This window comes from Macrosteles quadrilineatus, unplaced genomic scaffold (assembly GCF_028750875.1).
Source record: "Macrosteles quadrilineatus isolate MER2022 unplaced genomic scaffold, UCM_ALF_1.0 Scaffold_2__2_contigs__length_208266976, whole genome shotgun sequence".
Classification (NCBI taxonomy): domain Eukaryota; kingdom Metazoa; phylum Arthropoda; class Insecta; order Hemiptera; family Cicadellidae; genus Macrosteles; species Macrosteles quadrilineatus.
The window spans coordinates 105,556,491-105,607,405 of record NW_026542595.1 but is presented as its reverse complement, the minus strand read 5'-3'; the positions used below and the strand labels follow the sequence as shown (position 1 = coordinate 105,607,405).

Sequence of the window (50,915 nt, the reverse complement as noted above, 5' to 3'; positions counted from 1 at the left end):
TGACACCCCACGGAAGTGAAGAGGGTTGTCTCGCCGTTGTCGGCTAAAGTCTCTTTGTCTTTTATTTAATTTAGTTGTTGGATGTAATTTTATTTTTGTTAAGATAAAAATTCTAAACTCCAATTTCCAATCCTATGTTGCATGTAGCCTACATCACATCCTTCATCCTAACTTAGTATGCAATTTAAAATTAAGATTTAAGAAAGGAGGTTGGTTTGGATAGATTGTTTAGGTTGGTTATGGCTAAGTTTACATTTGGATTTGAGCCATCAATATCATAGTAACTTATATATCAATAATATCATAGTAACTGTTATTAAGTTATTATTATTTATTTTCTATTCAAGTCTGGGTAAACTTAATGGGTAAGCCTAGAACAAAATTAAGAATACCGGAGCCGGAGTAGTGGCCAAAGAGTATAACCTTTTGACTGTGTTGATACAACTTCTGTATCCAATAGTCAATGGTATAGGCTAACTAATTTAGGCTACTACCTTTTTTGTTGCAAGTACTACGATAAAAAGCGGCTGCAATTTAGTTTAGGCACGTCCTACACTCATTGGAATGGATATATCGATTATTTCATTCTATATAGGCCCTATCAAGTTTGGTTGGTTAGATTAGGTAACCTGAACTAAGTTAACTAGGCTACTTGGCTAACTGAATGAAATAATTGATACATCAAATAATCTAGGCTATATATCCATATTTTTCATTCAAATGAGTGTAGTACGCAAACTAAAGTGCAGCCAATTGGTCTGAAACTGCAGGTGATATTTTATGTCTTTAATTAATGTTAGACAGGCCTAACTTGCATCAAAAAATTAGGTTGAATTGAATCACTAACTTATTAAGTTACTAGCAACAGTGCCCGTTGTGGTTAAATACAACGGTCTCTAGTAAAGTAATGGTTATGAAATCCATACACCACTTTACTCACTAATATTAATGGTACAGTTTAAGCACATAACATTAGAATCACACATTTAACATAAGAAACACACTTTAAACATAAATGCAAATTGTTAACAACAACATTTTATCAAAGAAAAATTAATTAGATAACAATAAGCTGTTGAATTATTAACACATGTTTCGTATGATTAGATTATGCATACTGGTAAACCAATTATTGCCATCTATAAAAATAATTTGTTTTTCTTTTCCGAGGCGGGTTAGCTCTTCTACCCGACCGATTTTCATAATTTAGGCCTTAAACTAAAGGTGTGGGACGTTGCGCAGATTTACTATCAAGCATCGGCATTCATTTTGACGTATATTTCGAGTTATGCACAAACTGCCTCCCTGTACATTTCTTATGGGAGTTAAATTTTGGTTTTTCGCAATGTTTCGCAAGCGGGCGATGGTTTACAGGAGGGCTCTTCTACCTGCCCGATTTTCATAATTTTGGTCTTAAAATAAAGCTATGCAAGCACATATTTGTCATCAAGCATCATCATTAATTTATCTAATGTATTAATCGACGAAAGAATTTGTTTTCCCTCCAATTAAAGATGTATTCCAGCAGTTATAATTGCATTATACATTTTGGTCTAAACACCTTAAGTGAAATACCAGCTTTCATTTGAGCTATTGATTATTAAGATCGGACTACCTAAAGCACACTGCTGAATCACGAATCAACAATAAATACAATAGTTATAGTACCTATCTGCAATCAATGATACGTACCTCTATTATTTAGGTTATTTTATATGTCTTGGTCTTAAAATACTTCAAAGGCTTTCACTTGAGATATTGATAGTTTTAATCAGTTAAGTTCAAGATACTGTATCGCTCAATCAGAAAATATAAATTTGATTATATCTTGGATTTGGAATTAAGTTTTAGATACATTTACTTAATTCTAATTACGTTACTCTATTTGTTTTGACCTAAGAACCCTCATTGAAATACCAGCTTCCATTTCATTAAAGTACGCAGCTAAATCACGACCATCACAAATTGTTAAAAAAATGGAGTTATTTATCATCGATTTATAGCCAAACGATCTTGCTTGCAACCTCAACAGTACTTTCATAATTATTTGCAAATATTCACAAATCAGGCAATCCAATGACCTATTAATTAATCAAATCGGTTCAGTAGAACTGTAGATTTAATTGTACAAAGTTTAACAACAACATCTTTAATTCAGTATTTTCTCACTACTATAAACCTGGAGGTTGCTTAACGTTTTTGCAAATAACTTTGAAACGGCGAGGAAATCGACCAAAGTGGAAGGTGATATTCTGAAAGAGAATAAAATTTCCTACAAATTACTATTATGAATTTCTCGAATATACTCAATAAAGGCAGCCTAAAGTTGGCTACAAATATAAAATTGAAAATATAAACCTGTAATAAAAGGAGTTTTAAATGTATTATTTTTATTTTTTATTTTTTTACCTTAAATAACTAATAAAATCAAACTTTCATAATTATTTGCAAATCTACACAAATTAGGCTTTCCAACGACCCAGTAAGTAACCAAATCGGTCCGGTAGAAGTCTAGATTTAGTTGTACAAAGTTTAACAAAAATATATCAAATTCAGTATTTTCTCACCACGATAAATTTGGAGATCACTTAGATTATTGCCAATATCTTTTAAATGGAGGGGAAATCGACCAAAGTGAATGTAACATTCTGAAAGAGAATAAAATTTACTACAAATAACTACTATGCAATTCTTGAAATACTTAATAAAGGCAGCCAAAACCTGGCTACAAATAGAATCTTGAAAACAGAAACTTGAAAAACCCAGTTTTTAATGTATTTTTGTTATTTTTAATTTTTCACAACAAATATTTAATTAAATCACGATTTTATAATTATTTGCAAATCTACATGGGTTAGGCTTTCTAATGACCCATTAGTTAACAAAATCGGTCCAGTAGAAGTCTAGATTTAGTTGTACAAAGTTCAACAAAAATATCCCAAACTCAATATTTTCTCATTACTATAAATTCGGAGGTTGCTTAGCTTTTTTGCAAATAACTTTTAAATGGTGAGGAAATCAACCAAAGTGGAAGGTGATATTCTGAAAGAGAATAAAATTTCCTACAAATTGATACCATGCACTTCTTGGAAATATAAAAAAATGGCAGCTAAAAGTCGCGCCCAAATAAAAATTGTGAAAAACACCGTTTTCAATGTATTTCTTATGGAAAACACGTTTTCTTTAATTTATCACCATAAATCATAACAAAAACAAACTTTCATAATTATTTGCAAATCTACACGACTTAAGCTTTCCAACGACCCATTAATGAATAAAATCGGTCCAGTGGAACTCTAGATTTAGTTGTACAAAGATTTTTAAAACTGAATTATATATAGAATAGATTGTCTTTTTAGCGAATTTCCCATATAAACTAGGGAATAAGCTATTACTGTAGTACTCATGGTAAGACCTGGACCCGGGGTCGATTTACTTTTTCGTTTTTTTAATGTCCCTATTTAGAGCCCAAAAACACCATCTGCCTATCATGAAACACATTGGCGTGTAATTAATTGAATCTGTTGCAAAATAATTTTTGTATCGGGTAGGCCTAACTTACGTTACATTGTCCATTCTGGTCTAAAAAGTTATGTCTACCAATGACATTATCTTTGTAAACTGGAAGAACTTCAGTGATTTGATTTTTAGGCCTAAGCCTAGCAGAATGTTATCAGATGTTGAAGAAACCTTCGTTGAATTGAACAGGGATTGATTGTTAGAGGTCTCATTTACATTTTGGTTGAAATTTAAATTTTGGCTCTAGGCTATGATCTTTTGAATAGGGGAAATGCAATGAAGTGAGTTGCACGGTGATTGTTTCGGCTGCAGCGAAAGCGAAGATCGCCAATATCTAGGCAATTGTAGCCTGCCTATTCTACTTTTGACTTAAGATCCACAGTAGGCCTATAGGTAGCCTACAATTTTGTTTGTTATGGCAGTTTGAACGGGTTTCTCTAAAGTTTTAAGTGCCTACTGTTGAAAGTTTCTTGATGTCTACTTTTTTTGAAATTGAAGGCAGAGGTTTGTTTAAAGCCTGGTCCCAAATCAGGAAGCTTCCAAAGCTGTAGCTTTGGTTAGAATGTCTTTGAATGGTATAGTGGTACTGGTATAGTTTAACTGCTCTAGAATCGAATCCACTCTTCTTTACTCTAATGAACTTTGCTTATAACAATATATATAGACTAAGACTAGAACTTGTTTTATTCACTCCTCACACTCTACTGTTGTCCACATTCAGATAGGCCTTTTTGTAGTCACAGCTCTGTAGTTTCTGTATATTACAGCTGTTTCAGCATCAAAATGCCATCCTCAGATACACATAAGCATCTAGACTGCCAGTGCAACTCCTACTCCTTGGATCGTGGATCAGATCGAAAAACCCTCCACCATCGCTCCGTGCCGATGGCATGACGTCAACCATTAACTGCAACGATACGGAGCTGAGTCATGAGCCTTGGTGGTGTAGTGGATAGCGTGTCGGGCTGATAATCTGAAGGTGCCGGGTTCGAATCCCGCTGGTAGCACTAACTTTTTATCAACAAATGTTTTCATATCAGCAAGTTTGGTTGGCTTGGTTAGGTTATGACAGTTTAGTTTTATAATTAAAAAATTATAAAATTGAATTTGAGACATTTATAATTTTATTTTTAGAACAGAGCTATTTTTTTGATTAGTAAACCTTCATTCAAGTTTATCATTATCAGTAAGTTTGGTTAGGTTATGACAGTTTAATTATATTTAATTTAAATTTAACCTACAAATTATACGTTTTGACAGCGACAGTGATACAGATAACAATTTTCCGCAAACAGTTAGATAGGCTATGCTGATGAGCCGGTATGATTCGGAAGCGTACGACATGGTGCTGTGGTGCCACAGCGCCTCTGATCCACGATCACGATCCTCGGAGTTGCACTGGCAGTCTAGACGCTAGTCAGATACACATACATCCACCTGAATTGGCGTCGTTAAACTGGTTCAGCTCAGGGGCTAAACCATATCTATTGACTTTTTGTAGTGAAACTACGTACGGTAGTCAGGAATTGATAGGGCTGGGTTATCTGAACAATAAAGGCGTGACTATTTGGGAGATGAAAACCATTTCTTTGGCACAAAAGGCGACCATTTCTTTGATATTAGGCTATAGGTTATTTTTGTCTCCCCCCCCCCCCAAATGTTGAGACCAGTCGAAAATGGTATTTACACAAGCTAAACTGTGCCATGTGTGTGCGTAAAATTACAATGTTGGTAAAACTATAAAATCATATCAGCCTATTTTGATTTCAGGTGAAACGTGACCATTCTAGAAATTCATCTGAAAATTGGACGAGGATGAAATCAGAATGTTTAATTTTAATGTCCAAGGCTGGTTTACCAATCAGGCCCGTTCTTGACCCTGTCAGCGCCCTAGGCACAAATAAAAGTAGCTCCTTTGCTAATGCAATATATATGTAGGGTATCCACTGACCGGGAAATCCGGGAATCATGCGTGAGTTTTTTAACCAGGAATTATATGTGAATTTTGTATATCACCCTGGAGTTTTCAATCTACGGTGATCGCGCATGACAACAGTGACGTTTCCGTGATCACGGGAAACGATAATATGTCTACACACGGCTGCGAGAGATGATCAGAATATTGCCACGATCACGGAAGAAGATGATAATGTCCACACGACCACGGGAAACACAAAGAATTCTGCCGCAATCGTAAAAGACGATGATGATCTCCAAACGACTGTGGGACATGATTAGCATTTTGCCGCCATCGCGGGAGACGATTACGATGTCTACAGGACTGCTGGAGATACAATAATGATTTCTTAACGCCGCTAGGGATGATCAGAATTATGCCACGATCGCGCAAGACGATGATAATGTCCACATGACCGCAGGAAAAGATCATAATTTTGCCTCATTCGCGGAAGACAATAATCTTCATATGTCAGCGGGAGATGATGACCATTTTCCGCAATTGCAGGAGATACAATAATGATTTCTAAACGCCGCTAGGGATGATCAGAATTATGCCACGATCGCGCAAGACGATGATAATATCCACATGACCGCGGGAAAAGATCATAATTTTGCCTCATTCGCAGAAGACGATGATATTCATATGTCAGCGGGAGATGATGACCATTTTCCGCAATCGCGGGAGATACAATAATGATTTCTAGACGCCGCGAAGGATGATCAGAATTATGCCACGATCACGCAAGACAATGATAATGTCCACATGACCGTGGGAAACAGCAAGAATTTTGCCGTGAAGAATTTGGTCGTGGAAGACAGTGATGATATCCACATGACTGCGGGGCATGGTTAATATTTTGCCGCAATGGCGGGAGACGATTACCATGTATTCACGACCGCGGGAGACGATTACGATATCTACATGGCCACGAGGGATGATCAGAATTATGCCACGATCGTGCAAGACGATGATAATCTCATTTTGCCTCATTCGCGGAAGATGATAATCTCCATATGTCCGCGGGAGAGGATTACCGTTTTGCCGCAATCACGGGAGACGATTACGATGTCTACACGGCCGCGAGGGATTATCAGAAGTTTAACGCCATCACGTACAAATATAACCACCAATCTTTTTTATTTTCCAAAATGTTGGCGCCCCCAAAAAAACGCCAATTGCCTCGCGCCCTGGGCAAGTGCCTACCGTGCCTATTCGGTAAATCGGCCCTGACCAATACCAAATATACTTGAGAAGTTTTTTACGATCCTGTTATTCACCAAATAATAGAAGGTTGTCCGTAAACTAATGTCACCTTTGAGCTTTGCTGCAACAAAGCGAGCTTGCTCAAAAAGATCAATGCCGTGTTCCTTACTTCATCCATTAACTATTGTAGCCCATTTCCATCCCATAGGATAACTTTGAAGAAAATTGTTTCCAGCTAAAAATGAACCAAATTAGATTCCTGTAGTCGTCAACCGATATTAAAGGCCAGTGATGGACGTGAATTGAATTTAAAGGGTTTGGGCGTAGGGAATGTATGCAAGACCATGCGAGTTTGGAAGTTGTCTTAAAAATGTGTTTAATGTTTTTTCATGATGTAGGCCAACTGCTGTCATTCATTTGTCTCGTTTAAAGCCGTAACCAGTGCTAGAAGAAAGTTGCATTTGGATTACAGTGTGTCTGGACGAGAGAGAATAAACGAATGGGAGATTTCATAAGACCAACAATATCCAAGTTCAAACGAAGTCTCCAACTTGCCGATCAGCAAAGTTAACTCAATTTCAATCACTGTCTTGGGAAACTGACACCCTCTGCTGACCCTGATGAGCAAATGTGTATGCCCTTCTGCAAACTCCACTTTTGTCTATTTTCTACATCAAAAACTACTTTTCCACATACACTCACAGCACAGCTCAATGTGAAGGTTCTGTAGTGCGTAGATTCGAGGATGCTCTATAAATGGTGTTACAACCATTAGATTATTGGTTACCATATATTACTTAAATAGAATTTCCCTGCACAAGTCCAAATCTCAAGTCCAACCTTGACTATGCAAAGGAGAAATTAAATCTATGATTCTAAATTTCAAAGACATCTACTTTCTTTCCTAACAAAGGTACTGGGGCAATCTCTTCATCGATTACAAGAGAATACATCTGGGCACCGATCACCTTTTCTATGACTTCTATACCCTTAAATTTGCTTTCTGTAGCTTCTTCACTGATATTCTTCTTCAGTTAATCCTAAACAAATCACGGTTGGTTTTATTAGGTGTACTAACTAGATGGTGGGGCAATGAAAGCACCCCAATTTGTAAGCTGTACTTAAACTCAATAATATTCACCCTATAGATATAAATAGCACATCAAAACACAGCTTATCTTTTGCCATTTTAACTTAACAAAGTCATTTTTCCATTTCTTGAGAACAAAATCCTGCAAGTGACGTCTTTGTCATACTTGACATGCCATTTAAGGCACTTGAAAACTCCATCAAATACTCTTCCAGCATTTCTTCAGGTTCACAGTTCACTTAAGTTTTTGGACGATTTCGCTTCAGTTCAAGCAAATCTGTGGGGCGACTTTGAAAAACCTCAAACTTCAAGTAGCTTATTAGAACGCCCCCCCCCCCCCCTCCCAAAAAAGGAGCCAACGTAAAGCTTTCAACAACAAAAGTTTCCTGGCAAATCCCTTTGGACTTAAAGTTACTGCGACTAGCACTCTTTCAACATTTGCTGGTGTACAAAGAGTTTTCCGGCACCCACCAATTATTTTTTAGGTTTAAGCGTTTATCCTAAACAATTTTACCCAGTTCACCATTGATTTCCAATCTGGAACAGCGCCATGTTGACCAAGGATGGAATGTGGTCCAAACAATCTCTGGGTTTTTGCACAAGAATCACTATTTTTAAAATAGGTTTCCAAATCAAAATCTCAGTGTTAATAGCCTCATGCATAATATTTACTAAAATGGCATAAAAGCACAGCTGATCATTCGTTGTTGCAACAATTAACTAGTGCCTCATCCTATGTTACTTACGAAGCATCATTAGTATGTCTATTACAAACTCATCATGTTTAACTGACCATGTGAAAACCATGGTACTCCCAAATTCTTTCAGACTGCGTCTTAGTGCTTCTAGAGTGTACTCGTGCGACATTGTCCACTCATCCCAAACAACTTATTTAGTACTCCCGTAGAAGAGAGCCACGTCCACTACTCTCGCTGATTTTGCATGTTGGACTTTCCTCACTTGCAATATTCAGTGGTAATTTGAAAACAGAATGGGCAGTTTGTCCACCATGAAGCAATGTTGCAGCAATTGCTGACAAAGCTACTGTCAAAGCTATTTTTCATTCCTCTTGAAGCTGCGCCAAGATAATATTCATACAAATCTTTTACCAGTACCGCCTGGTGCAACAAGAAAAAAATAAGTCTTCTTGCCCTCTTACTTCTTGCTGAAGGATTGTGCTAAAACAGTCTCTGTTCTGGAAGTAAACATGGGGCATTTTTCATTCTTGTGTGCCTGTAGTGTTTCATCATTATAATTTAAGTTCTTGAATTCAGTCGGAGGTTAACCTTTCAGTGCGCTGTGGAATAGGTAGACCAAATTTAGCTAGTTTTTTCCAACTACTGACATAAATTTGTCTTCGATTTTTTTCAATTCCTGATTCATTATCACTTCATCATGAGCTTCCTGAAACCTATAGGTGATATCTTCTGCTTTTGAATTTTTGTACTTTTCCCAAAGCTTGAGTGGATAGGATAGTCCATGTGTACTTAGTAAAATTGCTGAAATAGCCCAATTATTTAGCTGGTGAGTAACACACCACAGCTTCATCCATGGAAGCGTAGAGTCCCAGTGATTGTCACTTTCAAGAAGGTCCTATGCTTCATGTGCTTCTCTGAATGTATTCCAAGGTCTTGTTCATCTGCAGTTTTGAGGTCCATGATGCTGGTTGGGCCCTGGACCTGTTTAGAAGCAATCGTAGGCAGTAGCATTCAAAGTTGCTGATATGTTCAGTATAAATAGGACCTAACGTATCTGTTTATTTTATGCCTGGCCAATTATCCTCGTTTCCTTCTTGCAAGCTAAGCTTCCACTCTTTTGTTTTGACATTCCACATGTAATATCAGGGCAATTCAACATAAAGCCCCGTCCTTGCAAGTGGTCTCTTTGGCATAGCCAAAAGAATCCCTTCAATGTTGTCTGAGGTGGTGTTGCAACACTTTGAAATTCTTTTCGGATAAGTTATCAAGCTCTCCATTGGGCAAATGGGGAGCGTTTCATAAAGTCCAAATTTCACAAAGTCCAACGGTTAAAATATTAAATAAACAGAGCGTTTCACAAGGTCCAAATTTCATAAAGTCCAAAACTATAACATTCAAATAATCACCGTTTCAGAATGTCCAAATTTCACAAAGTCCAATGTTAAAAAATCAAATAAACAGAGCGTTTCACAAGGTCCAAATTTCACAAGGTCCAACGGTACAGTCTGGGCCAGAAGTCTCTACAGGGGTTGCCACAGTCAGATAGCAGGCACCGTCCGCCGGCGCTCAACTACTGATTACTCCCTGTTGCAGCAAACCTAAGTACGGGACTTGTTAAACTAATGCTATTTAAATAGGGAATAAATGTGATCATTTTAAGGAGACATTCTAGTGTAAATCAAATGAGGGAAATGGAAAATCGATTAGTCTGCAGGTTTGCTGTGGATGGGGTTAATACCACTACTTTACACTCTTTACAACGTATCTACGGACCCACAATGATGTTTTGTGAAGCGTGGCAACAACACTAGGTAGTGTAGTGCCTACATACCGAACCAAGGCAACCTCTGCAGCGACTTCTGGCCGAGACTGTACCGTTGGACCTTGTGAAATTTGGACCTTGTGAAACGCTATGTTTATTTGATATTTTAACATTGGACTTTGTGAAATTTGGACATTGTGAAATGGTGATTATTTGAATGTCATAGTTTTGGACCTTGTGAAACGCTCTGTTTATTAATATTTTAACCATTGGACTTTGTGAAATTTGGACCTTATGAACCTCACCTGGCAAATGCACTGCAACAAGGTGTGCTACAGAAGGGTACCTTTCGTGCAATGGAAATCCTAATATCCGCCATACAGCTTCGTTGATGTTCACAAATCGTCCAGCTCTAAAACTCAACACTTCATCCTCGGTATCAATGTTCACATCATAATTTTGCCATACATTAAAAACTGCTTGATCTTTGCCATTGTTAATATACTTGCAAATGTATTTGATAGCCTGCACAGAACCAATATATTCCACATTTACATGAACAAGAAGTATTTTTTAGTAGAGCAGAGGATTGTATGGTACAACCCAGCTGTTGTCTATCACATCTTCTTCACCACGGCAGTCTTGAACGGATGCAGTACATCCTCCGTCTTGTAGTGCTCTGCACCTGTACAAATCGTATCTATTTCCATTGGTCTGTGTAGTTTCCAGTAGAGTTTGGGAATATTTCCTTGTACACTGATCGTCTTTCATGCTGCGGTGGTATACACCGCCGTGTACCATGTTTTATGACAGCATCAAACAATATTTTGTTGTTATATGAGTTTTGAATTTCAGCACTGATTATGTCATCCATTTTATTAAAGAGTAATATTTTTGCAGCTAAATGTGCAGCAAGCTATGTATCTGCTACTCTATTGTGCAAATTTATTTGTTTGCAAAGCTCCAAATATCTTTCCTTTCGTCAGCAGGGATACCAATCTTTTTACCTTCATTTCAAAGACCTTGGCAATAATGTCATACCGGTCTCCAGCTTTCTGCCCTTGCATCAACTCATTAGCTATATCTTCCCAGGAGGGGTTAAAAGTTAAACTAAAAAGTTAGACAGTTGATGATGTGAATAAGTCTGGCTGGCCGTCCATAGTTTCGGACATTACTTATTTACTCTTACTTACTTACTCCCATGGCCATTTGTACCCCAAGTGGAACTTGGCCTCACCAACACACTGCCTCCACGTCGCCCTGTCTCTTGCGGTATCTTCATTAACTTCCATCCTGGTCATATCTTTCTTTACTTCATCCGTCCAGCGTTTCCTCGGTCTCCCTCGTGGTCTAGTTTCGGACATTGGCCTAGAAAAATGCGTCCTGTGTGTATTAATGTTAATATCTGGGGCTGTTAACAAATTATTAGGGTAGGATCACCAACTGCCCTAAATCATTTGGATTCACATTAGCGTCGTTCCTTGTTGCGTCCTGCAAATAGATGTAATTTTCTGCTATTATCTTTTATTGATTCAGTGACATAAATCTCAAACGTTCACTTTCAATTTTACATATATCCACCATAAACTGATTTAAAAGCTGTCTGCATTGTAGAAGTAGATTAAAACTGTTTAAACAGAACAACATGTGGAATGCATAGAAACCTGTGTATGAGAATTTTTTTATCACCCAAAGGCTTTGTTTTGTGGATTAGTCTGAGGGATTTCAAGAGTGTCTCTTTCTTGTCCTTTCCTTAGTCCTTTCCATAGTCTTTGATGTTGTCCTTGTGGCACGTGATCTGGTTGGATCACCACCTTGTATCTCCCATCTGGCACAGTCTCAATGGCCGTTTTAATTTCTTTAACGAAATTGTTATGTTCATGAAGATACCTTGTATCTTTCTCAGTGTCTGCTTTTCGACTCCTTCAACAATTTGAGCTATTCTCTCATCCTCTCTTGTAAACCAACTTGAATACTGTGATTGCTCGGTGGTGCACCATGGCACCATCGTTGTATGCAACAAAAAACCTCTTCTACCTCCGAAATACGAGCAGGATTGTAGCGCCTCAAATCAGCTCAAGATAAGAAATGTCATCGCCATTTTCATGTAGCTCTTCTTCAAGTTCTCTTATTTGTTTATGACTGTAAATAAGGGTTGTTACAATCATATAGTGCCTGGTTAAGTTCTAACACTTCAATTCTTAACACTCAATTCTAACATGCTATGTAACTACACGGCGCTCCCAGCGGTGGACGCCATAACCTATGTTAATCGCAGCACTGCTGAACAGTCTATATTTAATTTTTTTTTGTCTATGATGATATAATTGGCAAAACGCTGGTATACTACCAGGATCTGCATCATTAAAGAACTCATTTCATGGTAAACTGCACCATGTTTTCTGAAGCTGTAAGGACCTTGTCCAGGTGGAAGAGCAATATTTGCTCCAAATGAGGCGAAAGACATAGCACTATATAACTTCTTATATTGTCCACGTAATGTTGGTTACGACTAACAATCGAGTTCTCTAAAATATGATGACAATTTGGTGTGTCAATAATAACAATTCCATTATATTACAGTACCACAGGGAGGTTCTATTAGTTTCACAAATAAACAGTTTGACATTACAGTAAGCACACACCTCGGTATTATTTCCTAAGTAAAAATAGTCTGTTGTGACAGCATCTGTTCATTCAATATTAAAATCGTGTGGTCGCAAAACCTTTTTAAATGTCAAAAACTTCAGAGCTATACTCTCTCATGATTTCTTCTTATACGATCTCTGTTGTTAATGCGTCGCCGATTCGCAAACACTGGATTGTTTCTTCTGGGTGGCATTTTATGATAATCAAAATAAAAAATATAAAACAACGTAAAAATATCTATGAACATATTAAACACACCATATCTGAAAATAAAATACTATCACATAATGAAATAAACTGATTTCACCCTCTCTTAACTCTCTGAATGAAAGTGAATAAATAAACTATTCTATTTCATCAGTCATCGTTGTATTTGAAGGTAAACAGAAAAAATAAATATTTAAGTTACATAAGAGAAACAGGTTATTTTTATGAAGACAGCTATTTCTTTTAAGAAATGAATAGGTAAACTTACTAAATGTTGATTTATATTTATCATATATGGAAACTGTAAAGTTCAATGAAGCAAAGCACATTGAGCTGAGCATGACAAAAATTGTTCCGTCACTTCTACAGAGAATTCCCTTTAGTTTGACACCTCTATTACCAAAACCGGTTCATAAATAAAAGAGTTTTGCTGTACACATGAAATTCCTTACAGAACTAAAATAATAGATGATTTAAGTGCATTCACTAATTTTAATACAACCATTTAAATTCAGATTTTATACTTAACTGAAAAGTAAAATATTTTGTCAAAACTATTCTACTTCCATCATAGAAAAATCTTAATCATTTCATCATTTCAAAAGAACAGTGAAACTGATAATAAATATCAGCAAAAAATAAGCTCAATCTGTTTCGTGAATCTTTTAAAAATACTTCCCTTTTAACGTTTTTATAGTGTTGCCTTGTTTTTAACTCTCCTTAAGTTTGGTACAACTTGAAGTATTGTTTTATTTTAATTTTGTAATCCAATAAAACCAATGTTTTTATTCATAGTATGGAATAATATAATTGAAATAGCTCAAGATTTTCTAGTTTTGCATAGTCCCATACCTAACATAATTAGATTGTTCTAATCATTAAATTTTTTAGACTACAGTATCTTCCAAAACTGGTTCATGGGCCAATAAGTTTGGTTAATATTGTACCTGAAATCGAGTTCACTAGCCACTAGATGTTTCCTCTCACATTTTGACTTTTACTAGTATAGGAGCATTAAAACATGTCCATTGCTAGTCCAAGTTCTAATTTTAATTTTTTTGGAATTTTTCAATGAGTGGTTGGTGGACAGTTTACCTGTAAATTAACCCTTGCCGACAGACCGCCACCACCCACCACTGCTCGAGCGAACACCATTACCACAACGATACGTTGAACAGCCGAAGGTCTCAGAGGTGTAGTGGATAGCGCACCGGGCTGATATTACGGAGGTAGCCGGTTCGAAACCCACCGGAGGCATTAACTTTTTGACTCGATTTTTTTCATTATCAGGAAGTTTGGTTGGTTTGGTTAGGTTATGATAGTTTAATTTTATAATTAACAAATTATATAATTGATTTTGAGACATTTATAATTTTATTATATGAACAGAACTATTTTTGTTATTAGTAAACCTTCATTCAAAATTTTCATTATCAGCAAGTTTGGTTAGGTTATGACAGTTAAATTAATTTAAATTTAACCTAGAAACGACACGTTTCGACAGCGACAGTGATAGAGATAACAATTTCCCACGAACAGTTCGGCTATGCACGATATGATGCGTTCTGCACGGCGCAGTGGTGGGCGGTGGCGGTCTGACGGTAAGGTCTCTTTACCTGTAATATCACAATCAATAGAGCTTATAAGTTCGCCCAACTTAAAAAAAAAAAATAAAAAAAAAAACAGCTATCTGGTGATTACTCCTGATGGGGACTCTTCCCTAATTATTCTCTAAAGACAATAATAGGTTGTAATAGTTGGAGAGCAGTAGAGAAAATGTGATAGAGAGGGAAGGAAAAATTATAAAGCTGGACAAGCCTATGGAAAAGAGATGATGACTTCTTAGTCAAAATCCTATTACTTTCACTTATGGTACACTGAATTGGAAGCAAGAGAGCGAGTTTGGGTAAACTGTGGCTGGACTTAAAATTGTCACGGACGTGAGTGTGACCACTTTATGACCCTTAAATACTACATTGAAAAAAATTAGATGGTATAAAAGTGTTTTAGTACCGAGTCCTGTGCTGCCAATTTCATTATCTGTCTTTGATTTTTCATTGCAGCTATATATCTTTGGATATATTTTATACAGAGTTAAGCGTCTACCTAATAAGCCTGGAATTGATATTCATCTAGCTCATTTTGATTACAAAAAATACACTAAGTTTTATACTAATATTTAAAATCTTCAGCATATATTATTATTTTATGTGCATTAACTTATTTTATGTTTCAAAATTTGAAAAAAATGTTTAATCTGTTTAGTTGTTTGTATGTGAAGTACAAAACAATAAAAATCAATATATGTGGGTAAATATCATCAAGTTGTAGTTTTTGTAGCTCGTCCCTGTTATGCTAACGACTGCCGAGGTCTGGAAACTCTTCTTGGTTGTTTTGTAATTCAGTGGGTTGAGGAGCTGCCTGTGTGTAAGCTTCCTCGTCCTTCCAGTTGCGCCTTACGTGTCAATGATTTAGTGTCTGGACTTTGGTTTCTGCTCACTCACTACTTACTACTAGTACTCTTGAGGCACATGAAGGATGGGTTAGAGTTGAAGCAACCTCTATGTGATAGGTTGACATTAGAAAAGAGGTCGCCCCGCCCAAGGCCCACCATCATCGGAGATACTGACGAGGACCAAGCAAATAAATACTCGCACAACTGGATGGACGAGGAAGCGTACACACAGGCAGCTCCTCAACGCACTGTGTTTCAAAACAACCAAGAAGAGTTTCCAGACCTCGGCAGTCGTTAGCGTAACAGGGACAATCTACAAAAACTACAACTTGATGATATTTACCCACATATATTGATTTTTATTGTTTTGTACTTCATATACAAACAACTAAACAGATTAAACATTTTTTTTCAAATTTTTACATAAAATAAGTTAATGCACATAAAATAACAATATGCTGAATATTTTGAATGTTAGTATAATACTTAGTGTACTATTTATATTTGTAATCAAAATGAACCAGAGGAATGTCAATTCCAGGCTTATAAGGCAGATGCTTAACTCTATATAAAATATATCCAGAGATATATAGCTGCAATGAAAAATCAAAGACAGATAATGAAATTGGTAGTAAAGGGTTCGGTACCACTTTTAGACCATATATTTTTTTCAATGCGGTATTTAAGGGTCATAAAGTGGTCACACTCATGTGCGTGACAATTTTAAGTCCATCCACAGTTTACCCAAACACTCTCTCTTGCTTCTATCCTTATTCAATGTACCATAAGTGAAAGTAATACGATTGTGACTAAGAAGTTGTCATAATCCCTTTCCATAGGCTAGTCCAGCTTGATAATTTCTCCTTCCCTCTTTATCTTATTTTTTCTATTGCTCTCAACTGTTACAACCTATTATTGTATTTAGCGAATAATTAGGGAAGAGTCCCCATTACAAGTAATTGCCAGATAGCTGTTTCTGAAGTTGGGCTAATTATAGCTCTATTGATTGTGAGTTTACAGATTAACTGTCCACCAACCACTCATTGAAAAATTCAAAAAAAAATTAAAATGTGAACTTGGACTAGCACTGGACATATTTTAATGCTCGATAATTGGAAAAGCCAAAATATGAGAGGGAACATCTAGTGACAAGTGAACTCAATTTCAGGTACAATACTAACTAAACTGACTGGCCCATGTACCAGTTTTGGAAGAGCCTGTAGTCTAAGAAATTGAGCTCAACTGATAAATGATAAGAACAATCTAATTATGTTAGGTATGGGACTATGTAAAATTGCTAAATCTTGAGTTATATTCAATTATTTTATTTCTTACTATGCATAAAAATAATGGTTTTTATTGAACTACAAAATTTAAATAAAACAATGCTTTCAGCTGTACCAAACTTAAGGATAGCTAAAAAATTAGTCTTTTTACAGGCGAATTAGAGAGAAGACGAATTGTAATTTACTGTTCAATATAAGTTTTATTGAATCATTGCATATCAACTCCACTACTTATTTCATACACAATCGAGTACATCTGTCAAGAATTTAAATTCTAAATAATTGTCATTGCAGCATAGCACATTTACACACTAATTCTTCCATTTGTTGTCACTTAAAGTTCATGATGGTTTAACTAACTAGTTCTACCTCAAGACTCACAAGTTGGATTACTCAAGGCATTATCATGTAACATGAAAATCTTGCAAGGTATAATTTTATCTGTTGGTAAATCTGGAAATCTTGATAAGTTTAACTAGCATCACTTTGTGACTTTAAAATCTGTGATATATTTGACATTATTTACAATTTTCTATTGCTCTGAGTTAAGTTGAATATTATCTATTTTTTACATGATAATCTCTAACTTATCACTGACTTGTAATTTTTTAAGCAAAATCTGAATATAACTTTGTATTATTTTCATTGACATCATTCAAACCCGCAAAAGGCACATCTTAAGAGCTTTAAATTGATACCCAATATGCCTATGAAAATACACTTTAAGGTGGCAATTTGCTAAATATAAAAATCCAACCAATTATTTCAATAATATAGATTCCAAAACATCACATTCTTATTCTTGTAGTTGTACTTTACGGAAGTCATGAAGGGCAGTTCTACTTAAAATTTTTGACATGTTGATTCATCTGTTAGTTGCCATGTAACAAGGAAGTCATGCAATGTGTAGTTCTGCTTGAAGATTCACGTGTTGATTCTTCTGTTTGTTGTCATGTAATGTGGAAGTCCTGCAATGTGTAGTTCTGCTTGAAGATTTGCATGGTGATTCTTTTATTTGTTGTATTAAAGATTCATATAGGGTGTTTCCAAATTGTCTAGATCTGGGGAAATATCTTGATCTTAAACATTTTTTTGAGATTGCACGTATTTTTGTTTAGCCTTGACAAACTTTTCAAATGCAGAATGTAATGTATTGAATTCAAATTCCCTCATGTAAGCCCATACTATGTAGCCATACTGACTGCCCTCTGGACATATTTTTTTAATGAAAGTAGCACAATCTGCACATGGTTTTCGCTCAGACCACATCTTGACTATCAAACCCTTGCTCTTTAAATATTGTTTGTATTCACTGGCTTTTTCTGTCAAATTGTTTAAAACTTTGTAATCATGTTGTGTATTTGTGTCGTCTTTGTAGTCACTAGGCCGTGGAGGGATACCTGGTTTCCCAGAATCAGCTTCAATGAGATCATCCAGCACATCCCTCATTAAGAGTCGCTCGGAATGACCAACTGTAATAATTCCACTATTCTTTTCATTTATTTTTTTCTCAGTTGTACATGAAATACCATTATATTCCACTTCTTCTTTTCCTGGTATTGTGTACTTTGTTATTCCATCTTTTTTATACAACTGCAATGCTCCAGCATTTCTCAAGTAATTATTCATATCATTGCTAGTTCCTTGGATATCTTCTCTTGTATATCTGCTATGGTAAAATGATATTGCCAAATCAATGTTCTTGGTTCCAGCCATCCCTTTTGGCTTATTCTCTCGTATCTTGCCATATTCATCATACTTATCACAGAAAATCCACTCTGGTGGATAGTATTCACTCTTAATGGGAACAAGTACTGTTTCCTCAATGTCATTGCTTGCCTCATTTTCCTCAATGACATTGCTTGCCTCATTTCCCTCAATGACATTGCTCACCTTATTTTCCTCAATGTCATTGCTTGCCTCATTTATGACATTGCTCGCCTCATTTAACTCAATGACATTGCTTGCCTCATTTTCCTCAATGACATTGCTTGCCTCATTTTCCTCAATGACATTGCTTGCCTCATTTCCCTCAATGACATTGCTCACCTTATTTTCCTCAATGTCATTGCTTGCCTCATTTATGACATTGCTCGCCTCATTTAACTCAATGACATTGCTTGCCTCATTTTCCTCAATGACATTGCTTGCCTCATTTTCCTCAATGACATTGCTTGCCTCATTTCCCACAATGTCATTGCTTGCCTCATTTCCCTCAATGACATTGCTCACCTTATTTTCCTCAATGTCATTGCTTGCCTCATTTATGACATTGCTCGCCTCATTTAACTCAATGTCATTGCTTGCCTCATTTTCCGATTCAAGTCTTGATTTTTTCCCTCCACTTTGCATGGGCTCATTAGATGATCTTTTGGTCGACATGTTCAAATCTGCGGCTCCTCTATTAGATTTAGTTCTTGTAACCAATAATTATATTATTATAATTTGCAGTTTTCTGTAAACATCTGTAGAAGACATCAGTTTACGATTCGAATAAAACTACTTCTGGTCGATCCATGGGCACTGGCAACATTGGTCCTGAAAAAAAACAGAAAGCGATATTATTTCAAACATATTAGATTACCTTAATTCCCTTTTTACTCTGTTCAATGAAATGTACAAGTGCATAATGAATCTAAACAAACAGGTTGCTGAAAAATAACTTGCACCCCTGTTAAATTTTTAAACATTTGAGATATTTGAAATAGGTTTGCAGCAATCTTCTTTTATATGAAGGGCTACAATATTGATGATTAATTTTTCACATTTTGCCCTTAGGGGTAGTAGTGATGAGGGGTAGCTAAAAATTTTAAAATGGGAAGTATAGTCGACTGTGGTATTTTACATGTATTGACAAAACCAAACAATTGATATAATTAAAACAAAAATTGGACCACTAATAACAAAATAGCAGCTAAAAATTACTTTTAATAACCAGCTTCTTAAACATGTTAAGCTGTATTTGTTATTATAGTGTGATAATATTTTTATACATATGAACTGTTATTATTCCTTACTGTATTTATGAATTTATTTATTGTCTCACAGTTGTTCTTTGTTTACTATTTACATTTTGTATTTGTATGTTGACTTCAGAGTTTATTAAAACCTATCATTAGGTCTATTCATAATGAGTTTTATTTGCACTTCAATTTAATAAACTCTTTTCACAAGTCATGGACAAACTCCTCAAGCCTGACCGATTTGATGTAGAGCCAGAAAGTGATGGTGCAGAAGAACAATGGCTGCATTGGTACCAGACTTTTACCAACTTCCTTGAGGAATGTGACTCTAATGCAACAAATGAAAAGGTAAAACTACGTTTACTTGTTAATCACATTAGTCCATCTGTCTACAAATACATCTCTGGAGCTACAAAATTTGATGAAGCTATAGCTATTTTAAAAGAACTCTATATCCGTCCTAAGAATGAGATTTATTCCAGACATCTTCTAGCAACTCGTTTTCAGAAGTCAGGGGAATCAGTTGACCAATATTTACAAGCTTTGAAAGATTTAAGTAAACCTTGTAATTTTTCCCAAGTTTCTGCAGAACAAAATAAAAATGACTATATTCGTGATGCATTTGTCAGAGGTTTGATTTCCCCAGTTATCCGACAAAGACTTCTAGAAAATAAAACATTAACTTTGAATGAGGCTTTTGAGAAAGCTAGAGTTTTGGAATTAGCTCAGTATCAATCAGAATATTATAACAAGCAACATTCTCAATTAAATTGCATACAACATTCTACTACTTCAGAACAAGAATCTGTCAAAAGTAACATGTCCTCAAATAATGCAGAGGAAACTTGTTTATCAGCCACTTCCTGGAAATGTTATTTCTGTGGTTCCAGTAAAAAACATACTAGAAGTGAATGTCCTGCTGCAAATCATATTTGTCATTCTTGTGGCAAGAAAGGACATTTCATGAAGGTTTGTAAGTCAGGAAGTAATTCATTACCTCCTACAAAACTTGACTCTAAAAAAACTTTCAGCAAAAATCCAGCTACATGTGCAGCTGCACCTAAATCTTTATCTAAATCTACTATTACGATTGAAGTAAATGGGATTAAAACTGATGCCTTAGTTGATACTGGTAGTTCGGAAACATTTATTAGTAAATCTCTAGTAGAAAAGAGGGGAATAACAATCTTTCCAACCACCGTTAGTGTTACTATGGCTTCTACTTCTTATCAACCAGTTACAGCTGGCTACAGTCTTGTTGATTTGTTGATTCAAGGTCATATTTACAACAAAACTAAACTCCTTGTTTTAGACGGCTTATGCGCTGATGTTGTCTTAGGACATGACATTTTCAAGGAACACTCAAGCGTTGAAGTCTCATTTGGGGGTAAGAAACCTACGCTGAAGGTGTGCGGACTTACAGCAGCTAAGGTTGCACCCGTCCACTTGTTTTCAAACTGAACTCTTGACTGTAGACCTATTGCAGTTAAGTCACGACGTTATTCAGAAGAAGATTCGAAATTCATAAAAGAAGAAACTGAACGCTTGTTGAAAGAGGGTATCATTGAACCAAGCACTTCACCTTGGAGAGCACAAGTACTTGTAGTTAAAGGTGAAACAAAAAAGAAGCGAATGTGCATTGATTATTCCCAAACAAAAAATCGATTCACTCAACTTGACGCCTACCCACTTCCCAGAGTTGAAGATGTCGTTAACAAAGTTTCAAAGTTCAGTGTTTTTAGCACTATTGACCTTAAGAGTGCTTACCATCAAATACAAATTGAAAATGAAGAACGAATATATACAGCATTTGAAGCCTGTGGGCGCCTTTACCAATTTTGCAGAATTCCTTTTGGTGTTATGAATGGCGTCTCCTGTTTCCAAAGAGAAATTGATTCAATCATACAAAAAGAAGGACTTGAATGCACTGTAGCTTACCTGGACGATGTAACAGTTGGAGGGAGGAATAAAGATGAACATGATACAAATTTGAACAAGTTTTTTGATGTAGCCAAGAAGTACAACTTAACTCTGAACATGGAAAAATGCTCTTTTGCACAAGACAAAATCCATCTGTTAGGATATGTAATAACAAAGAACGAAATCCGTCCTGATCCAGACCGTCTTCAGCCGCTCTTGAAACTACCACTTCCTCATGATGGCCAATCATTGCGTCGAACCATGGGCATGTTCGCTCATTATTCAGACTTTATCAAGAGTTTTTCAGAGAAGATTCAGCCCCTTTCATCGACTAAAAGTTTTCCATTATCAGAAGAAGCAATTAACTCCTTCAATGAATTGAAAAATGAAATAGTAACTGCAACTAAAGCCCCAATCCAAAATGACATACCATTTACAGTTGAGACCGATGCATCTGAGTTTGCAATCGGCTCAACCTTGTCACAAGCAGGACGTCCAGTAGCTTTTTATTCGAAAACATTATCAAAATCTGAAAAGAACCATTCTTCTGTTGAAAAAGAAGCTCAAGCAATCGTAGAATCTCTTAAGAAGTGGAGACACTATCTTATTGGCCGGCCATTCCTACTCATTACAGACCAAAGATCAGTTTCTTTCATGTTTGACAATAAAAGATTTGGAAAAATAAAGAATGAAAAGATACAACGTTGGCGTTTAGAACTGTCTTGTTTCAAGTATGATATCGTATATCGACCAGGCAAGGAAAATGGAGTTGCAGACACCATGTCACGATTGTGTGGAACGATTTGTGGTCGTCCAAACTTAAATGATATCCACACGAGCCTGTGTCACCCGGGAGTGACAAGATTTTACCACTGGATTAGATCGAAAAACTTACCTTTTTCACTGGAAGAAGTTCGTCGTACTACAGCTCAATGTCGAATTTGTGCTGAACTTAAGCCTAGGTTTTGTAAATATGAAGGTACGTTAATCAAAGCTACAGCACCTTTTGAGCGACTAAACTTAGACTTTAAAGGACCAATTCCAAGTGCTACGCAAAATAAATACATATTAACTGTTGTAGACGAGTATTCATTCACGATATCCATTTGCTTTCCCCTGTAGAGACATGACTTCCAGTACGTGATTGAGAAACTGAAAGAAATGTTTACAATTTTTGGTATGCCTTCATTCATTCATTCAGACCGAGGAACGTCATTAATGTCAGACGAATTAAAGTCTTTCTTACAAACTCATGGTGTTGCGTCAAGCCACTCTTCTGCTTATAATCCTAGAGGGAATGGCCAAGTAGAGAGATTCAATGGCACTATATGGAAGACTGTTATGCTTGCCCTCAGAACCCAAGACCTACCCGTAAAGTATTGGGAATCAGTTCTTCCTGAAGCACTTCACTCAATAAGATCATTATTATGTACATCAACCAATACAACACCTCATGAACTGATGTTTAAGCACCCCAGAAGATCGTATTATGGAGGTTCAGTTCCAAGCTGGCTGTCACAACCCGGCCCAGTGCTGTTGAGAAAGCACAACAGACCCAGCAAGTATGACTCACTTGCAGAAGAGGTAGAACTTATTCAAGCAAATCCAGGTTATGCTCATGTGAAACTCCCAAATGGACAAGAGAAGACAGTATCCATAAGAGATCTGGCCCCAGCACCTGGACAACCATCTTTAGAAACAGACTACCAATTGCCAGAAACATGTGGAAATGAACAAGTTATTCAAGAACCGGAGGTTTCATTTGATCAAGAACAAGTTGAAAATGATTCTAGTGGGACATTAAGTGACACGAATGTACCAGTTGAACATGCAAACAGTTCTTGCAAAGACTCAAGTTCAGTGCCTTCCAAAACGCATCCACAGCGTATACGGCAAAGACCTTACTATCTAAAAGACTACGTCTCGTTTTAGGGTGGGAAGAATGTGATAATATTTTTATACATATGAACTGTTATTATTCCTTACTGTATTTATGAATTTATTTATTGTCTCACAGTTGTTCTTTGTTTACTATTTACATTTTGTATTTGTATGTTGACTTCAGAGTTTATTAAAACCTATCATTAGGTCTATTCATAATGAGTTTTATTTGCACTTATTGAATTTTATTTTATTGCATTTTATAGATATACCACGAACAAAACAACCTGCGCAGAAACGAAAAGATCACGTGGTTCGCGCAGGTAGGTGGGCCGTACCATTGAAACCTGCGCGGCTCGAAACGGCCGAGGGTTCTTTTGTTTCTGGTATTACTATAGTGGTCTGATTTCTAGTTTCTATATGTCAATTGTTTAATTTCATTAAGACATATTTTCTTTAATCTTGACCTGTAAAATGATGTGAAAGTCGACTATACTTCCCATTTTAAAATTTTTAGCTACCCTTCACCAATAACCTAAGATTCTTCTTCTGAAGAATTTCATTATGTTCCTATCGTGATACACAACTTCCGATCACGATAATCTATATCTATAAAAAAAGAAGTATGTATGTGTGTATACTTAAGTACACCCAAGTTGTGCAACGTAAACAGACTGATGATTAAAAAGATAACACCAAACTTGATGGAAGCAACAATCATCAGTGGCAAGTTCAAAGGAGAAATAGTCTTAATTCCAAGAATACCGACGATTTCATCCGAATCACCCTTTGAATTCAAGCTATACTACAATTTTCTTTGTGTCTTGCTTTTGCAATCACCGTTATAAAGCACAAGGGCAATCCCTGACTATCGCCGGTTTAAATTTAGAAAATGCATGCTTTTCCCACGGTCAGTTATATGTTGCGTGCTCACGTGGTGGTAAGTACGCCAAAAAAATTATATATTTACACAAAAAACCATTGTTTATCCACTCTAAGTAAAATAAATATTACATTGTTGTTTACATGGTATACATTATTAATATTTATTGTTAAGAAATAATTAACATTGAAATAATAGTTGTTAGTGCAGCTACGCGAGCCGCGTAACTGCTAGTCTTCCCTAAAATGTGCTCTTAGCAATGTTCTTTACAGTGGCATCTTTCGAATCTCTTGCTTTCGAATGAGATTTTTTTAAAGCACTGCAATTCGACTGTGAGGTTATTTGCACAAGGGTAATCACCTTTTCAGCAGCTGCTGACTTAACAGAAAAGTTTAGCTTCTTCAAAACAGATCTCATCACACTTTATATGCCATTTTAATGAGCGACAACGACGCATCTAAACCTCACTAGTCACTACGTTCATAACATTCGCAAATAAAACAGTGCCATCGCATCTCATCTCATTTGCATTATTGGTTTCTAATTAAGCTGTATCCACGTGGTGGTCCCCTACTGTTCAAGATCAATGGCCAGATTCACTACAAAGTCTACTCCATGCACAAATTAGCAAAGCGAGATTATACATGTACAACTTTATGTGATCGATACGTCGAGGTAATGGACCTTCATTCGCATGTCAATGTTTGACATCAACCTCATGGCAAGAATTCACAGAGGTTAATCAATTAGGAAAGAAGTACAGGATGATGGCCGACAAAGTAAGAGAAGAATTGAAGTTGAGAGTATGCAAGAAATAATGTAATGCCTTCTGTAATATGAAATAAACCTCCTCAACCATCCTCAGGCTACAACCATCATGCATATATACACATGGGAGTATAGCTTTAGTAAAACCCGGATCTCTATCTTAATATTTAAGTTAGTTAGGAGGTCGTTAAATAAGATAACCAGGCTAAACGGAAAGAACTGAAATTTTTATTGTTCCAATTGATGCACAAACCCACTAATGAATTGCTGATTGAAAACGTCCTAGAGGCAGCTAAAACTCCAAAGTTGAATCTACTCACACGTACTATTATACCAATCAAATATCCAAGCCAATTGAAACTCCCTTTTCCACACACAATCCCCTCTTTAACTAAATCCCCTTTTAAATAAAACTTTCCCTTACAAAACTCCCCGCTAAAGGGCCTAACACTAATATATAGCAACCAGTACTCACCCAACACTTCTGGGACCCTGCCCTGGCCGACTGACCCCTTTTGTGGCCTATTTATTGAACTTGATAGCTACTGAGTGCAAGGCCCTCAGTGTTTACAAAACACCGCCAGCACGCTTCACAGCAAGCAAGGCCTGCCCACAGGTCATCAACCCAGCTTGTCTAGTTTACTCAACCCTACATTACTCACTTTGAAGTAAGGATGTTAAGTTATGCTTTATGGATAAGACAAAATATATTTTTTACCACACTTTGATGTTTTTAACTGTTTTACATACGTTAATTGGTGACTGAAAGTTACGTTTTGCTGGCCATGCCAGCTGTCATCGTTATTTGGGGACCAAGCAGGTTTTTACATCCCTAGGGCCGCAAAATCAGCTACCCGCCTGCTTTTTCTCAAAACATTTCAGAATGCATTTATTGCATTTATGCATTTTATTTTGAATGCATATTAGGGCCTAAATACAAAATCAGCACCCATAGCATTGCAATAGAATTATTTTATTTTCACTGCTGCCTAGAAACAATTTTTTTTTTTTTTTTGTTTGCTGATTCCTCAATTAATTTCTTCACATAAACTTAAAGTTGTAGTTGTGTTGACAGATGACTGTTGAAGATGAACATGATAACCTAACCTAACTAACAAAACTTGCTGATAATGAAAAAAATCTAATGAAGGTTAAATTCTGTCCATAAAATAAAATTATAAATGCTTAAAATTCTAACTAAAGAAGTACAGTTAAGAAGAAATGGCATTCTTAGCAAATTCTTTGACGAAAAGTTAAGTGTCACCGATGGGATTCGATCTAGACCTAGATACCTCTTGCACATCAGCCGTGTACTCTATCCACTACGCCACAACACTCAATGCTGTACGTCACACGCCAGCAAAGAAAACAGTCTAATTTGATTACGCGAGTCACGAGAAACAGTGACGTCATCATCTTTATCCCGAGAGGCTTTCATCACCAAACATATTACATTTTTTTAAACATACTTTACAACGAAATTATTTAACCTGAATATTTTATACCATATCGGAATATAATAACCTCACTTTTTCTTTAAATTTTGAATCAGACCACTCAAAATTTAAACTATACACAAAACTAAAGTTTATTAAAATATCGTGTTACAGTATACAGAAGTTATTGAAACACAGGGCCTTGACCATGACATGTAAAAAGTAGAAGTCAGAAGGTGTAAACTTAAATTAGTTATTAGAAATAATTGTTGTAAATATCTTACTCGTTGTCTCTTAAAAACCAGTAGGAATAGTCAAGTAGCATTGTTTGTAATTATTTTATGTTTGTCTTAGCTAATGCAATGTATTAATAAAGAAAAAATAAAACTTAAAACATTTTTTGGGTGGGCCTCCCTTTTAAGTAGGAACGTGCCTTCGCAATAGATATAAAAATAATAAAAAGATTTTATTTGCATAACACTGATGAAATTGCAGAAGTGTGTACCACAAAAGATCCACCAATACAATTTTAATACTATTTAAAGATTCTTCCAAAATTCTTTATATTATATTCGTCAAAAAGAACATAAACCAGTAAACATAGGAACAATAACTCTTATGACGGACGGTATAAGAAATATGTCATTCCTTGAATGATCAACCATATTTTGTAACTAACGCAAAAGTAATTATTGTTTCTACACCTATTTATTACTTATTAAACAATGCTAAATGCTCACATTTTTTTTTTTATATTTTCACTCTTTTTGTTTGCAATTAGAAGAATTGTCGCAAGCCTTTACAGCAACCGTCGATTTCGACGGGTTTCACCTAGTCTTTTATATACTATATTTACCGTCTTGTTTAGAACAGTTTAAGTGTAAACGGAACTCTTTTGCAAAATACATAATCTGTTACAATCCTTGAAACGTGCTCCAATAATTTATATCCTACCAAAATTTGTGTTGCATCATTTTCTGTAAAAGTTAAGTACAAACATATGTTACAAATTTGCTAGACATTTGTTACTACTACAAACGTGTGTAACTCTTGCAAATTGAAAGATTGTCTTTGTCAGTTGAGGTTGATTGTGGCTATTTTATATGACAAATCGAATTCTAGAATTGTTTTTCTTTTACCTTTGATATCAGTTTTGAAAGTAAAACTGTTAAGCATTTCAATTTATGTTTAAGGAGCAAAGATTACACTTACTTATATATATATTATTGTATTTAACATAAAATTGACAAAAACCAACTTTAACGTTACCAATTTATGTAACTAAAGAATACCATTACAAGAGTCACACAATTTCGTGTTTTTCAAACTATCCAAATAACTCTTCAAGTAATCAAATTATGGAAATTCATTTAACTCAAGGACTCTATTAGGAAAACACAAGGTTAAAAGTTATAAAATGGTTTATTGGTTAGGTATAAGAGTAAGAGAGAAATCAGTTGTATATTTTTGAAACATAATCATGGTAATATGGTAAACAAATAGTGCAATTCAAACTTAAGAAAGATAAAACACAATACATATATTACCGTACAAATTTAATGACTATATTTTAAAAATTAAGAACATAATCTTTAAAATACTTGTATTGAATTACAAATATAATTTCTGACAAATTGAATAGTACAAAAAAAATGTATTACATAATAGTTAGTTCCTGTTTAATTTAAACAAATTCTGTCCAGCCAAGGAAGGAAAAACATTGACAAAGCACTTAAACAAACAAGCAAACTTAAGCAAACCTTTAAACGGGTACTCAATCTGTAATATACCGATTTCAATGGCCTCACAATCTAATAATTGTATTTAAAATTATATATAATCCGCATACTACCTTAGCTTTGTATTGACTAAGGGGATATATATGAATTTGAACGGATGGTGTTTTTGGCCTCTGGGGACCTCAAAACGAAAAAGTAAATCGGTCCCGGGTCTAGGTCTTACCATGAGACCTACGATAATAGCTTATTCCCTATATGGGAAAATCGCTAAAAATAAAAAATAAATCTTTACATAAGTACGATATTTTAGCCATAGCCCTTAATTTCCACAAAATATAACCCAAGCCATTTTCTTCTTTACATTTTAAACAAATAACATTACAATGTTTTACTTGAAAACGCATATTATATGATATATACTGTTACATCAATAAAACATACTATGAAAACACATAATCTAATTCATTATCTTATTTACAATTGATATAAATAACATTACAATGTTTTGCTTGAATTCACTAAAACATCACCAACTGTAACGATAACACCATTTTCGTATGGTTGTAAACAATAGTAAATGACATATTACTTGATGTATTGCAAAAACCATCTAAAATAATCCAACAAGGTATTAAAGATAAACAAGGTATTAAAGATATAGCCTTAGAGTACTTTTTGCTCGCTTGTTCGAATTCTTTAAGTAATCAGAGCTAACAGTTTCCTTGGTATGTTCTACTAATACAAAAAAAAATTAGCTTTATGCAATGCATATTCGGAGAGTAACATAAATTTGTTCAGGCCATTTGAACTTGTATTTCACTTAAAAGAAAAAAAAATAAATGGTATCAGCAATCTGACACATACTTTCTCCCATAAGCTTTCCAACAACCATTAGAAAGAGTAAGCGGTGGGAGTAACTATAATATTTTATAGGGAAATTCATCAGAGTTGCAATAACCTTTGAACCGTAATTGTTACAGCAATCTCTTACTTGTTGCACTATTTTGTTTAGAATTATAAGGACTATAACATATTAATTTTAATCAAAACCGGCTTTTTTCCTAAAATCTGATTTTTTGTTTTATCGGGGTTTTATGGGAAGATAACATAAGTTACAATTACTTTGGAAACGTAAAACTGGGTTTTCCTAGGAGCGGAAGCGGAGAGAGGAACGTGGAGAGTGGAAAAGAGATTAACATGGTGTTCCGCTCCGCTTCTAGGAAAACAGTAACATTAAATTACCTAAGATAAGTGGAGTCCGCTCTCCACTTCCGCGCCTAGGAAACCCCGACTTAATTTTTATGGAAATGGGATTTGTAAAATTTTGTTCAAAAATTAAAGAATTTACTAATTTTTATTCAATTTTGATATTTGTAATTTTATGAGGTTTTTATGGGAATATAGCATAAGTTGCAATAACTTAGAAACCGTAATTTTAACGGAAATGGGATTTGTACCATTTTGTTCAGAATTTAAAGTAATAACTTCTTGATCAGCATCGTACGTGTTATTGAATTATCTGAAAAACAAACAAATATATACGTCTAATAATACTTGTAAACTTGCTTTACAAGTGTTATTAGACGTATATATTTTTTATCAGGTAATTTAAAGGACTAAAACATACTACATTTTTATCAAATTTGTTCAGGCCATTTTCGAGAAATCCCATTTTTCCGTTATTTTATGGGTTTTATAGGGGGATAAAGTAAAAGACTTATCATTGAAATCAGCTGTTATTGTCTTAAGTGCAAATTATCAAAATAATATTCTTCGGATTAAAAAGAAATACAAACAATTTATGCTTTTAGAGATATTTGACTAAACCCCGGCAGCATCTCAAATTTTAGTTTTACACGTAATCAAATAAGTCCAATAGAATTTAGAGTTCTTCCAAAGTCCGATTCTAAATCTTCTTTTTGAATCTTCTATTGATACTCATAGTAGGTGAAAGAACTGCAATATCTAGTTGTACCTGAAAATCAGTCAATCGTTCTGCGAATCACTTCATACTTAATCCAAAGATGATTTGCAATTTTCTTCAAAAGCCAAACGAAATGTTTCAAACGCATCTTTTACTTGATTGTAATCTTTCACATGGTCAAAATGATCATCAACTATGTATCCGATTTGACTTCCAGCTGGACAAATGTCAATTAAGAGCTCTACACAGCATACGCGTAGTCGCTCACACCACATTTTGACAATCAAGCCCTTCTCCTCCAAATATTGTTTGCATTTGATTGGATCGCTTTTCAAGCATTTTATAAGGGTTTTGATTTTATTATCGGCAGACTTTTCACTTGTTTGGGCATTATAGATACTTTCATCACTTAGATCTTTCAAAACCATAGTCATCAACTCCTCACAAACACATTCTCTTGATAAAATGTTATGTGCAATCCCTTCTTGCGTTAAACCATCTTCTTTGTACAGCCGTACTGCACCAGCATTCAATGAATAATTTCCCCCATAGGGTCTTATCCTACCTTTCACATCGTATCTGCTGTAATAAAACGATGACGCTAAACGAATGTTCCTAGGACCAGCCATGTATTTAGGTTCATTCTGGGATGAGAAAATGGTGTTTGGTTGATAGAACTGAAACTTTACATTTTCTTGTGATTTCATTAGATCAGCGATATAATCGATGAATAATCTATCAAACGCATGGCGTGCTGATTTAACATTTTCTGGGGTTGGATCATTACCTTCAACTATGTAACAACACTGACTGCCCTCAGGACATATATTTCGAATAAAAGTAGAACAATCATCCCCTATACAATCATTCCAATCACATGGTCGTCGCTCAGACCACATCTTGACTATCAAACCCTTATTATTTAAATATAGTTTGTAATCACTGGCTTTCTTTGTCAAGTTATTTAAAATTTTGTAATCATCTTCATGTAGTTTGTCGTCGTCTTTGTAGTCACTAGGCCGCGGAGGGATACCTGATTTTCCAGAATCAGCTTCAATTAGATCATCCAGCACATCTCTCATCAAGATCCTTTCAGTATGACCCAGTGAACATTTCCAACGCGAGACTGTACATGAAATAGTATTATATTCCTTTCTCTCTTTACCTGGTATGGTGTACTTCGTTATTCCATCTTTTTTATACAACTGCAATGCTCCAGCATTTCTGAAATAATTATTCATTTCATAGTATGTTCCTTGGATTTCTTCTCTTGGATGTCTGCTATGGTAAAATGCTTTTACCAAATCAAAGTGGTTTTTTGCAGCCATCCCGTCTGGATTATTATTTCGTGTCTTTCCATCTTTATCTGTATACTCCTCATTACAGAAAATCCACTCGGGTGCATAGTAGTCAATATTAATTGAAGCAGGTTCTGTTTCCTCATTGTCATTGCTTGCCTCATTTTCCTCAATGTCATTGCTTGCCACATTTTCCTCAATGTCATTGCTTGCCACATTTTCCTCAATGTCATTGCTTGCCACATTTTCCTCAATGTCATTGCTTGCCACATTTTCCTCAATGTCATTGCTTGCCACATTTTCCTCAATGTCATTGCTTGCCACATTTTCCTCAATGTCATTGCTTGCCACATTTTCCTCAATGTCATTGCTTGCCACATTTTCCTTAATGTCATTGCTTGCCACATTTTCCTCAATGTCATTGCTTGCCACATTTTCCTCAATGTCATTGCTTGCCACATTTTCCTTAATGTCATTGCTTGCCTCATTTTCCGAGTCACCTTTTATTTTTTTTTCATCATTTTGCATTGGTTCATCAGCTGACCTTTTAGATGACATTTTCAAGTCTGCTGCGTCTCCAGTCGGATTCATTGTTTTAACCAATAATTTATATGATTTTCTGACCTCCTAAAGAAACATCAGCTTACAATTCTTCCGAAACAATTGCAGGTTGGTCCTTAGTTAACTGGTACCATTGATCCTGAAACAACAAACCTTGTATACCATCCGCAAAATAAATTTTCCTGAATGAATTAATGAATTTCAAAGCTTCGCAACCTGCATGGTGTAAATACGTCGTTATGTGCCAGCACTTCAATGATGATAAAGTTAAAAACATTTACAAATGCAACTATTTGAGTCCGAACCGAAACCGACTGACTGAATTGGCTGAATACAACTGTACATTGTCCAACTCAAACTGTACATATATCTGTTGCCAATGACCAATAATATCACTTCGATATATGCTAACCAGGCCGCGATTATTGGTCACTGTCATTTTTAACGACTGTCTACGAAGATTTTTGTTAATAGTTAAAAAATACTGTTAATATTGTTAATGGATACTGAAAAAAATCTTACAAAGGGGTATTTTTTCCACATTGCCCACCTGTTAACTCTTCCTATGATTGTATTGCATTCTTTCATGTGCTAGGACAAGTATCTATATTTTTAATAGGCAAGCATGTTTCTTTAAAACTTTTTTCATCTATTCTACTTATATTAAAATATTTATCTACTAAATTATATGGAGAGAAGTCGTCCGGTCGTCGAACTTACACTTTACAAGCCTGAGAGGTGACGACAGATGTTTTTAGGCTTGTAATTTCGCTGTCATTCTGCTGCGTTTGGGACTGGGCCAGACAGAAAGTGATTTCAGCCAGTACTGTATTTTCTGCTTGTGCCCCGAGTCCGAGTACATACATAAACGGGTGACGCACGTGGCACAACATAGAGCGCTCAGTAACAGATGGTAACAGTTTAGCATATAGTGGCTGCCTCCCCACCAACGCATAACAAGACAAGTACATGCGATGTGCATCTTTCGTTTGTACGTGACAAGACTTTAAACCAAATATGAGTGAAGGATGAGTGTAGAATGGTGTGGGATGGTCTGTGTGTCTTTGTTACTGACTAAGATCAGCTGTTTCATCAGTGAGGATTATTTAAGTTCAAATATCTGGTACAGCTGAGCTAGGTCCAGTTTCAAACCTTTGAAAGCTATTGACTTTTCTCAGGGAACCGGCGATCAATACTAAACTACAAAACATAATTTTACCCCTATTCACACTGTACCTTGTTATAGTAAACCCAATTTCAGTTGTTCCCAATTTCAAATAATTATTGTAAAAGATGATTCATAATCCAGCAGACTTTACGGAAAAAGAGTACATGATTTACTGATGTACAACACAATATGTAAAGAAAAGATACGTGTGTGTATGGAATCATAAACAGGAGTAAAGTTTGGCAAACTTTCCGTTGGCCAGCAAGTTTGCAAAAGAAGCTCCATAAAAAAAGAAAAAAAAACATGGACAATTAACATATTATAGAAAAGTACTGATTTTCTCAGGTTATGCAAACAGCACGACCTAAATAGTTTTCTCTTTAAATCACAAATTACATTAAACTGAAAGGAAGTGTACTGTATTTCAAAAACTAAATATACTGTTGGGCTACAGATGTTTACGACGATTACGACGATAATTAATTAGGTTAGAGCAGGAATATTGGAACAAAAACTGTATGTATCATAAAAATAAACAAATGATGTTACTGGCCCGAAAGTAAACATTATTTAATACCAGACCATATGTCTGGTGTATCATTCGGGCCAATTACGTCATTTGTTTATGTTTATGATCCATACCGTTACTGTTCTAATATTCGTGGATTAGAAGGTTTCTTGTTAAAAAATAGTCGAGAGCTGCGTTAAATCACTGCACATTTGTTTGATCTAGTGCCAGCTAATATAGATCCTCCTAGATGTCAGCTGACAACAAATTGTATAGTGATGAGTCACAAACCGGTTGGCAACGCAAATCGCAGCTTTTCCTTGTCTTGAAACAGCTAGTTTATACAGTTCACACAAACTACTGTACATTATGAAAATGGTGGAAATGTTATATTGCGTACTATAAAGTTTGTTGTTTTTTAGATTTTTTATTTACGACTAAAATTAAACACATAAAACTCCAATATAAACACGAAATGGGTTATTATTTGTAAAAACCAACATGGCTGATAAACCAACCATTCTAACGTTGTTTATTTTAGGATAAAGAGACTTTAATATATAAGTTTACAACTAAAATTATTTACAACCTGTCATTTTGAAGCTGAAATCTAGGCTTGATGTCAAAACCTAATTCCCGCACAATATTGTGCAATAATATTATGGATGAAAAAATACGTAAACCATGTAATATATCTACAATTTTATTTAATTACTTTAAATTCATCTCATGATAACATCAACTTACAAACTCTCTACTAAAAAAGTAAAAGACCAAATTCTTCAGAAGCCAAATTTGCTGGACGAAGTATCCCACTTCATACACAGTATTGTAAAATAGTTGCAAAATTACTGTCAATAAATAAAATTGTTTTAAATAACTTTAGTGTCATAAAAAGCCAATACATTAAAAGGAACTATTATTCGTGAAAGATAACATTCCAATGAAACCTTTGATTCTAGGTTTTACTTTTTCCCCTAGTAATAGTAGTCTATATGGAGAAAGTATTTTATTTTTTATTTTATTTTTTTTCGAGTTTGAATTTTGCGAGGATATATCCGTTTTGTGTCCCCCTGAACCCAAAAAAGTGGGTTTTCAAGTGATGTCTGTATGTGTTAGTTTAAAATAGTGATTAAAAAAACCATAAAACAATGAAAAAATCGAATTTTTACAAAAGCAGCCCGAATTATTCTCATAAAGTAGTATTTTATGGCACTTTTGACTGTAAATATAAGAGCACACCAATTATCTCTGTAAACATTACAGTTCAAAAGTAATTGTATTTTATGTGGTTTTCCCAATAAAACCCCAAAAAATAATGGAAAATCAAAGTATTTAAAATAAACCGGGTGGATCGATTTTGTATAAAATTTAATATGTCTTGGTCCCTATGATTCTAAAAAATGGTATATACCCCTTTACTGTATAAAGTACTGTTCAAAAGTTATTACTTGTGTGACTTCCCCCATAAATTATGGTTGTAACTCTCACAGCTGATGATAAAGGTTGTTGACAACCTAATGAGAGAAAGTATGTGTCAGATTGCTGATACCTTTTATTTTAGATAGTTGACCAAGGAAATTGTCTGAATACAAAATCGACTCTCCGATAATATAGCCGTCTCGGTTCAATACCCTCCCCCCCAATTTTCTCTCTCTCTCTCTTTCTTCCACCCCCACATTCTCTATCTCTCTCTTTCAATACCCTCTTCCTCCCCCATTTTCTCGTTCACTATCTCTCTCTCTCTCTCTCTCTCTCTCTCTCTCTCACTCTCTCTCTCTCTCTCTCTCTCCCTCCCACCCCACATTCTCTCTCTCTCTCTCTTACAATAACACCTCCCCCTCAACTCACTCTTTCATTCACTCTCTCACTCACATGTACCCCTACAATCACAAATACCATCACACTCACATCTAACTGAAAATTTTCAATTACATTTCTATTCTCCATAAAAACATCTCCTAACATAACTACTTCCGATACATTTTTGTAAGGTCACTTTATCAATTATAAATCTCTGACATTTTGTCGCTTTCAAAACTTCGACTTGTGCAAATCCTACATATTTTAAATATCCGATATCTTTGCTTTATAAGTCAATAATTCACTTGTTTAAACATAAACATCTATACAAATAAATTTGTATAAACTGCCATTCTTCAAAAGCTCAGTGTCAGAGGTAAAATATGTTTGAACGTAATAAATCTACAACTATTTCTTCACAGTATTTCGCAATCAGTCCTACAAAGAAATTTAAAAAATCCTAATCCTAACCTATTTATTCATCCTTATTTTTAAAACATTATCCTTCAGTATAAAAACTATATCTTCTTTGTTTACAACTCAACAACAGATAACGATTTCATAATTCTTCCGACCTTGCAAATCCTAATCACTTAACGTCATTCTTCCAAGAGATTTTTTTTTATTTGCCTGTAGGATATATGATTTATAGTAACAAAGTGTTGATGTAGAATTTTCATTCCTAACGACATAGTTTAGTTTTATAATACTAAGGTGTAAACATAAAAACGATCTTGCCATTATTTAAAACTCAGGTTGAGGTAAAATAGGTTATGTTTGAACATTATAAACATGCAACTATTCCTTTACATTATTGCGCAATATTGTGCAATAGTAACACATTTCTGATGTAGTATTTTCTTTACTAACAACATAGTTTAGTCTTACAATACTATGGTGTGCATAAATAAATAAAAGTAAGTAAACAGAATTAACACTGTGTATAAAAATACATACCTCGTCTATTTTGCAGGTTGCGATAGCGTCAGGAAGCCGGACGCCCACTGGGCACTGACTCGCCGCTGGGAAGTGGTCTAGTGAGTAGTGATACCAGTTGCAATTGCACTAACTGAACCATGACGTCATCGACGGCGTCGACTACCATTACCCGAAGGAGAGTGGCAACACTGTTGACTAGTCGCTTGACCTTACACACTACTTTCACTCTCAACTGATAATCTGCCGCACTATATTCGTGCTAGCGTTTATAATCTGTGATTCATTGTCTTATACAGGGTGTCCCGCGAAGAGGTTTAAACGTTTGATTTCATATTACTTGACCATTTATGCACGGAATATTTTGAAACTTTACACAATTTATAAAGTAGTTTGTAAAAATATCCTGGGAAAATTTCAGCTTGATAACTTTTGTAGAAACAAAGTTGTGGCATATTAATAAAATTATATTCATTTTTTAGATGTTTTAAATTTTCAGCGTTATTAAAATTTAACTGTTTTACACATCAGGCTATATCATTTTATAACCTAACTTAATCATAAAGACCCTAAATTTGAACCTTGGGGGACACCTTAGTCCACCAGAAATGTGTTAGAGCATGCACCAATGTATGTTACATACTGACGTTTGCACTAGTATGAAGAAAATAATTTTAACGTGTTTTCAGATAGACCATAGTAATGGACCTTAAGACAGTTGCACTTAGTAATTAAAACTCTATGAAATTATTTTTCGAAATCAGTGTACATAAAATCAACCTGAATGTTTTGATCAAAAGAATTTATAACGTAAACTGAAAAAATACTAAATTCGAATTATTTGACCGACCAAGACAAAATTCATGTTGATGAGGGGTGATAAAAGTTGATACTTGACTGAGCAATTCGTTGTATAAAATTTACCCAAAGGCTTGGAGAAGATACCACTGCGATTGGTCTGTAATTTTTTTTATAATTTCTAATACATTTTCTATCTTCTAAATGTCTAGAAACAGTTGTTTTTCAAAGAAAGGTTGCAAATGAATTGAAATGGGTTGACTAAAATATCAGCACATCCCTTTAAGAAACAAGGAGTAACATTATAGCCCATAATGATCATTTTATTTTTAAAGCATTTAAAACCTCTACCTCACCAATCCCAGAAATTATCAATGAATTAACATTCTCCATAAGTGGCGAGCAAAGCGCTTGGCGTACAAGGTCATCAAGGTCGCTGTGTTTGTAAACTGATTGAAACAAATTAGCCAACGCCTCTCCCATCTCATCATTTCCATCTTCACATTGCATCTGGGCCTTAATCACTTGCTTTCAACTCCTTTATAATACCCCAAAATTGATTGTGGATTATTTCACATGTTTATTTCAAAATTTGTGATACAATATTACATCATAATCAGTTTTTCTCAATTTTATTTCAGAACGTAATTGTTTAACCTGGTAAAGATGAGTCGTTTGATATTTTTTTAACGTTTGCGAACTTTTTTATAATTTTTTACCGTCAATTTTAATTTGTGAGAGAACCATAGGTGTTTAGATAGGCATTTGGGGCGTCTTGCTGGAACGTGTGTGTCTACAATTGTGTGTATTTTGCTGTAAAAAAACTTCTAGTGTTGTTTAATAAATCGTATTGAAATATTTTAGACCAGTCGAAGTCACGAGTGTCTCATTAAATTCTAAAAAAAATGGCATTTGGGGCGTCTTGCTGGAACGTGTGTGTCTACAATTGTGTGTATTTTGCTGTAAAAAACTTCTAAAGTGTTGTTTAATAAATCGTATTGAAATATTTTAGACCAGTCGAAGTCACGGGTGTCACAGTAAATTAAAAAAAAATTGCATGTGAGGTGTGTCAGCACTGAAGTCTGTATCGCTTCTGCCACTCCGAACCATGTGGAATTCACATAACAGCGCGGGGACACATAACCATCAATATTTATACAAAATAGGATTACGGAAAGTGTGGTTACACCACAAAAGATGGACCACTTACCATATTTTGTATATTTACCGTCTTGAGAGTAACAGTATAAGCGTAAATATATGTTTTGAGTGTTATAAGACGTATCTTTATTTACTTTCCGTAAATTTAATGTACAATGCTGATCAAGAAGGTATTTAATGGGATTATATTCTTCAACAGCAGTCAAACCGTTTAAACCACTTAAAAGTAGACCTTAAGTCCTACATTTAACATATTATTCTTTAAAACTAAATTACGTAGCCTACAATAAAACATTAACTGTGTGCATGTCTCATTTCCCTGTGATAAGTTATATCCAGACACAACAATATGTCGATTAAAATCGAGATAAAATCCTCTCTATGAAAATCCTCCATTACAATTGTATGTTATATCTTCGTACAAATAATCTACCTTATAATAAAATGAGTTATAAGAACTGGCATCAGAAAAAGTTTTAGTAAATTTTAGATGAGCCCAAATATTATCGACCTCTGATTTTAATTAAATTAATCTCTGAACATTAATTTAATCATCTACTGCTAACAAAACTTTTACAACCCTACTTTTCCCCGAAAGTATAATGATTGAACAGACATTCTAGTTTTTACTATACATTTATTTTACTGTATGTTTATGTCTGAGTTTCTATGACTGATTTTTCCCCATAAAACCCCTCTAACATAACAAAAAATCGATCTTTAGGAAAGAAGCCGGTTTTTATTAAAATTAATGTGTTATTGTCCTTATAATTCTAAACAAAATAGTGCAATCCCCCATTGCTGTAACAATATTACAGTTTAAATGTTATTGCAACTTTGATGATTTTCCTTATAAAATATCATAGTTACTCCCACTGCTTACCCACGTAAAGGTTGTTGACAAGCTAATGGGAGAAAGTATGTGTCAGATTACTGATACCGTTTATACTATAATACAACATCAATTTTCTGTTACGGTGACAATAAACAAATATGATTTTTTAAGTTGACTAGAACAGTGATTAAGATGCTCTAAACAATAAGTTTCTAATTTATAATGTGTTATAGAACGAATTACAACGGTATAAAATAGAATTTATTTTAACTAATTAATTAAGATTTTTTTTATTTACAAATAAATATAAATTTACAAAAAGTCACACAATTTAGTTACACAATCCTGTGGCTTGTCTGCAGCAATTATCATATTTTTTTGTAATTTCTCAGTACTTGTGTATTCAATCAGTCTTTTGTTTACCTTGTTTATCCGTAAATAAACTATACCATAACACAGAATACACTTATATACCAAAATAAATAACAACCAATCATAGAATTTAAAGTAGTCAGATTTTAACAATTTAATAAACTACGAAAAATTAATAATAATAAACATTTGATACAGTCAACAACATTGCTCAAATATAATGAAACACAGTTATTTTCAACTCCGATCTACATAGATATAAATTCTTTAACATTAAATTTAAAACTCTACAGTAACTACCAAACCAATCATAGAATTTAAGGTAGTCAGATTTTATTTATAGTGGTTTAATGAACTTTTATTTTCGTTCCAGCTCAAAATAGTTGTACACTACAACCATAGTTTCGACGCCAATTGCGTCATGGTCACGTAGGTCAAGTATCAAGTTGTTGTCATAGTCGGTCGCTTAGACGTAGTCAAGCTTACATAAACAAAAAAAAATGGTTCTCGGGGATGGAATACAGGCCTGTACTTATTTAACGAAACCGGCTATTTTTAGCTTATTTACTGAGTTGAGCTGGCTATGTACGTGTCCTATTGTGTTTTTGTTTGTATTTATGTGACCTTGACGACGTCCAAACGATCGACTTTGACAACAACGTGATACTTCTCGTTATGACCTACGTGACCATGACGCAATTGGCGTTGAATTGGTTGAAATGGTTTCAACTGGTTCAACTGGTTTCAAATGGTTGTAGGTGCAATACAACTATTTTGAGCTGGGACGAAAATAAAAGGTAATTAAACCACTATAAATATTTGTCTTACCAGCTCAGGGGCAAACCACAACAATGAATCAGATTTTATTAATTATTGATAACTAGCAGCTATACCCGTGCCTTGCAACGGGGACAGTATGCAAAAGAGACAATGTTGTTCTTAAAAAAACCTTACAAATTGTTTCACACCTACCATTTAGTTTGGAAACGAATTTTAACTGTATTATTTAACTTGATAATAGTACGTATTTAATAACTCAGACTGTGAACACTTATTTCGGCTACCTAGGATACAAAATCAATGATAGATTTTAATTTATAATCAAACTAGCAGAGTACCCGTCCTTCGTACGGGGTTGGCATATAAGTATCAAATGCTTATAGCAGTTATGAGTGAGGAGATGGTTTAAGAAATTTCGGTTCTTTTTGAAGTTCGTTCGCTACGCTCACTCACCTTTAGGTTGGAGCTCGTTCGCTGCGCTCACTTTCCTTCAGGTTAGCTCGTTCGCTACGCTCACTTGCCTTCAGGTTAGCTCGTTCGCTACGCTCACTCGCCTCCAGGTTGAAGTTCGTTCGCTACGCTCACTCACCTTTTGCTGTTGTCATAAATGTAAAAGAAATAATAGTGCTAGTGCTGCACCCTGTTGGTAATCCTTGTAACTTTTAATGCTATTGAACATCATAGAACATAACCAACTTGTTTAATTGAAACAGCTGTTAAGATTCATTAATTCCATTTCTCATAAGGTTAACATGGGAAACTCCAGAGCCACTGGGGCGGAGCCCCGAAGGATTTTTTGGGATAAAAATATGCCTATATGTTAATCGGGAATGTGAGCTATCATCATGCCAAATTTCAGCCCGATCCGACCAGTAGTTTTTGAGATTAGCTCATACAAACACACACACAGACACCACCTCTTCTTTATAATAGTATAGATAACATGAATAGTTTGTACTATAAATGAAAAGCTATCACAATAGTTCCAAACCTGTCAATAGTATAATTTTCTAACATATTTTAGTGAAATTATAATATATATAGGCTATATATACATATAATATATCTACCATAAATTAGAAAAATATGTGCACCAAGTTCTTTCTTTAGTTATAAAAATATCCATATTGTCCTAGCCTAAACACAAGTTAATTACTTAAAAATTACACACAAAAAATATTTATGTTAAAAATAGTTTAAAGGTAATCGTTTTTCTTTTTTTATACAAATATCTATTTAAAAAATTGGTGTTAATTTTGAAACCAAAAAATATTTTTTCTGATTTTTCTCAGTTTATCAGTTTGCTCAGTTTGCTGTGATAAAACGATTTTACTAAAAGAATTAGTCAAAGACCAGCCATGTTTTGTATAATCTGGGGAAATGAATGTTGGTGTTCGGTAGATATTTAGAAATAAAACTCAAGATCTATTTTTTGAGTATTTTAGATAAGCGTTTTTTAACCTTGTAAACCTTTTTTTTACTTCTCTCTTTTCAACTTTCATACTTGGAAAGGATTTTAACTCAACTATATAACCATACTGACTGCCCTCAGGACAGATATCTTCAATAAACTTAGAGCAAGCTTCACCTTTGAGTTTCCACTTGTCACATGCTTGTCGTTCAGACCACATCTTGACTATTAAATCCTTGCTCTTTAAATATTGTTTGTATTCACTGGCTTTCTCAGTCAAATTGTTTAAAACTTTGTAGTCATGTTGTGTATTTGTGTCGTCTTTGTAGTCACTAGGCCGCGGAGGGATACCAGATTTCCCAGAATCAGCTTCAATGAAATCATCCAGCACTTGTAACATCAAGATTTTCTCAACATGACCAAGAGTTGTTGGTTTACCGTTAAAATCTTCGATTGGATACGAAATAGCATTATATTCCACTTCTTCTTTTCCTGGTATGGTGTACTTTCTTCTTCCGTCTTTTTCATACAACTGCAATGCTCCAGCATTACATGAATATCTATTCATTCTATCGCTTGTTCCTTGGATGTCTTCTCTAGTATATCTGCTATGGTAGAATATTGTTGCCAAATCACTGTTGTTGGTTCCAGCCATCCCTTCTGGCTCATTCACTCGCGCATCGCCATCTTGAGTGTATTTGTCACGGAAAATCCATTTTGGTGGATAGTATTTACTCTTAATGGGAACAGGTAATGTTTCCTTAATGTCATTGCTTTCCTCGTTTTCCGATTCAAGTCTTGGTCTTTTCCCTCCACTTTGCACGGGCTCATCAGATGATCTTTTGGACGACATGTTCTAGTCTGCTGCTGTTCTAGTAGACTCAGTTCTTGTAACCAACAATTATATTTAAAAATTACAGTTTTCTGTAAACCTCACTGGAAGACATCAGTTTACGATAAAACTACTTCTGGTCGATCCATGGTCCACTGGCAACACTGGTCCTGAAATAACAGAAAGTGATATTATTTATAACATATTGTGATTGACAATAGTTTTAATGGTCCTTTTCCGTTATTCACTAAAACTACTTTTTTATTACAATTCCGTTTATTAACAACCAGAAATAAGTCATAATTAGCAAGTTTGGTTAGGTTAGTTTAGAATAGTTTCATTTTATAACTGATATGTTCAAAGAATAGGCTAAATGTTGAAAATATCGGAATTTCAATAAAAAAAAGTATTTATAGTGAATTAACGGAAAAGAGCAGTTTCAATTTTGATTACCTGAAACGTATTGACTCTGTTTAATGTAATGTACAAGTAAATAATGAATCCAAAAATACAGGTTGGCTGGAAAGTTACTTGCACCTCCTTACTTTTTAACCATTTTATATATTTGAAATCGGTTTACGCCGACCTTCTTAGATATGAAGGGCTACAAAAATGATCAGTAATTTTGAAAATTATGCCTTCAGGGGGTAAAGGGTAGCTCAAATGTTTGTTTATTGGTGATTCGATTGTTATTTTCGTTATGTCAATTGTTTAGTTTCGCCAAGACCTGTAAAATGATACCAAAGTCGACTATTTGACAATTCTTAGATACCCCCTATCACCACTACCCCTAAGGGCACAATTTTCAAAACTAACCATCATTATTGTAACCGTTTGAATCTAAGAAGGTTGCCTGAAACCGATTTCAAACATCTTAAATTGATAAAAGGTTAGGGGGTGTAAGTTACTTTTCAGCTACCCTGTATAAAAGCTTAAGCCCTCACTCACCAATTCATCCCTCATCATAAATCATAAAAAATCATTGTTAATCATTCATTCAACTTACAACAATCATTAATCCTCCAAATTACGGACGAGCTAGAAGGCTGAAATTTGTTATACTCCTTATTCTTATTACAAATGGGAAAGTTAAACTGGTTTTGAAAATTATTCCATAAAGGTTACGCCCTAGATGCTCTCTCGCACACTTTTTTCATGCACACCATTATTCCAACCAAACAACAACAAACTGCGTGCTTTTATTAGGCAGGTTATACGTGTAAGTTTGAAAATAAGTTGGCAACACTTGAAGATATAACGACTACGATCAGCTGGTGCGGCGTTTCCCATTTCGTTTAATGTTTGGATTTAGCCTAATCTAAAAACGTGTTGTACAGTCTTTGCAAGAATAATTATTTATATGATTTATAGTAACTGTATGAAAAATAAAATGTGTAACGCGAGTGCAAACTACCGTTGCTGCACTCCAGAAACTTTCCACACTACCTACGGCTTGTGCGTAAACACTTTTCTCGTGTGCAGCAAAGTTCCACTTCGCCTACTAGTTACAAATAACTATAGCTAAACAATTAAACATGAATACAATATAAATGTTATTGTATGGACAATTAATCTCATCGAATGGGAACATTTCAAACTGAAACAAATCGTCATAGCAAACATACTAAAGGTGATCTTCGACTAGTACAGGTATCTTTCTCCAGACCGAGTTTTTGTTAATGCTCATCTTTTGGAAATACTGGGTCGATATCAGCCCATCTATCGTTCGGACACGGCTCACAGCAACAGCGTCCACCCAGCACTGAATTATCATGGTCCAATATCAACAACTTCTTGTTTCAGGGCCATGCCTTGGGATTTGTGAATTGTGATAGAATAGGTATGTGTCAATGGAAATTTTTGCGGCTATTGAAGGTTTGTTTATGGCACAAATGAATGCCAAAGGACTTTGCCACGTCTTCATTTCATGCCGTGATACGAACAACGTTACAAAGTTATGATTTGGTTGATATTTTTTTATATATATATCGTAAAGAAAAGTGTTCAATTACAATATGTCCATGTATGTATGTACCACTGATTTGAAAGATCAGATGGCATAAAGCCATATCATCAAACAGATATACAATAAATGCCACCATCTTGGTTGCCAGGTTCCGCTTGACGTAAACATTTGTCGTTCATTCATTGCTAATAGCTTATGACCACACATAGATAATTTCATAGTAAACTACGACACGGAATATTTCGAACAAAATCTGAAGATTTAGGCTAGTTTTTTTCTCCATGTACCTCATTGTAATTTTGTATATTCGATCTTAGGGCTGAGTGAATGACGGCCATTAACATTAATAGCAGCACAACCAGTTGGTGCTAAAGAGGTTATCAACAATATATTCAGGCTGCACACAGAGTTCATGTGAGTAGCAAAAAGGATTTAAAAAAATTCGCCCGATTGTAGTTCAGTTCATAACAGACTAAAACGTAACAATCTTTTGAAAAAAAAACCTTTATAAACAAATAATTCAATCCGTCGTTCTGGTTGCAAGTTATTCCGCTAATGAAGGTTTTGTAGATGATCACCTGACTCCTTAAAAAAAAAAAAAAAAAAAAAAAAAAAAAAAAACTATTTTATGAGGCGAGTCTAATCAAAACTAGGTACTTCAAAGCGAAAAAGTAAATCGGTCCCGGGTCCAGGTCTTACCATGAGGCCTAAGGCAATAGCTTATATCCTATATGGGAAATTCGCTAAAACTAGGTGGAAAAAATTAAAAACATATTTACCTGGAGTAGGTGGTCTCCTACCATGACTGTTGGACTCTTGGTCTGTTGGATGTGGTCCCTGACAGCATCTGTTGGAGTTCAAATCAACTTATCCTTTCAACAGAAGTATATATACTGTACTGATCATAACAACTAAATGCAAAATGACTTAAATGCTATTAAGTCACGGCTGTCATTTTATTTTACCTACGGCTGTTAAGTGTTATTCAAATACTTGTTCAAAAACTATAACTATTTTTCTTACATCTATTTTAGTCACTAAATTAATTCCTTTTTGAAACAACAAATTATCAAAATTTCATGACAGTTACCTTTTAAAACTTTGACCTATTTTGCAACTCTGATAATTGTATCGAGTAGAAATCTCCGACAGTTTTGTGTCTTGGTTTCTCATACTATTCCAAGGCAATTTTGTCATCAATTTAAATCGACATTTTGTCGATATCAAAATTCTATTTTGCACCTCCTACAGTTTTGAAATATCCGAAACTTTTGCTATAATTGTCTTTTAGGAATATAAAAGCCATGCAAAAGTTCGTCCTTCGTATGGGGTTGGACTATAAGTATAAAATGCTTATTGCAGTGTTATACTCAAGGTTTGCGTTTGCAATGGGGGAGGACACAGTTTGATAAAATTTGGTTCTTTACGGTATACTAGTATTACACATCTACCATAGCCATAATGTTCTACCACTTCACCTAAACAATAGAGACAAATGAATTAGGGTATTAAGGTATTAAACATTCCGAAAATATCACCAATTATTTATGAAATTAAAAACATAAATATAACTAACTGTAAACAATCCTACTTTGACATTTCTCATTGCGTATCACAGTTTTTTGTTGCTGCTTAGTTTAAATCAGCTGTTTCCATAAATAAAAAAATAATAATAATGCTGCGCCCTCCTGGTAAATCTTATCCATCTATATATTAATAGGCAAGCCTGTTTCTTTAAAGCTTTTTTTTCTCAGGCCGTGTCCATCGCAGGGAAAATCTACGCATACTGTTGGAAAAAAAATTACAACGAAATATAAATAGAAAATAAAAACAAATGGAAGAAACTCCAATCACATGTTTTATTTACAGCGTGGGGTGAAAATAGAGAAGTCTGTACATTACATATCTTTGGTCGAGTTTCGACCGCTGGACGACCTCTAGTATCTTTTTAATTAATGCTTTTGCATATCATTGACCCGATTTTTCCAGTTGAAACAGCTGATTAAATTCTTTAATTACCTTTAAATATGAATACCCATAAGGTTAACATGGGGAACTACAGAGCTAATGGGGTAGAGCCCAAAGGATTTTTGGATAAGAATATGCCTGTTAATCGGGAATGTGAGCTATCATCACGTCAAATTTCAGCCCATTCCGTCCAGTAGTTAATGCGTGATTGAACTTTAAATAAACAAACACTTAAACTTCACATTTATAATATTAGTAAGAAGTTAGATAAAAATTAAAGTAAGTTAGGAAATAAAAGGAATATTTTGTAAAAAAATACATACCTCGTTTTTTGCAGCTAACACTAGTTTTGCCAAGAAACGCTCACTGACTCGCCGATGTGAAGTTTTCGACTGAAACCACTTGCATCGACTGATCAAGTCAAATGGTGTCAACTGTTATTACTCATCGAAGGAGAGTGGCAACACTGTCGTCTGTAGTCTCCTGACGACACTACTTTCACTTGTGGATTTTTCCGCACTCCATTTTTGTGGCAGCGTTTATATTCTGTGATTCAATGGCTATTTATACAGTGTCTTGTAAGGTGTCTCAAATTGATTACGGAAAACGGCTTAACGTACAAGGATGAAATAAAATTATTCCCCGCTAAATCAACCCCAAGGAATAACGTAAAAATATTTTCAACTTTTTCCTGATACAGGGTGTACCAAAAACTGAGGGTCACTAGTTCGAATCTCGGAATTTTCAAATGTAAACATATGTAATGTTATACTCTTTTTAAAGGTAATAGACAAACATTTTGGCGAAAACAGAAATGAATTATCTTTTCCCGTTTCAAAATTGCGGCACATTATTTGGAAAAAGTCAATATCTTTTCAATACTCTTCGTTTCCTATATCAATGCACTTACCTCTTCTGCGGTTGAATTTTCTTACTCGTTATGAAATTAGCTTTACTGTAATATGCTACAAGTAACAGTTTTTATTATTTTTTTTGTATAAAAATTCGAAAAAGATAGATAGCCGGTGATAGACTCTTTCCGTTATCAATTTGGACACCCTGTATAGGGGTGGTGAAAAGTCCCGAAACGGCGGAATGTTTTATTTATTAATAATACTAGAAGATTCAAACTTAACATATTGAATTGGGGACTAATCTAATATTTTCTTTAGCTTTTTACGGACATCAACCTTACATACGGGCTCACGAGGAGTCAGTAGGAAATAATTAGTATAGGTTGATATGTACATCAAATTAAAGGTGTTTATTAGCAGAGGACAACGCCGTAAACCCGACTTTCAATTGACATCCGAGCCGAAAATGGCAGCCATTCAAAGATTGAATTTGAAATGTTTAAGGCTGAAAATTCTTGAATCGGTTTAGTAAATTATTAGCCAGAAGACTAAAACTGTGCAAATTTAATTAATACTGGGTGCCAACAAATTATTTTTAACGTGGTTACCAACCCTGTACCTTCTCTGGAGGATGGCCCATTAGGAGTCTGTAGACAATTCTTAATGTAAGCATAGGTAATGATGTGTGTAATTTAATGAATTACATTTAAATTTTTCTTCCAGTTTGAATCTTCTATCATTATTTAAAATACTAAATATTATGCCGTTCCGGGACTTTTCACATCCCTGTATATTATTATACTGTACACACAAAATTTAACAATTAAATTACGTTGTATGGGATAAATTGTTTTCGTCGATAATTAGAAAACTTGAAGATAAACACGGTTCAAGATTAAATTTGGAATGTTTGGAATCGCAAAAGTCAATGGATTTATTGATCTATGAACACTTATATAACAGTGCATACGACCTTGTCAAGAATATTGTTAAAACAAGAAAAACAAATATCACAGACTTTAAATATGGATTACAATAAGAAAACTACAAAATATAAAGTAGTATCACAGATTCAAACATATTTCATAATACTCAAATGACGCCGGAAGATTGCTGACTAGCAGAAGGTTAAGGATTATTCAGACTAGTAAAAGGCAAACATATTATATCTGAAGGCAAATGGTTAAACGTCTAACACCTACAAAACAATGGTTTCTTATAGTTTTAGTAACATAACTTGATCAAAATGGACATTTTTGCGGTTTACTGTGGACCTTCTTATTTAAATTTTTACTATTATAATTACTTTCTTTTGCAACAACAAAACGTTAGTTATTCTGCCAGAATTTCCCAAAAAAAATAATGCCATAAACTAACATAGTAAAACAAAGCATACTAAAAACTGGCTTTACTTACGTCAATCCAGCTCAAATGTAACTGTTGGTTACGGCCGTTTCGGCACCACAATGCCCCATAATCAGGCATTAAATCTCAGCTGAAGCAGTGTCGTCCAATTTACAACATTAAGCAACATTAACATAAAGCCTACTTTTAGCGAATTTCCCTATAGGGAAGTAGCTATTACCGTAGGTGGCACAGTAAGACCTAGACCCGGAACAGATTTACTTTTTCATTTTAGGGAAGTACTCGTAGTTATTACCGTAGGTTGCACTTAGTTCCGGGACTGATATACTTTTCCATTTTGATGTCCCCAGAGGCCAAAAACACTATTCGTTCAAATTTTTATATATGTATGTATATATATATATATATATATTTATTTATATTATATATATTTATTTATATATATATTATATATATTTATATATATATTATATATATTTATATATATATATATATACGTCCGTGAACGCGATAACTTGAGTAATTTTTGTCCGATTTTGATGAAATTTGGTTTAAAGGTGTAAAGCGGAATAAACTTGAATGAGTTCGCGAACCAGCACGATCGGACCATGGGAACGGGGCTTTACGGGGGGTTTTATGGGGTAAAAATTGGTTTTTCTCACTTTTGACCCTCAAAACACAAAATTTCCCAATTTCTCTTTAGACCTTTTTAAAGAGCTTAAAAAACAAATAATTTAGTATTTAAAAGTATTTTTTTTCGATTATTAGTAACGGAGAAAATTTAAAAAATTGTAATTTTAAAATCCCCATGTTATTCTTATGGAGAATATTGTCAAATGTTGTAGTTTGCTAGTTTATAAATATATTTTGATCAAACTTGGCAAATTTATTTATTTTGTACTAAGCTATCAATATTTTACTCAAAAACACACTTTATTAGTTTCCTTGTAGCAGCAAACCTAGGTACTCGTTAAACCTAATGTTATTAAAATATATTTAACTGAAAATCAATTCAGACAAATGGAAATTCGCTTAGTCGGCAGGTTTGCTGCGGCGGGGGTATATTTAGTTACGTTACAGCTCAGAGGCTGTAAACGTGGATTTTATAGCTTAATGAACAGACAACAAATAACTAAAGGAACTTTAAAGGTTTTAATAAATATACGACCTTGGACAATTTACTGCAGACTTTAACTATTTGGCTGTTCCGAGTTAAGTTACAATCTATTGTATTCCTAGCAATTGTAAGCATTAAAAAATTCATCTGAACGAGTCTACTATTCAAGGAGTTTATAGCCTTTTGTTGAATTATTAATTCTAAAACCATTCGCTCTAAACCATGTGATTCAGAGTTTCATCAGCAATACTATTCACAGGTTGCAAAACTTAACTAACTGTAGAGAAGGATGTGTCGTCAGCAAACATGATGGTTCTCAATTACTTGAAATTATAGGGTAGATCATATACCGTGACAAAAATAAAACTGGTCCTAAAACAGAACCTTGTGGCACACCCAGTTTGACATGAGAAGCAGATATATACCAGCAACATTAATAATTTGGAATCTACCATCCAGGTACGACCTGAAGAAATCATGCTGAACTCCACGAAAACCCAGACACTGCAATTTATTTTAGATTATGTCATTTAGTGTAAAATGATGTATCAGTTTTGGCTTTGCAACCAATTTAATAAGTTGGTGGTTTGTATAATAATGTGACATTGCATATCAAGATAGCGTCACTCATCCTTCACTCAACTCCATTCATACTTGGCTTAAAATACGTACGTTTGTACGGTTGCCATTTCAGATAAAATTTATGTTCCTTAACTCATAAAGGAATGTGAACATTAATCAGGGTAAAGATATCTAAAAATACAGGGTATTGGGGAAATAACAAAAAGTGCAACAAGAATTTGATTTTTTTATTCATTTGAAAATGGCATCAAATGAAT

The 50,915-nt window shown here is 34.7% G+C and overlaps 2 protein-coding genes across 4 annotated transcripts; both read right to left on the bottom strand.

Moving 5' to 3' along the window:
• Positions 1-17,021: 17,021 nt before the first annotated feature.
• Positions 17,022-36,711, bottom strand: LOC128986172 (uncharacterized). Of its 3 annotated transcripts, XM_054406358.1 has the most exons (3): positions 36,639-36,711; positions 19,137-19,367; positions 17,022-19,088 (listed from the first exon to the last, which is right to left on the bottom strand). In XM_054406358.1, exons 2-3 carry the CDS (start codon positions 19,209-19,211, stop codon positions 17,910-17,912), a joined length of 1,254 nt encoding a protein of 417 aa, XP_054262333.1. In that variant the 5' UTR covers positions 19,212-19,367; positions 36,639-36,711; the 3' UTR covers positions 17,022-17,909. The 3 variants fall into 3 exon arrangements, with proteins under 3 accessions (XP_054262333.1, XP_054262332.1, XP_054262331.1); XM_054406357.1 differs by having other exon boundaries at positions 17,022-19,367; XM_054406356.1 differs by lacking the exons at positions 17,022-19,088; positions 19,137-19,367 and adding an exon at positions 28,115-32,341.
• Positions 36,712-41,925: 5,214 nt separating this feature from the next.
• Positions 41,926-47,135, bottom strand: LOC128987522 (uncharacterized). Its single transcript, XM_054408410.1, has 3 exons — positions 47,064-47,135; positions 45,552-45,609; positions 41,926-42,976 (listed from the first exon to the last, which is right to left on the bottom strand). The coding sequence occupies exon 3, from the start codon at positions 42,825-42,827 to the stop codon at positions 41,982-41,984; it is 846 nt and encodes a 281-aa protein (XP_054264385.1). The 5' UTR covers positions 42,828-42,976; positions 45,552-45,609; positions 47,064-47,135; the 3' UTR covers positions 41,926-41,981.
• Between the last annotated feature and the right edge of the window lie 3,780 nt (positions 47,136-50,915).

Bases quoted from the DNA above. Each gene is read 5' to 3' on its own strand.
- LOC128986172 (XM_054406356.1), bottom strand. From the start codon at position 32,232: ATGAATCCGACTGGAGACGCAGCAGACTTGAAAATGTCATCTAAAAGG.
- LOC128987522 (XM_054408410.1), bottom strand. From the start codon at position 42,827: ATGTCGTCCAAAAGATCATCTGATGAGCCCGTGCAAAGTGGAGGGAAA.